The 72,089-nt window shown below is 43.5% G+C and overlaps 1 long non-coding RNA gene across 1 annotated transcript; it reads left to right on the top strand.

Moving 5' to 3' along the window:
• Positions 1 to 25,985: 25,985 nt before the first annotated feature.
• Positions 25,986 to 67,420, top strand: LOC137373439 (uncharacterized). The gene is made up of 3 exons (XR_010975630.1): positions 25,986 to 26,075; positions 54,616 to 54,708; positions 66,710 to 67,420. It is a non-coding gene; the product is annotated as an uncharacterized lncRNA (long non-coding RNA).
• Positions 67,421 to 72,089: the final 4,669 nt, after the last annotated feature.

Here is a 72,089-nt window from a genome sequence, read left to right as displayed (position 1 = left end):
TCAGTGCTGGGACCTTTGCTGTTTGTAGTATATATAAATGATTTGGAGGAAAATGTAGCTGGTCTGATTAGTAAGTTTGTGGACGACACAAAGGTTGGTGGAGTTGCAGACAGTGATGAGGATTGTCAGAGGATACAGCAGGATATAGATCGGTTGGAGACTTGGGCGGAGAAATGGCAGATGGAGTTTAATCCGGACAAATGTGAGGTAATGCATTTTGGAAGGTCTACTGCAGGTGGGAGGTATACAGTAAATGGCAGAACCCTTAGGAGTATTGACAGGCAGAGAGATCTGGGCGTACAGGTCCACAGGTCACTGAAATTGGCAACGCAGGTGGATAAGTTAGTCAAGAAGGCATACGGCATGCTTGCCTACATAGTTTGGGGCATAGAGTATAAAAATTGGCAAGTCATGCTGCAGCTGTACAGAACTTTAGTTAGGCCACACTTAGAATATTGCGTGCAATTCTGGTCGCCACACTACCAGAAGGACATGGAGGCTTTGGAGAGGGTACAGAAGAGGTTTACCAGGAAGTTGCCTGGTCTGGAGGGCATTAGCTATGAGGAGAGGTTGGATAAACTCGGATTGTTTTCACTGGAACGACGGAGGTGGAGGGGCGACATGATAGAGGTTTACAAAGTTATGAGCGGCATGGACAGAGTGGATAGTCAGAACTTTTTCCCAGGGTGGAAGAGTCAGTTACTAGTGGACATAGGTTTAAGGTGCGAGGGGCAAAGTTTAGAGGGGATGTGCGAGGCAAGTTCTTTACACAGAGGGTGGTGAGTGCCTGGAACTTACTGCCAGGGGAGGTGGTGGAAGCAGGTACGATAGCGACGTTTAAGAGGCATCTTGACAAATACATGAATAGGATGGGAATAGAGGGATACGGACCCCAGAAGTGCAGAAGGTTTTAGTTTATGGCAGGCATCAAGATTGGCACAGGCTTGGAGGGCCGAATGGTCTGTTCCTGTGCTGTACTGTTCTTTGTTCTTTGTTCTTTTGTAAGCAGGCCCCAAGGGATTTTTCATTTCTCACGAACCTTGCTGACCTTCATATCTGAACCCTTGATCGTGTTTCTGGAAGGCAAGTCTCCTCGCCTGGATCGAGAATTTCGAGTATCTCCCTGATACAGTTTATCTGCCATGAAGAGAACATAATGTTATTTCTGGATTATATAAAATGTTGAAAACTCAAATTTAAAAGGCAGTCTCCTGTTAGTTGTTCAAAATACACTGGGCCAGATTCCTTTCAACTCCTTGAATTTAGCCATTTTCCAGTTAAGCATTTTTATGCTTGATTGTTCCTCGTCCTTTTCCATAACTATATTAAACCTAATGATATTCTGATTACCAGTCCCCAAATGCTCCCCCACAGAAATGTGCTTATTGGGCTGGGAACACACTGATCAAGAAAGTTCTCTTGGACAGATTTCAGGAATTCCTCCCCCCTTTGTCCTTTACACTGTTACCATCCACTGTTACACTGTTGCCAGGATAATTAAGTTCCCTATTATCACGACTCTAGTTTTTGCACCTTTCTGTAATTTGCCTGAAACTGTGCCCCTCAATCTCTTTCCCACTATTTGGTGGCCTATATTACACACACAGTAGTGTAATAGCTCCTATTGTGTTCCTTAATTCTAACCAAATAGATTCTGTCTTTGACCCCTCAGCTACATCATCCGTCTCCAGTGTTATAATAGTTTCTTTGATTAATACTGATGTGGTAAAACTAATTGAATTATTTCAGCAACAAAATGCATTTACCCATTGTGATGGAAACAACACCTGCCAAAATGAGACATATTAATTTCATCATATGGAACATTATTTTTGAACTGTTATTGGACTTGAAATAACTTGTTTAAAAAGACCACAACAGTGGCTGAAAACATGGCTGCACATTTGCTTTCTGAAAGAGAGTTGCTTGAAGAAGACAATGGGCGTGCCTCCCTGATTCAATTAGCCAGATGGATTTTGATCAAGTGACATTGAATGTGTAAGAGCCAGCATTCCACCCTCCCCCCTTTCCCCACTGAGAGTGTCTGCTAAGCTTGAAGGAATCCACAAAATCGCGCATGCGAGGCTGCTCTCAATAAGGAGCTAGTCACATGACTAACCTCCTGGTAACCTGGGGGTTGTTTGAATTGTGCCGCACAGAAAGGAACAGACCGCAATTTGAAGACAACAGAGAAGGAAGGTCTCTCTCTGTCTCTCTCTCTGTCTCTCTCTTTCTCTCAAGCAAAGTTCCAGGGACCCACAGAAGTAATTTAAGCCTCAAGATAGAAGACTAGCCAAACAGGGGAGGCAGTGGTGTAGTGATATTGTCAGTGGACTAGTAACCCAAAGACCCAGGGTATTGCTCTGGGGACATGGGTTCAAATCCCACCACAACAGAAGATGGAATTTGAATTCAATTAATAAATCTGGAATTAAAAAGCTAGTTTCATGATGGCCATGAAACCATTGTCGATTGTTGTAAAAACCCGTCTGGTTCACTAATGTCCCTTAGGGTAGGAAATCTGCTGTCCTTAGCTGGTCTGGCCTACATGTGACTCAAGACCCACAGCAATGGGGTTGACTCTTACGTGCCCTCTGAAATGGCCTAGCAAGCCACTCAGTTGTATCTAACCACTTCGAAACCAATAAAAAGGAATGAAACCGGACGGACCACCCAGCATCGACCGAGTCACCGACAACGGCAAACCCAGCCCTGTCGACCCTGAAAAGTCCTCTTTACTAACATCGGGGGGCTTATGCCAAAGGTGGGAGAGCTGTCCCACAGACTAGTCAAGCAACAGCCTGACATAGTCATACTCACGGAATCATACGTGACAGACAATGTCCCAGTCACTGCTATCATCATCCCCGGGTATGTCCTGTTCCACTGGCAGAACAGACCCATAAGAGGTGGCAGCACAGTGGTATACAGTCGGGGGGGAGTTGCCATGGGAGTCCTCAAGATCGACTCCAGACCCCATGAAATGTCATGGCATCAGGTCAAACATGGACAAAGAAACCTGCTGCTGAACCTACCGCCCTCCCTCAGCTGAAGAGTCAATACTCCGCCATGTTGAACAGCACTTGGAGGAAGCACTGAAGGTGGCAAGGGCACAGAATGTACTCTGGGTGGGGGACTTCAATGTCAATCACCAAGAGTGGCTTGGTTACACCACTGTTGGCCGAGTCCTAAAGGACAGAGCTGCTGGACTGGGTATGCAGCAGGTGGTGAGGAAACCAACAAGATGGAAAAACATACTTAGCCTCGTCCTCACCAAACTGCCTGCTGCAGATGCATCTGTTCATCACAGTATTGGTAGGAGTGACCACCGCACAGTCCTTGTGGAGACGAAGTCCCGCCTTCACATTGAGGATACCCTCCATCATGTTGTGTGGCACTACGACCATGCTAAATGAGATAGATTTCAAACAGATCTAGCAATGCAAAACTTGGTATCCATGAGGTGCAGTCGGCCATCAGCAGCAGCAGAATTGTACTCAACCACAACCTCATGGCCCGGCATATCCCCCACTTTACCATTACCATCAAGCTAGGAGACCAACCCTGGTTCAATGACGTGTGCAGGAGGGCATGCCAGGAGCAGCACCAGGCAAACCTCAAAATGAGGTGTCAACCTGGTGAAGCTACAACACAGGACTATCTGCGTGCCAAATTGCGGTAGACAGAACTAAGCGATCCCATAACCAACGGATCAGATTTAAGCTCTGCAGTCCTGCCACATCCAGCTGTGAATGTTGGTGGACAAACAACTAACTGGAGGAGGTGGCTCCACAAATATCCCCATCCGCAATAATGGGGGAGCCCAGCACATCAGTGCGGAAGTTAAGGCTGAAGCATTCGTAACAATCTTCAACCAGAAGTGCCGAGTTGATGATCCATCTTGGCCTCCTCCTGAAGTCCCCAGCATCACAGATGCCAGACTTTAGCCAATTCAATTCACTCCGCATGATATCAAGAAACGACTGAAGGCACTGGATACTGCAAAGGCAATGGGCCCTGACAATATTCCAGCAATAGTACTGAAGACCTGTGGTCCAGAACTTGCTGTGCCCGTAGCCAAACTGTTCCAGTACAGCTACAATACTGGCATCTACCCTGCAATGTGGAAAATTGCCCGGGCCTGTCCTGTACACAAAAAGCAGGACAAGTCCAACCCGGCCAATTACCGCCCCATCAGCCTACTCTCAATCATCAGTAAAGTGATGGAAGGTGTCATCAACAGTGCCATCAAGCAGCACTTGCTTAGCAATAACCGGCTCAGTGACACACAGTTTGAGTTCCGCCAGGGCCACTCAGCTCCTGATCTCATTACAGTCTTGGTTCAAACATGGACAAAAGAGCTGAGCCCAAGAGGAGAGGTGAGAATGACTGCCCTTGACATCAAGGCAGCATTTGACCGAGTATGGCATCAAGGAGCCCAAGCAAAACTGAGGTCAATGGGAATCAGGGTGAAAACCGTCCGCTGGTTAGAGTCATACCTAACGCAAAGGAAGATGGTTGTGGTTGTTGGAGGTCAATCATCTGAGCTCCAGGCCATCACTGCAGGAGTCACTGTTTGGAGGTATCAGAAAAATTAGAGTAAGATAATTCTTCATTTCACGACATTGAGGATGCAGGCAGGAAGAAAAGTATGTATTTGAAGCTTGGGAAGAGCAGGACAAAAGAATTCACTGCAATGTCCGAGGACCAACCATAGTGACCTAGGCCCAACCATCTTCAGCTGCTTCATCAATGACCTTCCTTCAATCATTAGGTCAGAAGTGGGGTTGATCGCTGATGATTGCACAATGTTCAGCAAAATTCGCAACTCCTCAGGTACTGAAGCAGTCCGTGTAGAAATGCAACAAGACCTGGACAATATCCAGGCTTGGGCTGATAACTGGCAAGTAACAGTCATGCCACACAAGTGCCAGGCAATGACCATCTCCAACAAGAGAGAATCTAACCATCTCCCCTTGACATTCAATGGCATTACTATTGCTGAATCCCCCACTATCAACATCCTAGAGGCTACCATTGACCAGAAACCGAACTGGATTAGCCATATAAATTCTGTGGCTACAAGAGCAGGTCAGAGGCTAGGAATCCTGCGGCGAGTAACTTATCTCCTGACTCCCCAAAGCCTGTCCACCATCTCCAAGGCACAAGTCAGGAGTGTGATGGAATACTCTCCACTTGCCTGGATGGGTGCAGATCCAACAACACTCAAGAAGCTTGACACCATCCAGGACAAAACAGCCTGCTTGATTGGCACCCCATCCACAAACATTCACTCCCTCCACCACTGATGCACAGTGGCAGCAGTGTGTACCATCTACAAGATGCACTGCAGCAATGCACCAAGTCTCCTTAGACAGTACCTTCCAAACTTGCGACCTCTACCAACCAGAAGGACAAGGGCAGAACATGCATGGGAACACCACCACCTGCAAGTTCCCCTCCAAGTCACACACCATCCTGACTTGGAACTATATCGCTGTTCCTTTACTGTCGCTGGGTCAAAATCCTGGAACTCCCTTCCTAACATCACTATGGGTGTATCTACCCCACATGGACTGCAGCAGTGCAAGAAGGCAGCTCACCACCACCTTCTCAAGGACAATTAGGGATGGGCAATAAATGCTGGCCTGGCCAGCGATGCCCACATCCCATGAATGAATTTTTAAAAAGTTTGAAAGTGTGCACTGGGTCCCAACAAAAACTGCAAGACTCAACTTCAATCAAAGACTTTACATCAAACCCAAAGCCAGTAACTGAACACCAGCTATTACTTTAATCCTTTCCCCTTCTTTCTCCTCCTCTGTCTCTATTTGCATGTGTGTTTATCATGTATACATGTTAGTGTGGTCGCGTCGCGTATTCTTCATAGTTTTAACTGAGTTAGAGTTTTTAAGGTTTATAAACTTACATCTTTCTTGTTTAAATCTGAGAAAACCTGTCGGGTTGATTTCTTTGCCATTACAATTAAAGAGCAGTGAGCAAGGACTCACTGAGAGGGAAGCTAAAACAAGGTGTTTTAAAAAGTTAAACCCTGTTATGGCCAAACCAGGAAAAGGCTGATAGAGGAGCCCTAGACCCCTTTCTCACCTGGTCGTAACACCATAAATGCTTTGCATTAGTTATTGTTCTCCTATGAATTTTAGTAAAATTTCATGTTTACCTTTTCGATAGAATATTTGTATTAGTTTATTTCATGAACATTCTACGATTCTTCGAACACAAATGTCTTATTCATTGGTTTAATACCAGCTTCCAACTTCGCTCTCTGGTGCAAACTTTCATGTTTCTCTCTCCATTTTATCATGTTTACCTTTTTTTATTCGTTGTTGTTATGTCAGCATCACTGGCAAGGCCTAATTGCCCTTGAGAAAGTGTTAGTGAGCTGCCTTCTTGAACTGCTGCAGTTGATGTGGTGTAGGTACACCCACAGTGCTGTTAGAGAGGGAGTACCAGGATTCTGACCCAGTTATAGTGAAGGACTGGCAAAACAGTTCCAAGTCTGGATGGTGAGTGACTTGGAGGGGAACTTGCAGGTGGTGGTGTTCCCATGAGTCTGCTGCCCTTGTCCTTCTAGGTGGTAGAGGTTGTGTGTTTGGAAGGTGTCATCGAAGGAGCCTTGGCGAGTTGCTGCAGTGCATCTTGTAGATGGTATACGCTGCTTTAACTGTGCATCGGTGGTGGAGGGAGTGAATGTTTAATGTGTTGGATGGGGTGCCTATCAAGTGTGCTACTTTGTCTTGGATGGTGTCAAGCTTCTTGAGTATTGTTGGAGCTGTACTAGCCAGGCAAGTGGAGAGCATTCCATCACACTCCTAACTTTTGCCTTGTAGATGGTGGACAGGCTTTGGGAAATCAGGAGGTGAGTTACTCTGCACAAAATTCCCAGTCTCTGACCTGCTGTTGTAACCACAATATTTTTATTGCTGGTCCAGTTTAGTTTCGAGTCAATGGTAACCCTCAGGATGTTGATGAATGTCAAAGGGAAATGGTTAGATTCTCTCTTGTTGGAGATGATCATTGCCTGGCACCTGAGTGGCACGAATATTGCTTGCTGCTTATCGGCTCAAGTCTGAATGTTGTCCAGCTCTTGTTGCATGTGGGCACAGACTGCTTCAGTATGTGGGGAGTTGTGAATGGTACTCAACATCATACGATCATCAGCAAACATCCCCACTTCTGACATTTTGAAAGGAAGGTCATTGGTGAAGCAGCTGAGGATGGTTGGGCCAAGGTCACAATGGTTGGTCCTCGGACATTGCAGTGAATTCTTTTCTCCTGCTCTTCCCAAGCTTCAAATACATACTTTTCTTCCTGCCTGCATCCTCAATGTAGTGAAATGAAGAATTATCTCTTACTCTAATTTTTCTGATACCTCCAAACAGGAACTCCTTACCTCCATCACTCTTTCCTTTCTCTGACAACCTTCAAGTGTTTTGAAATTCCAGCTTGGTTTCAGCTATTCACTATTCCTTTCTTACATTGCAACAATGACTACACTGCAAATGTACTTAGTTGGCTGTGCAGTGCTTTGAGAGATCCTGAGGATGTGAAAGGCACTATATAAATGCAAGTTTTTTTTTCCAATCGTGGTGGTGTTCAATAATACGGGTATTCACAATAGCTTAATTATGAAATTCTTATACATCCTAGCCTTTGGTAATGCTGGCCTTAACACAGATTTTGAGACTTTCCTCCTGTGTCCCTCTTTGCTTTCTCCTTTGATTGCTGACTGGCTGCAGAAAACAATGGGAATCTTGATTGTCGTCCCTATAACCTACCAAGAATTTCCGTGTCGCCGGTGGGCACATTCGATCTGTGAAATATGTCGTACCAGATAATTAAAAGGTTTTGTTTCTCCCTCCTAGTTTAAAACATTATTGCATTCAGTGGGAATTATGCTTGCAGATATATTGTTAAACTACACAGACAACATCTGGTATGTACTCACAGCCTCGGAATCATTCAAGTAGCTCAGCCTGAAGTGGGCTTGTGTGGAATTTATCCCCAGGATATTTATGAGAGAGAAATGGAGAGGGATACACGATGCTTGCTGCAGCACAACACATACCAACAAAACTGTACATGCATGCTATCAGGAATTAGACAGCATTATAATGTAGCCATTACTAGGTATAATAATAATTTTCAAATTAATGACAAACAATGGGAGCATCCACAGGGCAGCACTTTGTCACCATTAGTGCTGTTACAAATAGTAATTTACTGAAGTTGACTATCTGACCCATTGTCTCATTGAAGAGATTAAAAGGATTCAGATAAATGGAAATGATTCTTGTCTGCTTTGTTCTCACTGGTAAAATGTAATGATGTACAGCACAAGGAAATTTCCTTCTATGCTAACATGTTCCAAGTTTTTTTACAGTCTTTTGTGGAAGCATGGTTACGCCAGAGTGTCACAGGTCACTATGCGATGACCTTTATCAATATGTTACAACAGTCAGTAAAGCAAAAGCATCTTGAACTAACACTATGAACAAGAAAGTAGTTGAAATAATAGGAATATTATTAGAAGGTAAGATATGATTTTACACTGTATGTGGAAAAGGCGTTCAAATAAAGCACCAAACCTCACAAACTGTATTTATCTGGAATAAAATAAATTTGTGATGGATGCCACACATCCCTTATTTAGGCATTAACATTCTGTGACAAAAGTCACACCTGCAGCTGCACACTTCCATTCCTGAATAGAGCTTCACATCTCCAGAAGCTGCAGATCCATATCTGTACCTTCAGCATCACTGCTGCACCCTTAAGATACTTGCTTTGTCCTTATTTCTCAAAGGAAAAACAACAAGAGATCCAATAGATTAAAATATATAGGGGAAAAAGTTGGATAAGGTCTGAAAGCAGCGATGGGGATTGCAGTGGATAACTAACCAGTCTCCCCTTTGTTGTGATGCAGGCAGCATGCATACTTTGTGCTGTCTACTCATTATAATGATAGTAACGTGCAGCCCAGTGCTAAATGTGCTGCTGAATGGCTGCACACCTCAGCAGGGGGACCAAATTTGTGTGAAGCAAGCACTACTTAAAGCCAGCCTGTGCCTCTTAAAGGGGAGGTGCATTATGCTGCAGCAGGTGCTGGAACTGTGTGGAAGAGCCTTTGAGAAGGAAAAAAGAAAGACTTGCATTTATAAAGCACCTTTCAGGACTACTGGACATCTCAAAGTGCTTTCCAGTCAATGAAGTACTTTTTGAAGTGTAGTCACTGTTGTAAAGTAACAAGGACACAAAAGGCAGAGAGCATGCTCCAAGTTTCTCCAATGCAGCATTGGAGGCTTTGGCGAATGATGTGGACATAGTAGAGAGGTCCTCTACCCACAGACACTGAGAAGACAGTAGGAGCAGATAACAGTTGCTGTCAATGGAAACAGTCCAGACTGAGGTCTTGGATGCAGTGCCCCAAGAAGTTTAATGACCTCACACGAGTGGTCAAGGTCAGTGAATGTATCATTAAATACCATATTCTAACCAATGAACCACTAGCCACACACATTGCTCCATTCACCACACCACCTTCATTCACTCACCAACAGTCTCTATCAAGCATGATTCAGACCTCACATTCATAGCCTCACCTCACTGTCATGCACTTTGCAACGCTGCCAGCTTCACACTCACATCTCTCAGTTATCACACACTGCCAGCTATTATTATTATAATGAGTAGGCATTCAACTATGACAGGCATGTCACCCAAACACATTGCACCACACCCACTCACCCACATACCCCTCTCTTGCAGGTCAAAGCTGCACATAACCGGGGACAGTAGCACCTAGCCGACGGTGGATAAATACGGCTGCATGATCTTACCCCCATGGAGGAGATGGTGCTGGCTATCAATGAAGAGGCCACAACTGAGGCCGTGGCCAGTGGCTGGGCTGAAACCATAAAAAGAGGTCAGTATGTTGTTACGGTCAAGTGAGGTGGGGTTGAAGGGCTTCCCTCTTTTCCCTCTCCCTGTTTGACCACAACAGGTTTAATTTTTTCTTAAAGTGGATGTACTGGCCCATTCAGTAGGTGTTTGATTACTTACTTGCTATGATCATAACAAGGACCAATTGGACAGGTTTTCTTGAGTTAACAAAGAAAGAGATTAACTTTATTGAAACTAAACTGAACTAATAAAATAATAAACAATGTGCCAACTTTCACTCTCACATACACACTGGAGGTTTACACACACACAAATAGGTTTTAGAGTAGGGAAAGGTAGATTGGTTAAGTTAAATTCATAAAAAAGGTATACAGTATGTGGAGTTTGGTGATTCAGCTGGCTTCCAGCTGAATTCAGTGGTTCTGAGGCTTTTAGTTTGAAGAGGTATATGACTGGTTCAGTGAGTCTCTTGGAGATAGCGATGCAGATGATTTCCTCCAACAGGGTTTCGTATTGTTAGCCGGAGTATGCAAAGGTGGTCAGTCATGAAGCAGGATTTGAAAGCTTTCAAGTTGGAATGGAGAGAGAGATGGGGATGCCCACTTAGGGTCTGCACATGTCAGAGTCCAATTGCTTCTTCTTTACTGCAGAAAAAACACTAGCTTAAAACAACAGATGGGAAGGGTCTTGTCACATGACGGTCACTCAGTGATTCAAACATAGCATTTAGCAGTATTGCTCTGCTTGCTGAAAGTTCCTTCCTGGGTCTTGGTTCTTGATGGGAAATCAGCAGACATTTTGTCTCCCAGTGCTTTGCAATGTAGGATACAGTGTTGCAAACTAGGTGATCATCTTAAGCTGAAAGGATGATTTTGCTGGCAGCTTGTCTTTTTAAAATGTCTTTTTTTTAATTTTTCAAAAAAAAATAAATTCAGATCTCCAGTCAGTGGACCAAAGAAAATTATTATTCAACAAACCACATTGGCGTAACAATGTTCCTAACTAATTCACCTTCTCACATCCCAGTTTCCACTCATGCCACAATCTCTCCTGATTTAAAAGCTGCAAGATGGTGTAAGCATGCACCTCTTATTTCCCCTTCCCTCACCATGACCCTATCCTTGTGCCTTTCTCCTTTTAGATACCCATGAAGCACTGCCACCTGATCAAGCACTGGCTCTGGAGCATGGTCGAAGAGGAGAAGGACGCTGATGGTGATGAAATACCTTCACTCGATCTCACACTTGCAGCCACCAGCTCAGACACTGGCACTACTTGTTCTTTAGAGGATAGCATCGAGGAAGGATCTGCATGTGGTGAGTCACCAGGCATGGGTGGGCTGCAGCCAGAGCAGGGGAAGACTGCAGTGCAGGCAAAGTCGCATGTGGGTTCTGCTGCGGAGGACTCAGATAAGGACTGGGATGGGACATTATACAGAAAAAGGTTGACAGCCATGCACACAGAAATGCTTGGCATATTGGCAGGCCTGCTAGAGAGCCTGTTGCCACTGTTAAAGAGCATGCAGGGGTCTGGCTCTAACTTGCCGTAGACTTTGCACAGAGATTGGAGCCCATCCTTTCCAGTGTGGAACTGGTGGCCGACTCTATGAGAACACTTGCAAACTCAACCACGATGCAACACCTGATGGCTGATGCCTCAGCTTCCATTGCAGCACAAGCAGAAGACACCCAACATCTGAATGCTGGAGTGGAAGCTCAGACTGAGGTCATGAAATCTCAGTTTGTTGCCACGCAATCTCAGACTGCTGCCATCATGGCTGCGGATACCAGTGCTCAAGGGGGCTGTCAGGGTCTCATAGCATTTCAGCAATCTGTCCTCCAACAGATTACTAGAATTTCTGAGGCACAGCCCTGGGGGTGTGGCAGTGGTTCTGCCAGCACAAACCTGCTACCCTCTCTCAGGATGACAGCATTTATCCTCCTAGCACTGCCACACAGTGCCCTTGCTGTTGATAGACAGCCAGCCAGCCCAGACTGCTGCCACCCATGCCAAGGTCTAGAGATGCTCAAGGGTGCCCTGCAAGGCCATCTGCAGTCTTCCCCAGTGAAAGTTAGTAGCCTGCCACCAGCCATGCTGCAGCCATTGCGGTAGGACTGCTTAGGAGCACTAGGAAAGGAAAAGGCAAGACAAAGAATAAGGGAATGTACAAGTGTGATCAGTTGACTTTTGTATGGAATATTGGATGGTTTGTTGGATAAAGTTGATTTGGAATGGCTTCTTTATGGTGGCTTTTATTTCAGCATTGTGGCCAAGAGGACATTGTGATGGCCAGGGACGGAGGGAAACTAAGGTGTAGGACTGTTGGTGAGTGTGGATTTGGGTTGTGTTCACTAGTATCACAGTCAGATGAGGCGATCACGGATAGCAGGATGGGAAAGGAAATGTTTTGTTTACCTCCTCTGTCATCCTCCTCCTTCCGCTCAAGAGCTTTTCACCACATTCCGGGGAGCAAGGACTGTGCTCTCATGCTAGCCAAGGATACAGCAGATCATGACAAATTGAGGGATACACTATGGAACCATTGCTTGAGCACCCCAGTGAAATCCCATGTGGCACCATGGCTCTCATGGTATGCATACTGCCCATGTGTGGTTGGGCTGTGCACCGAATCATGAGCCAGGTGGTCAGTGAATAGCACTTGCTGCCCAGCAGCCACCCTCTGGTTTGATGTGGTGGCTCAAATACTGATGATAGGGCAGACTGGAGCAGAATAAAGGCATCATGGCGGCTGCCAGCATACGGGGAACTTACCTGCATGATGTGCAGAGTGTGGTCACACACCAACTGCACATTCAGAGAATGGAACCCTTAGCAGTTATCTATTTAAATACAGCACCGGCAAAGCCATGTGTGTGCAGTCAATGGCACCCTGCACTATCCAGGGAAAGCCCACTATCCAGGCAAAGGCACTTACATGTTCTACCCACTTCTTTCTGGTCAGAAAGAATGCAATGTACTCCTCTGTCGTGGCATGCAGAGCGTCAGTGACCTCCCTTATACAGCAATCAATGACAAAATGGGCGATGTTATGGATATCGCCTGCTCCAGCTTGGAAGGATCCCGATGCAAAGATGTCCATGGCCATGAACATCTTCACAGTCACTGGCAGCATCATCCTTGCTCTGCTCTGAGGTTGCAGGTCTGCCTGCAAGAGGTAGCAGATTTCAGTGAGCATCTCCATTGTAAAATGGAAATGTTGAACACACTGTTCTTTTCTGAGGTTGAGGTAAGAGATATGCTCCCCAAAGGCTCAGGGTGCATCAGGCCTCCTGCTGAGAGTCAGTCTCCCCTCCTCTTCCTCCCTCTGTGAGCAGACAGAGCCAGTAGTAAACAATCAGCAACTAACCTGAAAATGGTTGATGGTCCTTTTAAACAGCGTTGGTGGGTGGGGTCTTTCCTACTGCTGAACACACGTTCAGCTGTGCAAGATTAAGGGAGGGTTTTAGGTGGAGCGTCGAGGTTGAAAATGGTGCTGCTAGAGTTAAATCAGTGTTACATGCTCACCAACGTCATTTTCTGCCTCTTCTGCATACTTCTAGCATGCACACCTATCACCCCCACTACTAACGCCCTCACCAAAACGCCATCCAGTGCAGGGCATACCAGAAGTGCGCGTATGTTGTGCAGACCCCATTTTGCAATCAAAATGGCAACTGTAGTATCAAAAATATGGATGGTACAGGTACCAAATTTTACATCCACATAGTAATATACTGCATCACTGTCAGTACTCAGTGCTGTACTGACACATTTTGCGTGAAGGACCATCTACATGTTCACACAACAACTTGCTAAACATTCCATATGGTGTCTCACAAGAGACATATTACAAAATTGGAATCAGAAGAAATTTAGTGGCATGGATAGAAATTTGGTTGACGGACAGAGAAGAAAGGGTGAAGGTGAATGGGCACTTCTTTGATTGGGAAAGATTCATTGCTAGGTTCACTTTTGCTTTGTGTGTATACAGACTGGTTACAGCACAGAAGGAGGCCATTCAGCTCGTTGTGTCTATGCTGGCTCTCTGCAAGAGTAACTCACCTAGTCCCATTTCCCCGCCTTTTCTCCGTAGACCTGCAAATTATTTCTCTTCAGATAATTATCCAATTCTCTTTTGAAAGCCTTGATTGAATTTGCCACCACTATACTCTCAAGCAGCGCATTCCAGATCCTAACCAAGCACTGCGTAAAAAGGTTTTACCTCATGTCGCCATTGGTTCTTTTGCCAAGCACCTTGAATCAGTTTTGGATCCTTCCACCATTAGGAACAGCTTCTGTCTATCTACTCTGTCCAGACCCATCATGATTTTGAACACCTCTATCAAATCTCCACTTAATCTTCTCCAAAGAGAACAGCCCCAGCTTCTCCAGCCTGTTCACGTAACTGAAATCCCTCATCCCTGGAACCATTCTCGTCAATCTTTTCTGCACTCTTTCTAATGCCTTAACATCCTTCATAACTTCCCTGCTTTTGTACTCTATGCCCCCATTTATAATTTAATTTTTTTTATATATGTATATAAAACTGATTTAGACTGGGCATAGGAAACACAATGACAAAGTTTGCTGATGACACAAAATTATTGTGGCTTGGAAAACAGCAAGGAGGGCGACAGTAAGAGTTAAGTTAGAGGAAAGTGGAGACAGATGCTAGTTGTTGCAGAGAAATGTGAGGTAATATATTTTGGGAGCAGCCGAACACCTGTTTTAGGCGGTTGCCACGGTCGCCAAAAGAAGGCTCACCCCGATATGTGGTCAAACTTTTTTCAGGCATTTTTGGCAGACATTGGGATCCAAAGTTTGGCCCATAAAAACAGTCTCCAAGTTCACAGGCATGTTATTGTACTTTATCACTCATATTTTTCCAAAGACCTGTCCAAAGTTTAGCCCTGAGTAGATTGTTCCACATATTCATTTGCTGTGTAAAGAAGTTGCATGCTGACTAGAAATTCACTTTTTCTTGCCATTTATGTATTTTAAAAATGTACAGCATGACATTGTTTCGTTCCGATGAAGGGTCACTGACCCGAAACGTTAACTCTGCTTCTCTTTCCACAGATGCTGCCAGACCTGCTGAGTGGTTCCAGCATTTCTTGTTTTTATGACATTATTTCTCTTTGCTGCTGTGTATTGGCATAGTTTGATAAAGGAAAGAGCAAACTAAAATGCCATGTTTGAAGCAGTCCAAAACAGGCATTTAGTGAATGAGCCGAAATTAGTCTGATCAAGAGCACTTTGATTTTGGAATTTGGTTCAGCCTTCATTCCATTACAAATACATGTGCCTGACTTTAGAAAAACAGACACCTTAATTATTCTGTATCCTCAGGTGCCATCTCCGATCTGGAGGTTGGTGGCCTTAATGGTGAATATCCCTCGATCCCAAGCCAGTTGTACAATCTGGTTGATCTTTTTGACTTCAATTATTAAAGCTGTGTAATCGTCTACTGGGAAAGTCAGTGATCGGGCTTATCCTGTGTGAGCTAATTCATTTTTTAATAAACTCTTAGGGAGCAAAGTGGAGCAGGAATTAAAGGCATTTCAGTAAATTCTCAGTGTCATAACCAGGCACATTTGCTATGTATGCCTGTGCAATGGAAGTTTCAAAGCCCACCCCCATGCACACTTTACCACCCCGCGCACCACCCCCCTACCCCCAACGTGTACAGGACATTCAGAGTGGGCCTAGAGTAATTGATTTTGCTTTCTAAGATTTCTCTTTGCACTTAATTGTGTATATGCCAGTCATGGCTTAATAGTATCACTCTCATCTCTGAGCTTGAGGCTGTGGATTCAAACCCCACTTTAGACTTCAGTATCTAATCTTGATTAACATTTCCGTCCAGTAGTGAAGGAGTGCTACACTGTCAGAGGTGCTGCCTTTTGGATGTGATGTTAAATGGAGGTTCTGTCTTCACTCTCAGGTGGACATTGAAAATCCCACTGCACTATTTGAAGAAGAACAAGGGAGTACTTCTCAATGTCCTGGCCAATATTTATTCCTTAACTGACATCACTGAAACAGCTTCTCTGGTTATTATCGCATTACTTTTTATGGGATCTTGCTGTGTGCAAATTGACAGCTGGGTTTTCTTACATTACAATAATGACTACACTTCAAAAGTACTTCATTGACTGTAAAGTGCCTTGAGATGTGCTGAGGTTGTGATAGGTGCTATATAAATGCAAGTCTTTCTTTGCAGAGAACGAAAACTCGCACACAAAGGAGGCTCCGATGCCAATGTACACAACTGATGCTAATATATACTTCCCCACCCCGCAACCAAATACCTAACAGTATTGTTAGTTACTACAATTGCTACAAAATGCTTCTTGCTTGCCTGGTGTTCTTACCTACACTTCAGCAAAGTGCCTGAAGAAACATAAGACAAAACAAAAAAATCATTTGTGCTTTAAAAAGCTACAAAAAAATCTAATTAAGCCTATTTACTACAGAAAGTCACATTCTGTCATATTTGTTAATTTGCCAGCTGGGGGCAGAATTACATTTTAAGTAAACGACCAGCGGTTTTCTGCCATAAGAATTTTTGTCAGAGCTGGTATTTATATTCAAACTTTAGGGATTCTTTTGCCTTGACAATATCAGACTCTGGACTTAGAAAATTATCCAGTAGTTTGGAGACAGTCCTTTCCCTTTTCCTTCTGAAGTACCACAGCGGACATTCTTGGATTTTTATACTTGAAGAGATATTGAATTCTGCATCTGTTATTGGGCTGCCGTATTGGTTTCGAATGAGGATGATTCTTCAGTAAATGAGCCCAGAAAGTGCTTGGGCTGTAGAACATATTGTTTGAATCATTACAGTCCAACACCAGCCCTATTACTGAGTGAATCTGTTTTATCTGTTTGTCTCAAATACAGTGAATTGTTACTAAAGCGGTATTGTTTTCTTTTGATTGAATTTTTTGTTCAATTTTTAAAAACAAAATCTTTAGTTTTGGTTAAGACCCGGAGAACTCTAATAAATTTGTCATGCTCAAAGTGATTTGTGAGGCACAAATGTCATGAGAACCCCTGTTGTATAACTGCCTGCTTTTCTAACTGTAAATATTATAAATATGCTTCACCATGGCAACAGCATCTTCTACTTTGCTGCAAGTGATTTTACTTACATCCAAAATTGTTCCTATATGGTATTCTTTTTCCACTAATTGAATGCAGAGCTGATATGTAAGGATAAAACAGTTTCTTATTTTATGAATAGAAGCCTATAGAACAGATCGAAGGAACTTTAAAAAAATTTGGTAGTAAATGGCATCAAATACTTTGTGGTTAGACATGATAATCAAATAAATTGGACCTCCCCTGCCATAACATTCTGTAAAATAGGACTTTTTTTTTATAGAGACATAAAAATATAATATTCATGTTCAGGCTCATTGTCTCTATGTAGATGTAGTCATCTTGACTTCTACCTGGTCTCCCTTGCCTCCTGGTTGTTTTGATTAGTCCTATAAAGGCTTCTCCTGACTGACCATGCCAGCTTTGATGAAGCCTTCTATTTGAAACACTACCCGACCTTTCCCATTCAGATGCTGACGACAGATCCAGCAGTCCTCATTTTAAAATAAAAAAAACGCTTACTTCTGAGACGAATTGCTTGTTCTCAAGAATTGAAGTGTGTTGGTGTGAATTGCAAAGATGTGCACAGTGGAATAATCTTGCAGTTAAAGAGAACCTATTCATATCAAATCTGCTTTTGACTGTGGTTATCTATACTTATACATTTCCCAGGTAATTTCTTGTTTGATTTCTTTCACTAGTATCACAGGTTCATGTTTTAAGGTCCACGTGCTTGTCTCCCACTGAGTAACATCCATTGATTCCACAAGTGACAAAGGTCAGGATCTAAGGGATAGATGTAGTAAATCCCACCATTCGCCCCACTATGTACATTCTTCAGCTCTTAAGAATAGAAATAGTGAAATGTACCAGCTCCAACTTTCTTTAAATTTTTCATTTTCTTTAAGAGCGCACTGATTTATGTGTTTGCGTGAGATCTTTAATGCTCTATCCAAGGGAGTTAGCAACTGCCCTAAAACAGGAAGGAATTTTATGTGAATGCAGTGGTCAGTGTACTATTAGAGGAAATTAGCCATCTTAATGTTTCCTTGGCTATCTGGGCAGACAGATGTGAATGCTTGTCTAATATTATTGATACTATTTTACCATGTTTGTGACCTGCTTGCATTTTACAGCACAGAAATCCAACCCAAAGTTTCTAACACTAAGACCTGATTTTAACTCCACTTTTTGGCAAGTGAGTCGTGGTGTGATTTAAAAACTCACCAGTTACTCCAGAAATGAGTCCTCCTAGGCCTAATTTAAATCCCACAGCTAACTTCCTAAATGTTCCCTTCGGGAAAATGTAGGGATGCAGTTGAAAATCACTCAGCCTGAAGGCCGCTTGTTTAGACCAGGTAGCCGGTGAGATCGGCGACCTGGAACATCCTATGGGAATCTTGCAGTAGGGAATGAGGTGCGATTCCGCAGTAGGGGAAGCCAAAGATTTCCTTTTGGGACTGGGACAGCACTCCTGCTCCTCCTGACCTCAAAGGAAAGTAAAAATAAATTGATGTTTTTTGGGCCTCTTCTGGCACCAATCCCCTTCCCTGCTGTCTTCACGTGGTAGGAAGCTCACTGTCTGCCAATTTAAAATTGCCATCAGTGTTCAATGATTACATACCGACAAGCGTAAGTAAAACAGGAGGCCGTTGACATTGGGTCCGGGTCCTTGCCTCCTGTTCAGTTGAGCAGGCTAAAATCAGGAGGTGTCAAAGTTCTCACCAGCTCCAGGGCAGGTAAATAACTTGGCTGATTTTAACTACCCATCCTCTGGGTTTTTTCCAGTCAGGTAGGGTTAAAATCGTCCCCAGAGAATGACAAGAAAGAATCTTCTTGTTTGTTTATTTCATGAACAAGATTGTGCAGCTCAGCACTTTACAGGAACCATGCAAAACACTAAAAATAATTCCCTCTGTATCCACCGCCCTTCCTAACCTCCCTTCCACCTTCGCCCACTGCAGCCTGTGGTGCTCTGGAACTGAGAAGGGTGCAGGAGCCGTGGTGTTATACCACCTTCTTGTGTGTAAGTACTTGTCATCTGCTTGGCACCTGCTCAGATAGCCTGAGTGAGAATAGAAACTCAAGGGTGCAAAACGGTTTTCCTGCCATTCCTTGTGTTACTAGACCAACACGCTGTGCCACTTCCACCACAATGCCATGCTGTTCAGTTCTTTTGGCTCCTCTGTAGTGAGATAATTAAATTAGCACAAGTTACATGTGGACAGTTTTGTCTCTGGATTCAAGTCCAATAGATCCTGGCCTGAACACTTTCATTAGGAGCCGGAAAAGGAATAGATTGCCATTCCATCTGTCCCGATAGAACAAATGATGATCTAACCCATGTTGCCTCGCCGACTGATAAAGAAATTCTCAAGCTGTACAATGTGACCTATTAAAAAAGTATACTTCACAATGGCTTCAATCTGAAAAGGTTAACCAATTAGAAAATAATAATTGCTGGAAATGATTCACAGTTGCTTGGATGAACTGTGTGATGTTTGTTTTTAGATCTTTAGAGTGGCTTCAAGAAGCTGAACTTAGATAAATCCAGAGAGATTAAAGTGATGCATTGTCATTTTTAAGGAGGAGGAATTCAAACTGATGTGATTTGCCCCTTTAAGGGGAGGAGGACTTTGAAGTGGTCTATTTGAACTGACAAATGATTTTCTGAATCTTTTTTTTTCATTAAGGATGCTGTGCAGTCCAGAAAAAACAGCTTGCAAGCCAAAAACTGCATTAGCAAAATGACACTGGGTAATGATGTTACATTGAAGAAGAAGTATCTAGTTGACAAACATCAAAGATGGCAGTAGACAGCTTGAGCCACTAGTGCAGATTGTAGATTTGTCTTCTCCTTTTATTTTGTACGAGCTGATCTCCTATGGGATTGCTCAATCTTGGTCCAGCATCTGGATTGTAGTTTCTACATTTTAGCATGGTCCCGCACTGAGATCTCAGAAGTTTTGTTTCTGCTCTGAAGCTGCATCCTTGTAATGCCTCAACTCTTTCTATTTTGGAAAGGTTATTGTTATGTTTTGGGGTTTTATTCCAGATTTTTTTTAGGTCAGTGTCTCAGACCACTCCCACAGGTAAGCCTTATTCCATAATAAAAAGAAGACTTGCATTTAAATAGCATCTTTCATGACGTCAGACATCCTAAAGCACTTTACAGCCAATGAAGTACTTTTTAAAGTGTAGTCACTGTTGTCATGTAGGAAACACAGTAGCCGGTATGGGTACAGCAAATTCCCCCAAACAGCAATGTGATAGTGACCAGATAATCTGTTTTAGTGATGGTGGTTAAAGGATAAATATTGACCAGGACACTGGGGATAATTCCCCTGCTCTTTTCTGAAATAGTGCCATAAGATCTTTAACATTTACCTTAGAGGGCAGATAGGACCCCAGTTTAACATCTCATCTGAAAGACAGCACCTCTGACAGTGCAGCACTTCCTCGGTACTGCACTATACTGAATATCCAACTAATTAGTACCAAGTGCAGGCATTAAATGGAAAACCCTTATCATTTCCGTAACTGGTTCTATCAAGTGCCCGTCGTAAGCTTCCCTGAATTTGGATGGTGGTAGAATCAATGCTTCACTCGACCATGGCTGAAGTTAGGAACTGCCAAATAGATTTCTTAAACACGAACTGATAAGTGAACAGCAACAACTTTTTTTTAGATTCACAGCAGTTACAGGCTTAGCTATCCCTGCTTAGAAGATTTTGCATGTACTGCACTAAACTTCAGCATGAAAAGTCCCTCAATAGAGTCTATGTGGTCCAACTGGCCAAGTAATTCCTTGGAGATGCTTCTGGTCCACCAGTGTTACTTAACCAGAAGTATAGTGGAAATCCCATTTCTGCACTAATTATGTCCTCACCAAGTATGTGCACTTTCCAATAAGCATCACTGGATTAAACCATTCCTGGTCCTGGAGCTGTTGATGCCAATTGTAATCGTTCTGAGATCAGCTGATGCAGAAATGACCCTGCAATTTTTTTGGTTTGTACTAGAATCATAGAAACAAAGAAAATAGGAGCAGGAGTAGGCTCTTCAGCCCTTTGAGCTTGCTCCGCCATTCATTATGATCATGGCTGATCATCCAACTCAGTAGCCTGTTCCTGTTTTCGCCCCATGCCCTTTGATCCCTTTAGACCCAAGAGCTATATCTAACAACTTCTTGAAAACATACAATGTTTTGTCCTCAACTGCTTTCTGTGGTAGCGAATTCCACAGGCTCACCACTTTCTGGGTGAAGAAATGTCTCCTCATCTTAGTCCTGAAAGGTTTACCCTGTATCCTTAGACTATGACCCCTGGTTCTGGACTCCCCCACCATTGGGAACATCCTTCCTGCATCTACCCTGTCAAGTCCTGTTAGAATTTTATAGGTTTCTATGAGATCCCCCCTCACTCTTCTGAACTCCAGCGAATATAATCCTGATTGACTCAATCTATCCTCATATGTCAGTCCCACCATCCCAGGAATCAGCCTGGTAAACCTTCGCTGCACTCCCTCTATAGCAAGAACATCCTTCCTCAGATAAGGAGACCAAAACTGCACACAATATTCCAGGTGTGGCCTCACCTAGACCCTATATAATTGCAGCAAGACATCCCTGCTCCTGTACTCGAATCCTCTCACTATGAAGGCCAACATACCATTTGCCTTTTTTACTGCCTGTTGGACCTGCATGCTTACCTTCAGTGACTGGTGTACGAGAACACCCAGGTCTTGCTGCATAATCCCCTCTCTCAGTTTATAGCTGTTCAGATAATAATCTACCTTCCTGTTTTTGCTACCAAATTGGATAACCTCATATTTCTCCACATTATACTGCATCTGCCATGCATTAGCCCACTCACTCAACTTGTTCAAATCACCCTGAAACCTCTCTGCATCCTCCGCACAACTCACCCTCCCACCCAGTTTTGTGTCATCTGAAAATTTGGAGATATTACATTTAGTTTCCTCATCCAAATCATTAATGTATATTGTGAATAGCTGGGGCCCAAGCACAGATCCCTGCAGTACCCCACTAGTCACTGCCTGCCATTTGGAAAAAGACCCATTTATCCCTACTCTTTGTTTCCTGTCCACCAACCAATTTTCTATCCATCGCAATACACTACCCCCAATCCCATGGGCTTTAACTTTACATGCTAATCTCTTATGTGGGACTTTTTCGAAAGCCTTCTGAAAGTCCAAATAAACCACATCCAGTAACCCCCCCTCATCAACTCTACTAGTTACATCCTCGAAGAATTCTAGTAGATTTATCAAGCATGATTTCCCTTTCGTAAATCCATGCTGACTCTGCCTGATTCTACCACTGTTCTCCAAGTGCTCTGCTATAAAATCTTTGATAATGCACTCTAGAATTTTCCCCACTACCGACGTCAAAATGACAGTTCTATAGTTCCTTGCTTTCTCTCTACCTCCCTTTTTAAATAGTGGGGTTACATTAGCTACACTCCAATCCATAGGAACTGTTCCAGAGTCTATAGAACCTTGGAAGATGACCACCAATGCATCCACTATTTCTGGGGCCACTTCCTTTAGTAGTCTGGGATGCATACCATCAGGCCCTGGGGATTTATCGGCCTTCAATCCCATCAATCTCCCCAACACCATTTCTCTACTAATACTGATTTCCTTCAGTTCCTCTCTCTCACTAAGCCCTGTGTTCCCCAACATTTCTGGTATGATATTTGTGTCTTCCTTTGTGAAGATAGAACCAAAGTATGCATTTAGTTGGTCAGCCATTTCTTTATTCCCCATAATAAATTCCCCTGTTTCTGACTGTAAGGGACCTACATTTGTCTTCACCAGTCTTTTTCTCTTCACATACCTATAGAAACTTTTACAGTCATTTCTTATGTTCCCCGCAAGCTTGCTCTCGTACTCTATTTTCCCCTTCTTAATCAATCCCTTGGCCCTCCTTTGCTGAATTCTAAACTGCTCCCAATCCTCAGGTCTGTTATTTTTTCTGGCGAATTTATATGCCTCTTCCTTGGATCTAATGCTATCTCTAATTTCTCTTGTAAGCCATGGTTTGGCTACCTTTCCGTTTTACTTTTGCGCCAGACAGGGATAAACAATTGTTGCAGTTCATCCATGCGCTCTTTAAATGTTTGCCATTGCCTATCCACCGTCATCCCTTGAAGTAACATTTCCCAATCCATCATGGCCAACTCACACCTCATACCTTCGTAGTTTCCTTTACTAAGATTCAGGACCCTTGTCTCAGAATCAACTACGTCACTCTCCATCTTGATGAAGAATTCTATCATATTATGGTCGCTCGTCCCCAAGGGGATCTCGCACCACTAGATTGTCAATTATTCCTCTCTCATTACACAATACCCAGTCTAGGATGGCTTGTTCTCAAGTTGGTTCCTCAACATATTGGTCCAGAAAACCACCCCGTATACACTCCAAGAATTCCTCCTCTACGGTATTGTGACTAATTTGATTTGCCCAATCTATATGCCGATTAATATCACCCATAATTACAGATGTTCCTTTATCGCATGAATCTCTAATTTCCTGTTTAATGTCATTCCCAACATCACCACAACAGTTTGGTGGTCTATATACAACGCCCACTAACGTTTTCTGCCCCTTAGTGTTTCTCAGCTCTATCCATACAGATTCCACATTGTCAGAGCGAATATCTTTCCTCACTATTGCGTTAATTTCCTCTTTAACCAGCAATGCAACTCCACCGCCTTTTGCTTTTTATCTGTCCTTCCTAAATACTGAATATCTCTGGATGTTCATTTCCCATCCCTGGTCACCTTGCAGCCATGTCTCCGTAATCCCGACTATATCATATCTGTTTACATCTATTTGCGCGACTAATTCATCCACTTTATTGCGAACGCTCCGTACTTTAAGGCACAAAGCCTTAAGGCTTGTCTTTTTAACATTACTTGTCCTCTTCCCACTATTTTTCACTGTGTTCCTGTTTGATTCTGGCCCTTGATTTCTCTGCCTATCACTTTTCTTATTCCCCTTACTGTCTTTTGTTCTTGTCTTTAATTCCCCCCTCCTCTGACTCCTTGCAAAGGTTCCCGTCCCCCTGCCATTTTAGTTTAAACCCTCCCCAACCACTCTAGCAAATACTCCCCGTAGGACATCAGTCCCGGTCCTGCTCAGGTGTAACCCATCCAGTTTGTACTAGTCCCACCACCCCCAGAACCAGTCCCAATGCCCCAGGAATCTAAAACCCTCCCCCTCACACCATCTCTTCAGCCACGTATTCATCCGATATATCCTGCTATTTCTACTCTGACTAGCACGTGGCACTGGTAGTAATCCTGTGATCACTGTCTTTGAGATCCTACTTTTCAACTTACTTCCTAGCTCCCTATATTCTGCTTTTAGGACCTCATCCTTTTTTTACCTATATCGTTTGTACCAATGTGTACCACGACCATTGGCTGTTCACCCTCCCCCTTCAGAATGTCCTGTAACCGCTCTGAGACATCCTTGACCCTAGCACCAGGGAGGCAACATACCATCCTGGAGTCTCTTTTGCGATCACAGAAACGCCTATCTATTCCCCTTACAATTGAATCCCCTATATCGATTGCATTCCCACACTTTTTACTCCTCCCCTGTGCAGCAGAGCCAACCATGGTGCAACAAATTGGGCTGTTGCTGTTTTCCCCTGAGAGGCCATTCCCCCCAAAAGTATCCAAAGCAGTATATCTGTTTTGCAGGGGAATAGCCACAGGAGATTCCTGCAATGCCTGCCTAATCCTCTTGCTCTGCCTGGTGGTCACCCATTCCCCTCCTGCCTGTGGGATCTGAGCCTGCGGTGTGATCACCTCTCTATACATGCTATCCACGATACTCTCCGCCTTGTGGATGCTCCACAGTGTCCCCAGCTGCCGCTCCAGCTCCGAAACCCGGGCTGCCAGGAGCTGCAGCTTGATGCATTTCCTGCACACATGCTGGTCCCAGGCGCTGGAAATGTTCCCGGCTTCCGACATGGAGCACGAGGAGCACACCAGGGCTTTGAACTTTCCTGCCATGACTTAACCCTTTGAATTAAATTAAACCTTCTGGAAGATCTTAATGTCCAATAATATCAGTTCTCTAGCGCCCTTCTTCCCTGGTCCTCGTTACTACAGAACTCCCTTAAAAAAAAACTGCTTACTATATTTGAAATAAACTTTAAACTTTTAAACTTTTCTTACCTGAGATACTTACCCAGCTATTTAGAGCTATGCCCTAACAGCAGTGACTCACCAACCAATCACCTTGCAGCTCTCCTGTGACATCACTGTTAGCTTTTTTTTTTCAAAACTCAGGCGTGCTGCTACTAATTGATGCACTATGCTAACAGAGGAGGTAGCCCATCATTTCTTAATGACACAGATCTTCTGATCAAAGGATAAGTTAATTGAGCAAAGTGGATGTTTCAGTGAGTTACGTCTATGGCAGTAATTTAGTTTGAGCAGCCTCCAAACAGTTCCTTTTGAGCATGGGCACAAACTGGCCCTAATTCAACATTAAATTGGTCATCTCACATAGACGGTAGCTATTGTGAGAAAGAATAAATGTCACAGTGGTTGCAAAAAAAGGATGTTCTTCCTTCTTGGACCATTTTATTTACCTTGTGTGTGTATATGTGTTTTGCTCTACGTAATGATTTTGAAGAAGTTCATTTACCCCCAATATAGTTATTGTTGAATAGTGGCCTCAGCATATGTTAACAAGTTCCTGAAACTCCTAATGTATGCCAGTTGTTCCATAAAAGGGTTTGTTTACACAAGTTTGGCTTCACAAGTTAGATTGAATGCCGTTGCATTTCAGAAACCATTGTATGGCACTTGACTATTGTTAACTGAACACTAGATGGCCCCCCTATAGGAGTAAGCACATTGGAGCAATTACATGCCATGGTCTTCTCTTGTATTGCTTATTTAATCTTTGATGAAATCTTCTGGAGGGTCTGGAAACAAAAGCATCTAGCTATTATCACACCAACTGGAGTGTAATTCTGGGATAACAAGTATTACCTAGTGGTATGTAAACCCATTCCTTGAGTCTTCGTCTTAGGCAGTCCCTCAGGAATGAGGATGACTTTCTTCCACTCCAGGGTTGTGGGTCCTTAGGTGACTGAATAGTCCAAATCTGGATCCACACTCTACCATAGGTGGGGCAGGTGATGTTTGATGAAATGAGTGGATGGGATGCTCGAATTTCCAAATATTCTTTCCGCTGTTTGCACTTGGTCACTGCCTGGGCATGTAGACGTTGCGGGAACTGGCTGGCACCTTCGCGGATGCTTCTTCTCCATTTTGGGCAGTCTCGGGCAAGAGATTCCCCCGAATGAGTGGAGATGCCATATTTTTTCAGGGAGGCTTTAAGGATATTCTTGTAGCGTTTCCTCTGCCCTCCTGGTAACCTCTTGCTGTGATGGAGTTCGGAGTAGAAAGCTTGTTTTGGGAGTCTTGTGTCAGGCATGCGGATGATGTGGCCCGCCCAACGTAACTGACTAGCCATGACCAGTGTCTCGATACTGGGGCTGTTGGCCTGAGAGAAGACACTGATGTTGGAGCCTCTGTCCTGCCACTGAATTTGCAGGATTATGTGGAGGCACTGCTGGTGATATCTTTCCAGGGCTTTGAGATATCTGCTGCATATTGTCCATGTTTCCGACGCATACAGGAGGGCAGGTAACACTGCGACCCTGACCATGAGCTTGGTGCCAGATTTGGGAAAATTCCTTGAGCAGTGTCTGGGTTAATCCTGAGGTACAGAGATGCCACAAGAATAACATGACTCGTTGCCACTCTGGGCTCTTTCTCCTCCTCAATTAGTCTCCTCTCTCTTATCTACATACGGACCTTCCAGCTGGCTGGGTTGGCCTCTAGGCCACCCGGATTTACACCTCCTGGAGCTAGTGAGCTGCAGCTGGACACCCGTTTGGTGCCCACAGCTTGCTGGTGGCATGGCACTGAGGTCCAAACCTAAATCTGGCCTCATGCCAGCACAAATGGGCGGGTGGAGTGGACGCAATGATGACTTTATGTCCCCTCCATGCGGACATTTAATTTCTCTCCCACTAAGTCAGAGACCATTTGTGCAGTACATTAACTAACTCAGCCAAATTCCTTCCAACTTGGGAATTTCCTGTTTTGATGCCTAACTGAAATTCCCTTTCTTGAAATTCCACTTTCCTTTTCTTTCTTACCCTTCTAATCTCATCGTAATGTGAGGAATCGTCCTCCATATTTTGCCCTGATAGTCCATTTCAAATCTCAAATCAATAACTTTCCAATGTTGTGCCACCAGTAATACCCACTGAAATTTGAGTGTGTGTTGCACATGATTTTCTACTTAAATTAATGACCATAAAATCCTGCACAGTCCATGCCTGGATTGTCAATTTGCATTATCAGTGGGCGAGGCTTCCCACTGGGAGTGTGAAGATGGAAAATTACCTGCAAGTATTATTCTGTCCTTTTCCTTATTCCACACGTCTTGCCAAAGAGTTCAGACACTTTCCTGCGATGCAGGCTCTTGACCTCCCAGTGCTCCTGACAATAAAGCAAACTCTCCACATATCCTGTTCCCTGCCATCCTTCCTGACTCTCTTTATCTTTGTGAGTTACATTCATTTTCATCACCCTGGGTTAGCCATGTCTCTGTGATTCCTACGACATTATAATTACTGGTTGCAACCCATGCCTCAAGTTCAACCACTTTATTTCAAGTGCTTGTGACAGTCATACATATACACATCTAATTTTAGTCTTTGTCCCCTTAACCTTCCTATTTAATTGCCGAGTCTTGATGTCTAGGTAACATGATACTCCTTGTGGTGCTGTATTTTTGGCCTAGTCCTGATCATTTCCATTATTCTGACTGGTCTTCTGCACAGCCATGACCCCACAAGTCCTTTCCTCAACCATCTAATTTGAAGTGTGCCCAATATCTGTTTCTATATTGCTCGCAAACCTCCTAGTTCCTACCTTATTCAGGTGCAGGCCATCACTCCTGTACTCACTCTCCTTATCTCTTTGCAGCAAACTGTGCTTTGTTTTTCAGTCAACTAGCTAAACTTTATATATACTGTTTTACTAGAGTTGCATGGCTCCGTGGCCTAAGTAACAACAGCAATGACAACATGCATTTATATAGTGCCTTTAGTAAAACATCCCATGATGCTTCACACAATCAAAATTTGACATAGAACCACACAAGCAGATATTAGAACAGATGACCAAAAGGTTGGTAAAAGATGTAGGTTTTAAGGAGCGTCTTAAAGGAGAAGAGGTAGAGAGCTGGTGAGGTTTTGGGAGGGAAGTCCAGAGCTGCTACTATAAATGCACATTCTTGTTGTTTTAAGGGCCCCAGAGTGGCCTCATACTCTATAATTTATCCCTGCATGGTCAAACAGCTTCTACTGAACTGTTACCTGCTCTCCCAACTCCCTCATCACCGGCTTCTCATCGATGTGGGCAGCTTTGGAGCCAGATAGAGAGTTCAGCTCATAATTTGGCAAGTAACCTCTGTCACAAGAATTATATTTACACTATCTTTGTGCCACAGATTGTCAGCCATTCTCCTGAGCATCAAGTCTCCCACACTGATTCTGTCACCATCGTATTGTGATTTCACACTTGCCCTATCTGAGAAAACTGTTCAGAAACCTGGGCCTGGAAATTACATCATGGGATATTAATGTACAAAGGTGTGCATCTGAAATCTTATTGTTTGAATTCAGATTTGATTTCAACAGCCTGGCTTCTTACAGAAATACAATAAAATACCAAACAAAAAATAAAAGAGGGTAAAACTTCTTAAATCTGTGTCAGCTATGGCTCAGTGGTAGCACTCTTGCCTCTCGATAAGGTTTAAATCTCACTCCAGGGATTTGAATTCAAAATCTAGGCTAACACTCTAGCGCTGTACTGAGGGAATGCTGCACAATTGGAGGTTCCATCTTTCGGATGAGATGTTAAGCGGTGGCCCCATCTGCCCTCTCAGGTGGATGTAAGAGATCCCATGGCACTATTTTGAAGAAGAGCAGGAGAGTCATCCCTGGTGTCCTGGCCAATATTTATCTCTAAACCAACATCACTAACACAGATTATCGGGCCATTGTCACATTGCTATTTGTGGGAGTTTGCTGTGCGTAAATTGGCTGCTGTGTTTCTTACATTATAACTACATTTCTAACCTTTTCCAGTTCTGATGAAAAGTCACAGACCTGAAACGTTAACTCTGTTTCTCGCTCCACAGATACTGCCAGACCTGCTGATTATTTCCAGCACTTTCTGTTTTTATTTCAGATTTCTAGCATCTGCAGTATTTTGATTTTATCAAAATTATTTAATTGGCTGTAAAGCACTACGGGGCAGTCTGAGGTGGTGAAAGGCACTAGATAAATGCAAGTCTTTTCTTTTTTTTAGAAAACTTATTTGTGAATGTCCCAATCTACAACACTTTGAAATAAACTTCTTCCAGGAAATTGAAAAGAAATGTAAAACTTTTTTACTTCACTCAGTTCCAGTTGCCCAGGCACAATTTCTGCTCCATTTAGCATTGGTCTATTCTCTCTTAGACCCAAATGGTTCATTTCCTTGGCCGTGAATTAGTATCTCGGCAACTTAAAGTCAAGCAGTAAAATTTCAATAAAACGTCAGGCAAATTAACATGTTTAAAACTTTTTTTAAAGTGTTTCACTTTTTTAGGGAAACCTATTCACAAGCATCCAATCAATAACAATATAAACTTAGGAGAATCTTGCTAGCTTTGCAGAAATGTATTTATTTTAGTGGTATTATAACAGATTCTTTGTCTCGAAATGGCTAGAAAAGTATCTGGAAAGGAAGGGCCAGTTCCAGTTGTTGTGCTCCATGTCAAAACTAATGACATCGGAAAGATTAAAGAAAAGGCCTTGCTAAAGGAGTATCAGGAGTTAGGAGATAAATTGAAAAGCAGCAACTTGTGGGTAATAATTTCAGGATTCTCTTTGGCCTCCTGATCTCGAGAGACAATGGGTAAGCGCCTGGAGGTGGTCAGTGGTGTGTGGAGCAGTGCCTGGAGTGGCTATAAAGGCCAATTCTAGAGTGACAGGCTCTTCCACAGGTGCTGCAGAAAAATTTGTTTGTCGGGGCTGTTACACAGTTGGCTCTCCCCTTGCGCTTTTGTCTTTTTTCCTGCCAACTGCTAAGTCTCTTCGACTACTACAAGAGAAATGTGCAAATTGGCATAGGGACAAACAGATTAGAAAAGTAAACACGGGGCTAAGGGAGTGGAGTGGGAAGGAGGGGTTCCATTTCTTGGGACATGAGCATCAGAACCAGGACCGGAAGAAGCTGTACTGTTGGAACAGACTGCATTTGAACTGGGCTGGGATCAAGATCCGAGTGGAAAGAATAGCTAGGGTTGCAAATAAGACTGTAAACTATTAACATGGGGGGAGAGGGCAGAACACTGCTCGAAATGGCAGAAACCTAACAATAAAAGAATCAGGAAAAGAAAATAATCAACAAAGCGAAGGAATGAGTAAGGATAACACAAATGGCCAGAAATTAGATAAGGATATAGAGCAGAAAGGTAAAATAGCTACTCAAAAAGAGGAATAATACATAAAAACAATGTAAACTGTTGGTATGGCAAAATACAAAATATTCAAAACAAAATGGATAAACTTAATAATTTGTAGTGAGGATCTGGATATAGTAGGGATGACTGAAACACGGCTACATAGAGAACAGGATTAGCAACTAAATATTGTAGGATATAACACAGTTAGGAAGAAAGGAGGAGAGATGGAGTAACTGTATTAGTTAATGATAACATAATGGCTGTAGCAAAAAAAGGATGTAACTAGCAACAAGATAGATACAGAATCTATGTGCATTGGCCTAAAAGATAGGGAGGGAATCCATCACTCTAATAGGAGTACACTACTGACCAAATAGTGGAAAGGAATTGCAGGAAGATATAAGTAGGCAATTCTATGAGGGATAATAATAATCATGAGGAATTTCAAATACACCCAAATAAACTGGCAGGAAGAAGTAACGGATGGAGAGAAGGGAGTAGAGTTTTTACAATGTATACAGGACTACCTTTTCACTCAGTATGTAAGAAGTCCAACAGGAGTTACTGCTGGATCTTGCCATGGGTAATGAACCAGAACAGAGAGAAGAGTAGGAGAGAATCTTAAGTAGTAGTGATCTTCTTCCTCCAATTCCTTTCCACTATTTGGTCTGTAGTATACTCCTATTAGAGTGATGGATTCCCTCCCTATCTTTTAGGTCAATGCACATAGATTCTGTATCTATCTTATTGCTAGTTACATTCTTTTTTTGCTACAGCCATTATGTTATCATTGTAAGATTCACAATTACGATAGGGTGTGACATAAGTAGTGCAAAGATTAATGTAATCGATTGGAAAAGAGCAAATTATGAAGCAATGGGGGTGGAACTAAAGAAGGTGTACAAGGAGGAAGTCTTGAAAAACAGAGACAGAAAAATAGTGTGAAATATGTAAAAGGGTAATCAATAGATTTCAAGACAAATGTATTCCACTAGAAACCAAAATAAAACAAGGTAATTATGGGGTGATATGGATGAACAAAGACAGAAAGAGAAAATTGAATCTAAAAAAATACATAAAAGTACTCATATACTGAAGGAGAGTCGGGCAAAAGAGAATTTGAAGAACTTCGAAGAGAAGCTGAACAAACTATCAAAAAGGCAAAGAGAAATTATGAAATCAAATTATCAAGGAATATGAAAAGAAATAATAGTGTTCTGTAGATATATAAATAACAAAAGGAAAATTGAAGTATGGATAGGGCCACTGAAGGATGAACAAGATAAACTCACAGGTAATGACAAAGAAATGGCAGAAGTATTGCTTCAGATTTTACTGAAGAAGATAATGAAATAGACACTTCACTAGAGGATGAGCTTAAAAAGAATATTAATATAGTTGGGACAGAAAGGGAGAAAATAATTGATAAACTAGCAAAACTAAAAGAGGATAAGATTCCAGATCTGGTTAGTATGCACCCACATATACTCAAGAAAACTAGGGAGGAGGTAGTAGAGACCTAGTTTATGTATTTAAGTTCCATAGAAGAGGGGATAATACCAGATGACTGGCATTAAAGCTGGGAAGGCTTTGATCAGTTACACTGAAGAGTTCCAGCCGTGACCATTAAGAGCATTCCTTCTCTCAGAGAGTGCTTTCACTGCTTGACAGGTGATTGCCACCTGCCAGGAAGGCAGTTCACCTGTCTGGCACTTCACTCACCTTCGGCTGCACTTCCCCACTGCCAGCCTTCAACATGGCATGGGAGCAGCTTCTGCATCTCCAGCTTCCACCTCTGCTGAGGGTCAAGAGCAGAGGTCACACCACCACCAACTGCACCAGCAGCAGCAGGAACAATACCAACAGCAGTACCAGCTGCCTTCTCCTCAGCCACATGCTCCTCCACAAGGCAGAGTGGATGGACACCGAGATCCAGCTGGAAGGAGGTGAGACCCCAACACAGGGTATACAGACAGAGGATCAGCTCTCTCGACATGTCTGAGGACCAGTGCCTCAGGAGGCTCAGATTCTCAAGCCAGGTCACTGCTGACATCTGCAACCTCTTGGAACAAGACCTCCTTCCCAGTGGAGTGACTGGGCATGCTTTGCCAGTGGTCATCAAGGTGCCTGTCACTGGAGGCCCCCACCCCCACCCCGCCACCCCCACCAGCTGGGCCTCTGCCTCTCGTCAAGTTATGTGTTCTCTTCTCCTGCAAGGAGAAAGCAAAGAGGCACGAGTGCTCATAATCACTTGTGTGCAGAGGAGGGAAGGACACCATTGGTGGAGGGTGACTGTGGGGCATGGGTGCAGGAGGGCAATAGGCTGAGGTTGGGTGTGAGTGTTGCTGCTCAGATGGGGATTTGAGGTGACTGGAGAGAGAGAGGTTAGAGTGGGGCTACAAGATGTGTTAACCTGAGGTTCTGCTGTGCAGGACAATGCTGAGCAAGTCTGAGAGAGTGGGGCTTGGCACCTGAAAGTGTTATGCCACTCAACTGTCATGCCCTCCTGAGGTCCTGGATCCCCTTGGTGCGCTGTCTCCAGCTTGGAGGGATCACACTTCTGTTGCTGACTTCCTCGACCATTTCCATCCATTCCTGCTTGGTTGGAGAGGTTGCCGTCTTCCTCCTGTCTTTGGGAGAGCTCACCTCATTGCAGCCCTTCAGGTTCCACATCAGGACCTCCAGGTAAGAGTGAGAGACCTGAGGGGGCAGCCATCCCAGATCTTCTCTCCATTACCTGTGGGTGTTGCAACCTCAACAATCCAAGTGCTGCTGAGCTTTTCTGAAACATGCCGTAGTCTCTTTAATTTGAAATCCTTCCTTTGATAGACTGAATGTGTCATCCCACCCACCCTCCCTAATTAATTGGGGAGCCTGGAGGTGGTATTTTAATTAGTTTACTCTGGTAAAGAACAGCTGTCTTGTTCGCTGTGCAGGGAGTTGGATTCTAGACCCGAAATTGGCCCTTCCGTTGCGCCAGGGACTAAGGTGGTCAGATTCCGCCCTATGTATCTCCTTAACCAATCAGAACAAAAAAATCATTACTGAGCAGCGCAGAGTCTGAACCAGGAAGTGTCAGTAGGAGCATCAATGTTAAATCTGGTACAGAAAGTGAAATAAAGAAAGGAAAAGAAAGATGGGATTGAGAGAGCTAAAAGACAAAAAGATAAAGTAAAACAAAAATGATTTATTTGTTTTAAAATCCCCAACAATAATTAAAAGCTGAGGGAAAGGGTGGTATTTATTAGAGGTGTCATGAAGACCCCCACCTGCTAAGTATGAGGCAAATTAATTTTGCCATATGAACATTAATTTTAAACTGTTGCTGGAGTGAAGAAATAACTTGTTTAAAGAGATCATCAGACATTTGACTGGAGGACATTTGCATACTAAAAGACGATGCTTGTGGAGACAAAGCAACTGCTTCCTGATCCAATTAACCCAAATGGATTTTGATCATCAGACACTGAAGGTGCAGAAAGCTCGCATTCCAGTGTCTGCTAAGATGGAGAATTGGCAAACGCAGGTGTGGTTAAACCAGCTAGTCACATGTCTAACCTGCTGGCCCAGGCTTCTTTTAAACTACACACAGGACAGTTTGAAGACAGACTGGAGATTGTAACTGAACCTGGAACAAGAGAGCCTCTCTCCTAGCTGGCTCTCTCTCGCTTGCTCACAAACCTCTGGACTCACTGAAGTCACTTAAACCTCAAGAGAGAAAGGACTCCTATATTGAAACAAGTTAAAGCGTGCACTGGGCCCCAATGAACGGCAAAACTTACTGGCAATCAAAGAATCCACATTGAACTCAAAGGACTGTAAATACACCTGGCTATTGCCTCAAACTTTTCCCCTTTATTCTTTCTACTTTTTCTGTCTCTATCTCCGTGTGTGTTTATCGTGTATGCATGCTAGCGGTGTCGCATCGCATACTCGTAGTCGTTAAATGGATTAGAGTTTAAAGTTAATAAACTTCCACCTTTCTTGTTTAAATTTAAGAAAACCTGTCTAATTGATTTCTTTGCCTTACAATTGGAAAGCGGTGAACAAGGATTCACTGAGGGAGAGCTAAAATTGAATCCTGTTATGGCTAAATCAGGCAAAGGCTGAGCGGGAACCCCTAGACCCCTTTCTCACCTGGTCATAGCAGAGGTGACAGCGGACTCCCTCACTGGCTGAAGAGCCAGTGAGAGCCCTCCGTTGCCTTCTTGTGGGAAGGCCCACCGAATTTCGTGCCAATCAGGCACTTAACTGGGCAGAAGTGGGCCTTCCCCGGGATTAAGGACCCCAGGGACGGAAGTACCACTCACTGAGAACTGTCAGCCAATCAGAAGCCAACAGCTCTTTTACTTAGCAGCACCAGCAGGGAGGCAGTGGCTGCTGCTGGTACTGCACCCGCCTGAGGCCCAGGATCGTTGATGGATGCAGGCCACAGGTGAGTGATGGTGGGAGGGGTTTTGTGGGATGGGGGTCACGGGGGAGGGGAATGGGGGACCGGAATGGGGGACCGGCAGCAAGGGCAGGGAGGTGGTTCTCAGTAGGTCCCCTTCCTGATGCCGGGTTCATCAATCAGGCACTGAGTGCCTTTGTACGAGGGGATTCACCCCACCCCCCCACTCCCACCCTGGGAGACAGCAAGCAATCCACATTGTTTTGCTTGTCGTGCTCCCCACGTGGCGACAGGCCCACCTGCTGCTGGCCTAATAGTGGTAGCAGCGGGTAGAGGTCCTTAATTGGGCATTAGTTGCCCACTTAAGGGCCTCAATTGGCAGTGGGGAGGGAAGGCCATCCATGGGCCTTCCTACCACAGACTTAATCGGGGTGGAGGTGGTAAGGTGGCTGGGTCCCCACCTGCCCCCATTCCACCCAAATAAATGCTCCTTCCTCCTCCATACTCACCTTGGGGTGAGCATAAAATCCAGCCCAATGAGTCTCCACTCTGGTAAAAGTTAGTTTTTGCTTCCTGACAGATGGTTTGGTAGTAATTGAGACTTATTGCTCCATTAAAAATGTACTTATACGGCAATGGACAAGGCCTAACATTTTCTGGCGTGTTTAGTGGGTATATATCACTTAAGTACAGAAACTTCACTGTTCCATGTATTTCAATGCTATATCTTACCGAGGTACTGATATAGCACAGCTTCTGAAGAAGCAGGGCAACTCGGCTATCCTTATTTCTGTGTTTAATCAGTTGATTTCTGATTTGTACTTTAATAACAGTGGGCACTGATAGCCTTTTTGACATTTCTACTGCAAAATCCAGACCATTATATCCTTGGATTATTTTCTGGTGTGCACTGTCCGATAGTTAAGCATAGCAGACAATAGATATCAGCCTTTGCAGTAATGTTCCTATGAGTGGAACATGTAAAATGGGTGAGAATCCGTGTGTCCTTCTGTTCAGTCATTGAGTGGTTCTTGCCCCCTGTAGTTTGCAGCTCCCCAGGCTTTTCACTTGCCCAAACACTTTTTAGATCAGTGCCATGCAGTAATTCAGTGGAGATCCTCACTTACTTCTTTCGAAACACATTTGCAAATGTTAATGGAGATAGATAGAATATATCCCTGACCCGTGTTGATTTTTATTTTCATTGTGCTTTGGGGTTATATTGACTGAATTATTTTGTATGAAAAGCAGGGAATGCGGCCACTACATTAATAATTGCTTTAATGGAAGAGGTCAGATGCAGCCTATTTAGATGACATAATTTATACTTTCATGTTTGTCTTGTGTGCATGAAGGCTGCACCAGCCATCAGATCCGAAGTCAAATTGCCCATGAGTAATATGGTGTTATTGTAACAATTTACTACATTCATTTTAAAATCATTTTATCTTGATAGAATTTCAAATCAGAAAATGCTAAATTGTACACATTTAAAGGAGGCTGGTTGTCACTATTATTTGCACCGGCAGAACTATTTACTTTATCAGTACTATTTGTTCTACCAGTAGTAATTGCTCTGTCAGTACTGTTTGCTCTGTCAGTAATATTTTCTTTATCAGTACTATTTGCTCTAGCAGTGCTAATTGCTCTGTCAGTACTATTTGCTTTACAGTACTACTTCCTTTTTCACTACTGTTTGCACTGTCAGTTCTATTTGCTCTACCAGTACTATTTTCTGTCAGTAATATTTGCTCTCTCAGTACTATATGCTCTCTCAGAAGTATTTACTTCATCAGTACTATTTGATTTATCAGCACAATTTGCTCTGTCAGTAATATTTGCTCTCTCAGTGCTATATGCTCTCCCAGAAGTATTTATTTCATCAGTACTATTTGCTTTATCAGTGCTATTTTCTCTGTTAATACTCTTTGCTCTGTTAGTTCTAATTGCTCTACCTGTACTATTTGCTCAGTTATTAATATTTTCTCTCTCCATACTATTTGCTCTCTCAGAACTATTTGCTCTGTCAGTATGAATTGCTCTGTCCGTACTATTTGCTTGATTGGTATTATTTGCTCTATCAGTACTTTTATCTCTCTACTTTTTGCTCTGTCAGTACTATTTGCTTTATCAGTACTATTTGCTCTGCATGTTCTATCTGCTCTATCAGCAAGCTGGATAAAAGAGCGGAAGTTGCGAGAGGCAGACCAGCGGGGCAGGTGCGTGGGTTCAGATCCCACCCATGGCATTCAAAATAAAAATCTTAGTGTGACATCAGAAAAAGATGAATAAGTATTCACATGGAGACACCAGCAGCAGTGAAGGATAAGAGAGAGAGAGAGAACGGGGGAAGTGCACAGACCTGGCTGGAGCTCGGGGGATGGCGGTGGCAACCTGGAGGCGGGAAGCGGCGACCTGGAGCTGCTCCCTTTGCACACCTGGTTATTCATCTTGGGTGACTTCAACACACATGCCGGAGATTTATTCAGCTGTGATGATATGTGTCATTGATGCAAAAACCAAAGCCTACATCATGTACAACATAAACCCAACAGCTGAGACACTGCACGACCTGAAAGTAGCCAAGACAGCCATGAAAAAGACAAGGAGACACTGCACAAACACTGGAACAACTTATGTCAAGAAATCTAAACTGCACGTGACAAAAGGAAATCTATCAGTCATGTACGAAGGGCTCAAGAAGGCACTTGGCCCTGCCATCACCAAAGTTGCTCCCCTGAAGTTGGAAGATGGTGAAGTACTCACCAACAGAAATAAACAGACGGCTGGCTGGCTGAACACGACTGTGAACTGTACTCCTGTGAGTCGGACATCTACCAGTCTGCGCTTTACGCTCTCCCGCAACTTCCTGTCATGGATGAGTTAGATGAAGAACCCTCATCACTGGAGCTTGAGAAGGTCATAGACCGCCTAGCAAACAGAAGGGTACCCAGCAAGGATGGAATCCCAGCCATCCTGCTCAAGCACGGAAAGTCCCATCTATTGCCACAGCTTTATGACATTTTCCTCTGCTGGAAAGTAGTTCCGTTCCACCGGAGATGTGTGATGCCAAAATCATCACACTATACAAAAACAATGGCGATAGAGGAGACTACAACAACTACAGGGGCATCACACTCCTCAGCGTCATGGGGAAGGTCTATGCTAGGGTCATATTTAAAAGACTCCATTTACTTGCAGACTGAGTGTACCTAGAAGCACAGTGCAGTTTCCGTGCTGGCAGATCTACTGTGGACATGATCTTCTCCATACATCGGCTACAAGAGAAGTGCAGGGAACAGAGTATACCCCTTTACCAGACTTTTGTAGATTTCACTAAGGCATTCGAAACCATCAGCAGAGCATGATTTTTGGAAAATTTGGCTGTCCACCGAAGCTCCTCAGTCTCATCTGCTCCTTCCATGACAACATGCACTGCACTGTACAGTTTGATGGCTTCACTTCCAACAATTCTGGGGTGAAGAATGGAGTGAAACAGGGTTGTGTCCTAGCCCCCACTCTGTTTGGCATCTTCTTCTCCATGCTCCTGACCTTCGCCATCCTTACAGGTATGTTTATTCTTGTCTGGCGCAAAAATAAAACGGCAAAGGTAGCCAAACCATGGCTTACAAGGGAAATTAGAGATAGCATTAGATCCAAGGAAGAGGCATATAAATTTGCCAGGAAAAACAACAGACCTGAGGATTGCGAGCAGGTTAGAATTCAGCAAAGGAGGACCAAGGGATTGATTAAGAAGGGGAAAATAGAGTACGAGAGTAAGCTTGTGGGGAACATAAAAACTGACTCTAAAAGTTTCTATATGTATGTGAAGAGAAAAAGATTGGTGAAGACAAATGTAGGTCCCTTACAGTCAGAAATAGGGGAATTTATTATGGGGAGTAAAGAAATGGCTGACAAACTAAATGCATACTTTGGTTCTGTCTTCACAAAGGAGGACACAAATATCATATCAGAAATGTTGGGGAACACAGGGCTTAGTGAGAGAGAGGAACTGAAAGAAATCCGTATGAATAGAGAAATTGTGTTGGGGAAATTGATGGGTTTGAAGGCCGATAAATCCCCAGGGCCTAATGGTATGCATCCCAGACTACTTAAGGAAGTGGCCCTAGAAATAGTGGATAGCATTGGTGGTCATCTTCCAAGATTCTATAGACTCTGGAACAGTTCCTACAGATTGGAAGGTAGCTAATGTAACCCCACTATTTAAAAAGGGATGTAGAGCGAAAGCAGGGAATTATAGACCAGTCAGCCTGACGTCGGTAGTGGGGAAAATTCTAGAGTCCATTATCAAAGATTTTATAGCAGAGCACTTGGAGAACAGTGGTAGAATCAGGCAAAGTCAGCATGGATTTACAAAAGGGAAATCATGCTTGACAAATCTACTAGAATTTTTCGAGGATGTAACTAGTAGAGTTGATGTGGGGAACCAGTGGATATGGTTTATTTGGACTTCCAGAAGGCTTTCGACAAAGTCCCACATAAGAGATTAGCATGTAAAAGTAAAGCCCATGGGATTGGGGGTAGTGCATTGCGATGGATAGAAAATTGGTCAGCGGACAGGAAACAAAGAGTAGGGATAAATGGGTCTTCTTCCGAATGGCAGGCAGTAACTATTGGGTACTGCAGGGATTGGTACTTGGACCCCAGCTATTCACAATATACATTAATGATATAGATGACGGAATTAAATGTAATATCTCCAAGTTTGCAGATGACACAGAACTGGGTGGGAGGGTGAGTTGTGAGGAGGATGCAGAGAGGCTTCAGGGTGATTTGGACAAGTTGAGTGAGTGGGCTAATGCATGGCAGATGCAGTATAATGTGGATAAATGTGAGGTTATCCACTTTGGTAGCAAAAACAGGAAGGCAGATTATTATGTGAACGGCTATAAACTGAGAGAGGGGAATATGCAGCGAGACCTGGGTGCTCTCGTACACCAGTCACTGAAGGTAAGCATGCAGGTGCAACAGGCGGTTAAAAAAGGCAAATGGTATGTTGGCCTTCATAGTGAGAGGATTCGAGTACAGGAGCAGGGATGTCTTAATGCATTTATACGGGGCCTTGGTGAGGCCACACCTGGAATATTGTGTGCAGTTTTGGTCTCCTTATCTGAGGAAGGATGTTCTTGCTATAGAGGGAGTGCAGCGAAGGTTTACCAGGCTGATTCCTGGGATGGTGGGACTGACGTATGAGGAGAGATTGAGTCAGTTAGGATTATATTCACTGGAGTTCAGAAGAGTGAGGGGGGATCTCATAGAAACCTATAAAATTCTAGCAGGGCTTGACAGGGTAGACGCAGGAAAGATGTTCCCGATGGTGGGGGAATCCAGAACCAGGGGTCATAGTCTAAGGATACGGAGTAAACCTTTCAGGACTGAGATGAGGAAAAATGTCTTCACCCGGAGAGTGGTGAGCCTGTGGAATTCGCTACCACAGAAAGCAGTTGAGGCCAAAACATTGTATGTTTTCAAGAAGGAGTTAGATATATGACATGTCTCTGTGCCCTGCTCAAAGATGACCTGCAGCCCATGGGCTCTGGTGGACATCCCATGCCTTTGTTCCTCATATTGGCAACGGTTCTCAAGCCTGACGCCTCTGCAGCCTTTTAGGGTCCCACCAGAGACCTTTGTGGGGTCACACAGTCAACAGTGCACCACTGCATCAGGGAGGTCACCAATGCCCTGCACCGGAGGGCCAGTGAGGATGTCCGCTTCAGGACGGACTCTCACAGCCAGGCCCAGAGGGCCATTCTTTCTGGCACCATTGCCGGAGAACCATAGGTTGTAATGTTCATAGACTGCACTCATGTGGCCATCAGGCCTCCCGCCAGGCTACCACCTGCAGACGTCACCATTAAAGGAGCCCTCTCAATCTAGGTGAAGCTAGTATGTGAACACCACAGATGCTTGCAGCGAATGTGTGACCACTTCTCAGGCAGTTGTCATGACATCTGGGTTTAGCGCCTGTCCCGGCTGTCACAGCTGTTCACTGAACTGGCTCAGATGGCGGGGTGGCTTCTTGGAGATAAGGGCTATCCTTTGCAGACATGGCTCCTGACACCAGTGAGAGACTCCACCACTGCTGCAGAGGAGAGATACAACGCCAGCCACAGAGCTACACGAGCCACCATTGAGCAGGAGATCGGCATGCTGAAAGAGCGCTTCCAATGACTTTATGGATAGGGTGATGCCCTGTACTCCGGGCCAAAAAAGGCCAGCTCCTTTCTTTGCTGCTCTGTACAACTATGCACCCAATAGGGACCAAGCCTCGTATGATGAGGAGAGATGTCAACAGGATTCCTCCTCAGACTATGAGGACGCTAAGGACCTACAACATGAAAGATGCATGGGAGGGCAGATGGCACCCAGGCTCTGCATGCAGGGATAGTAGTGAGCTAGGGATGTATGGCAGTGGCTTATCAGACAAAGGCTGTCTGTACCATAGGAACCTACATGAGCTCTGCAAGCCACACATTACCCTCGCTCACCTGCTGTGCACCGGTCCACATCTGTAGCATCCCTGTGTAAACCATTAGAGGCAGCAGCTGACTGAGCCAATGTCCATGTCACTGTGGAGACGTTCATGAGTAATGGTGGCATGGCAATGATGTTATTGCATACATTGGCTCTCCTGAAGGGCCAACGTTGCAAAGCGATGTGACATTGGTGCTACATGCTGGCACACATCATTTTCACAGAGAGAAGGACACACATGTTGGTGAGGAACATTTAGTGAAAGACGTATTTACATTGCTGTGACACCCGTGCTTTCTCATTTGTGTCAGTGTGTTCTCTGTAAACCTCTGTAATTCCTTTTATGGTCTATTTATGTCTCACTTCCTGAAATGTTCAAATGTACGATTATTCAACCAGGTCCGGCATGCCTACAAGAAGGAATGTTACACTTGAGTGGAAGAAGAGGATCGCAACTTCACAGGACACTGGGACACAGTAGGGTAAATATGTGGTGGCAAAGCGGACAGTGCTGGGGTCACTCAGCAGGTCAGGCAGCATCTGTGGAGAGAGGGGCAGAGCTAACTTGTCCAAGTTCACAGACCTGAAAGTTAGCTCTGCTTTTCTCTGGATTTCTGCAGCACTTTCTGCTTTGCTGCCAGATTGACAGCAGCCCCACTCTTCAGTAGTCAGATAAGTATTCTTTGACAGCTGTTAGAAAGCAAATACTGGGGCACTTAAAATCGGGCCCCAGCACCTGCTGCACAACTGTCAAAAACTTTTGCTGCGCCAAATGTCCTGCCTCTCCCCACGTAATATGCGGGGGTGGGTGCGGTGCATGGCCTCTACGGAAATGATTAATATCACGGGGCTCACCAGTGGCCGATGAATGAGGGCGCGCCGTGCTGAGTTCAAAGGTTGCCGCCACAGAGCGTGGCGCCCCAATAAAGTTCAGCCCTAGGTCAGACAGCAAGCTCTACAATCCATTGAGGCAATAAGCGCAGATAAAAAAATTTCGTCCTGATTAAAGAACTCCTCTAAGGTGATGATGCTGCGCTAGTGGCTCACAGGGAAACTCAGCTACAAAGACTCATGGACTGTCTCTCCCATGCCTGTAACTTGTTCTCCTTGACGATAAGCATTAAGATAACTGTAGTCATGGGACAAGGTGTTGCATCTCTGCCCCTGATCACACTAAATAACACCCCAATGGAAGTGGTTGGCAAATTCTGCTACCACGGTGACATACAATCTGTCCCTTGATGCAGAACTTGATGCACGCATAGGGAAAGCAGCTCCACCTTTGGCTGACTTACGAAGCGTGCATTGAATAACACCAAGCTGACCCTTAGGATCAAGCTGATGGTTTATGAGGCCTGTGTTCTCAGCACTTTGCTGTATGGCTGTGCAATATGACCGACTTGCAGCTACCATAAGAACATGAGAACATAAGAAATAGGAGCAGGAGTAGACCATTCAGCCCCTCAAGCCTACACCACTATTCAATAAGATCATGTCTGATCTGCTCCAGAGATCAACTCCTTTTCCGTGCCAGCTCCTCAAAGTCCTCAACCCCCCGATGTTTCAAAGATCTATCTACCTCCTCTGTAAATACTTTCAGTGATCTAGCCTCCACAACTCTCTGGGGGAGAGAATTCCAGACATTCACTACCCTCTGAGAGAAGAAATTCCTTTGCATCTCAGTATTAAATGAGTATCCCCTTATTCTGTAACTATGTCCCTTAGTTCGAGATTCCCCCACAAGTGGAAACATCATCTCAACAGCTACTCTGAGAAGCCCCCTCAGAATCTTGTACGTTTCAGCAAGATCACCCCTCATTCTTCTAAACTCTAATGAATGAAGGCCTAACCTGTTTAGCCGTTCTTGATAAGTCAACCCCTTCATCCCAGGAATCAGCTTAGTGAATCTCTTTTGAACTGCCTCCAGTGTCAGTATTCTTTGGCCTCCTTGTCCAGAGAGACAATGGGTAAGTGCCGAGAGGTGGTCAGTGGTTTGTGAAGCAGCGCCTGGAGTGGCTATAAAGGCCAATTCTAGAGTGACAGACTCTTCCACAGGCGCTGCAGATAAAATTGGTTGTCGGGGCTGTTACACAGTTGGCATTCCTTGCACTTCTGTCTTTTCTCCTGCCAACTGCTAAGTCTCTTTAGTCCCGCCTTTATGGCTGTCCGCCAGTTCTGGCGATCGCTGGCAACTGACTCCCACAACTTGTGGTCAATGTCACAGGGCTTCATGCCGCGTTTGCAAACGTCTTTAAAGCGGAGACATAGACGGCCGGTGGGTCTGATATCAGTGACGAGCTCGCTGTATAATGCGCCCTTGGGGATCCTGCCATCTTCCATGTGGCTGACATGGCCAAGCCATCTCAAGCGCCGCTGGCTCAGTACGGTGTACATGCTGGGAATGTTGGCCGCCTCAAGGACTTCTGTGTGGGAGATACGGTCCTGCCACCTGATGCCAAGTATTCTCCGGAGGCAGCGAAGATGGAATGAGTTGAGACATCGCTCTTGGCTGACATGTGTTGTCCAGGCCCTGCTGCCTTAGAGCAAGGTACTGAGGTCACTGAGGACATCCTTTCTTAAATATGGGGACCAAAACTGTACACACTACTCCAGGTGTGGCCTCACCTATACCCTATACAGTTGTAACAAGACTTCCGTTTTTAAAACTCCAACCCCCGAGCAATAAAAGCCAAAATTCCATTTGACTTCCTAATTACTTGCTGCACTTGCATGCTAGCTTTTTGTGTTTCATGCACAAGAACACCCAGATCCCTTTGTGCTGCACTTTTTTGAAATCTCTCTCAATTTAAATAATAGTCTGTCTTTTGATTCTACCTACCAAAGTGCATGCCCCCTCACAATTTCCTACATTAAACTCCATCTGCCAAGTTTTTGCCCACTCACTCAACCTATTTATATCCTGTTGCAGATTCCTTATGTCCTCATTCCCTTCCACCTATTTTTGTATCATCAGCAAAATTGGATATATTACACTCTGCCCCCTCCTCCAAGTCAGTAATATGGATAGTAAATAATTGAGGCCCTTGGACTGATCCGTGGGGCACTCCACTAGTTATGTCTTTCCAACCTGAAAAAGACCCATTAATCCCGACTCTCTGTCTTCTATGAGTTAACCAATCCTCAATCCGTGCTAATACATTACCCCCAATACCGTGAGCTCCTATCTTGTGCAATAATCTTTTATGTGGTACCTTATCGAATGCCTTCTGGAAATCTAAATAGACTACATCTACCAGTTCCCCTTTATCAACTCTGCTTCTTATATCCTCAAAGAACTCCAGCAAATTTGTCAAACATAATTTCCCTTTCACAAAACCATGTTGACTCTGTTTGATTGTGTTAAGCTTTTCTAAATGTCCTGCTATTTCTTCCTTAATAATGGACTCTAGCATTTTCCCAACGACTGATGTTAGGCTGGCTGGCTTATAATTTCCTGCTTTTTTCTCCCTCCCTTCTTGAACAGGGGTGTCACATTAGCAGAAGCTCAATAATTTCTATCTTCACTGTCTGCGGCGCATTATGGGCATATCCTGGCAGGACAAAATTACAAATGTGGCAGTCCTCTCAAAGGCAGAGCTCCCAAGTGTGTTGGCACTAATTAAACAGAGGCGGCTTCAGTGGATCAGACACGTCCACAGGATGGAAGACTGTTACATACCAAGGACCTTCTGTATGCTGAGTTAGCCGGGGCGAGACGACCAGTGGGGCGCCCAAAGCTCTGCTTCAAGGATACTTGCAAGCATGATATGAAAGCCCTAAACATCGACTATCACACCTGGGAGTCACTAGCTAGCGAAAGAGGTAAATGGCGACACATCCTGTGGATTGGCATGCACGACTGTGACAACCAGTGGCTAAAGCAGCTTGGTAACAGGCGCTAACGTGGAAAACAACAATTCACAGCATCACTTGGCAGCTTCAAGTGTGGCACTTGTGACAGAACCTGCCTCTCAAGGATTGGCCTTCACAGCCATCAGCAAAGGTGCACCAAAAGAAGACAGCCCACCTAAATAGATTGTTATGTAAGTGCAAGGATGCCAACACAATCAGTACTATTTACTTTATCAGTACAATTTGCTCTGTCAGTACTAATTGCTCTGTCAGTACTAACTACTCTGACAGCACTATTTGTTTTATCAGTACTGTTTGCTCTATCAGTACTAATTGTTCTGTCAGTACCTTTTGCCCTTGTTAGTACTAATTCTCTATCAGGACTATTTGCTCTGTCAGTATCATTTTCTTTGTCAGTACTGTTTGCTTTATCAAAACTAATTGCTCTGTCAGGACTATTTTTTCTCTGTACTATTTGCTCTGTCAGTACTTTTGCTTTATGAAAACCATTTCATCTATCAGTACTATTTGCTTTGCAGTGCCCTTTTCTCTGTCAGCCCTTTCCTATTCTGAGTGGCGTGAAACAGGGCTGTATTCTCGCACCCACACTTTTTGGGATTTTCTTCTCCCTGCTGCTTTCACATGCGTTCAAGTCCTCTGAAGAAGGAATTTTCCTCCACACAAGATCAGGGGGCAGGTTGTTCAACCTTGCCCGTCTAAGAGCGAAGTCCAAAGTACGGAAAGTCCTCATCAGGGAACTCCTTTTTGCTGACGATGCTGCTTTAACATCTCACACTGAAGAGTGCCTGCAGAGTCTCAGCGACAGGTTTGCGGCTGCCTGCAATGAATTTGGCCTGACCATCAGCCTCAAGAAAACGAACATCATGGGGCAGGACGTCAGAAATGCTCCATCCATCAATATTGGCGACCACGCTCTGGAAGTGGTTCAAGAGTTCACTTACCTAGGCCCAACTATCACCAGTAACCTGTCTCTAGATGCAGAAATCAACAAGCGCATGGGAAAGGCTTCCACTGCTATGTCCAGACTGGCCAAGAGAGTGTGGGAAAATGGCGCACTGACACGGAACACAAAAGTCTGAGTGTATCAGGCCTGTGTCCTCAGTACCTTGCTATATGGCAGCGAAGCCTGGACAACGTATGTCAGCCAAGAGCGACGTCTCAATTCATTCCATCTTCGCTGCCTCCGGAGAATACTTGGCATCAGGTGGCAGGACCGTATCTCCAACACAGAAGTCCTCGAGGCGGCCAACACCCCCAGCTTATACACCCTACTGAGTCAGCGGCGCTTGAGATGGCTTGGCCATGTGAGCCGCATGGAAGATGGCAGGATCCCCAAAGCCACATTGTACAGCGAGCTCGCCACTGGTGTCAGACCCACCAGCCGTCCATGTCTCCGCTTTAAAGACATCTGCAAATGCGACATGAAATCCTGTGACATTGGTCACAAGTCGTGGGAGTCAGTTGCCAGCGTTCGCCAGAGCTGGCGGGCAGCCATAAAGACGGGGCTAAAGTGTGGCGAGTCGAAGAGACTTAGCAATTGGCAGGAAAAAAGACAGAAGCGCAAGGGGAGAGCCAACTGTGCAACAGCCCCGACAAATAAATTTCTCTGCAGCACCTGTGGAAGAGCTTGTCACTCTAGAATTGGCCTTTATAGCCACTCCAGGCGCTGCTTCACAAACCACTGACCACCTCCAGGCGCTTATCCATTGTCTCTCGAGATAAGGAGGCCAAAGAAAGACTAATTTCTCTGTCAGTACTATTTGCTTTATGAGTACTATTTTCTTTGACAGTACTATTTGCTTTATCAGAATGAATTGCTCTGTCAGTACTATTTTTCTCTGTACTCTTTGCTCTGTTAGTACTATTTGCTCTGTCTTTACTATTTGCCTTATAAATACCATTTCATCTATCAGTACTATTTGCTTTTCAGTACACTTTTTTCAGTCAGTACTAATTAACTATCAGTACCATTTGCTTTGCCAGTACTATTTGCTCTGCCTGAATCAATTGCTCTATCAGTACTATTTGCTCTCTTAGTACTTAGTACTTAGGCGCGTATCCATTGTCTCTCGAGATAAGGAGGCCCAAAAGAAAGAAGTACTATTTGTTTTATCAGAACTAATTGCTCTGTCAGTACTATTTACTCTATCAAATCTAATTGCCTGCCAATACTAATTGCTCTGCAAGTACTCATTTTATTTTATTTTTTAATTTTTATTTTTAAAATTTTTTTTAATTTTAATTTTATTTTTTATTTAGAGATACGGCACTGAAACAGGCCCTTCGGCCCACCGAGTCTGTGCCGACGATCAACCACCCATTTATACTAATCCTACACTAATTCCATATTCCTACCACATCCCCACCTGTTCCTATATTTCCCTACCACCTACCTATACTAGGGGCAATTTACAATGGGCAATTTACCTATCTACCTATCATTGTCCTGTCAATACTACTTTCTCTGTCAGTACTATTTTCCCTCTGTACTCTTCATTCTGTCCGTGCTTTTGCTCTGTCTGTACCGATTGCTCTGTTTGTACTCTTTGTTCTGCCGGTATGATGTGCTCTGTCAGTACAATTTGTTCTATCAGTACTATTTGTTCTACTTGTGCTATTTGGCTATCAGTACTATTTGCTCTGTTAGTAATAATTGCTCTGCTGGTGCTATTTGCTCTATCAGTTCTATTTGCTTTTCAGTATTCTTTGCTCTGTCAGTGCTATTCATTTTTATGCTACTATTACCTTTGCTGGTATTATTTTGTCACTGTTAATAAATGATTTTTTTTTTAATCTTATTTTTGTTCTTGAATTTTCTTCTTTCATCTCCTGAAGTTAAATACTAGGGTATGAATCTTGAGAAGGAGGATGAAAGCACTTGCATTTATACAGCGATTTTTGCATTGTTGGGACATCCCGCATCCCAAAGTGCTCCACAGTCAATTAATTACTTTCAAAGCGTAGTCACAGTTGTTATGTCAGAAAATACAGCAGCCAATTTGCACACAACAAAGTTCCGTAATGAACAAATGAAATAAATGCCTTTCAATCCACCATTGGCAGCAGTGGTGGTGATGTTTGAAGTTAAAGTGTTGGCCTGGACAGCAGGAGAACTCCCCTGTGAGATACATGGTGTGGGGCGGGGGGGTTGTGGTGAGAGTCTGAGCATCGCGGAAATAGAGATGGTAGCACCCAGCAAATGGAGGGGTATGACCTACTGTTCCATTCTCATTGATAGTGTAGGTGACATTGTATTCAGAAAGGCATATTGCTGGCCAGCAGGAGCACCCGTATGGCTCATGCAATAGGTCTTTTTAATGTGAAAACTCTCGATAGCCTCATAAGGATTAAACTGGCCAGTTGACCCAGCCTCAGAGAAGCAGAGAACATAATGTTTTTATTTATATTTGTACCAAATGATTAGTAAATTATATAAGGAAATAATGATTTATACAATTCCAAAACTGGGATTGATTATTAATTGATGCCGACATGAACTTCAGCAGTATTTTATTTTCTAGGTAACATGTTTTAGCCCTAATGAATGTGTTTAACTTGCCAAGAGGTTTTATACTTGCCATCAGTTCTATAAACTACAGCAACAACTTGCATTTGTATAGCACCTTTAGCATAGTAAAATGTCCCAAGGTGTTTCACAGGAGCGTTATCAAACAAAATTTAACACTGATCCTGACACAGGGAGATGTTGGAACAGGTCTTGGTCGAAGAGGTAGGTTTTAAGGAGCATCTTAAAGGAGAAATGTAGAGAGGCAGCGAGGTTTAAGGAGAGAATTCCAGAGTTTTGGGCCGAGGCAGCTGAAGGTATGGCTGCCAATGGTGAAGTGATGAAAATCAAGGCTATACAAGAGGCCAGAACTGGAGGAGTGCAGAGATCTCGGAGGATTGTAGGGGTGGAGGATGTTACAGAGATGAGGAGGGGCAAGGCCACAGAAGGATTGAAAACAAGGATGAGCATTTTTAAATTTAAGAAATTGCTGGACCGGGAGCTAATGTAGGTCAGCAAGCACAAGGGCAATGGATGAATGGGCGGTTTATTGGATAATTGGCTTTGTTCAGTAAGCAGAAGGGCCCAGATTCAGCTCCTGCTTTGCGGAGTTAGATGATCAGAGTCAAGGTACCAGTTGAGAGGTGTTATGGTCAAGTGACGAGGTTGGGGGAGTGAAGGGGGGGGGGGGCGGTGTGGTGCGGTCACAGGCCCTTCCTCTTATTTGGCCACAACAGGGTTTATTCCTTTTTAAAGAGTGGTTGTGCTTACCACCTCAGTAATGTGATCGGGAAACAACCAATTGGGTAGGTTTTCTTGAGTTTAAACAAGAAAAAGGTGAGTTTATTATGCTTAACAATCTAAACCTGATCTAAAAACAAATTTAATAAGCTACACATTCACATATACATTCACACGAGAATCACACACACAAATAGATTAAAGAGTGAAAAGTAGATTTTGTTGTTGGATTAGAGTCCAGAATAAATGGAAATTAAATACACAGTCTGTGAGGTTGGATGATTCTGTGGTCTTCCGGATGAAGTTGTAACCTTGAAGTCTTTGGCTGGTCAAACTGCACTTTGTGGCTGGCCCACTTGGCTCAGGGCTTACTTGGAGGCAGACTTGTAGGTGACTCTCTTCCTGTGGTCTCTGTCTGAAGCAACCTGTGGGCTTGGCGGGTCCATAGTCGCAAACGGTTTACAAACTTTTGGTATTACCTGGAGGGACAGTGAGAGAGGGAGGCATACACTCTTTCTGCTGCTGCACAGTCTGATTTACTGGCTTGATTCTTTGTTCAAGGAAACTCCCAGCTTTCACAAAGATGGACAGATGGTCATATGACTGCCTCAGTGTATACTCCAGAACCTTCTAATGAGATTCAAGGTTTGGAATTGGCTCACCAGGCTTCAGGATACCAATATTTACACTTGGAGGGGTTTTCTCTTGCAGAATCAAGGTGCTGCAATAGCCTTGAATGCAATGCTAATGAAGTAATCTTAGGTAATCCAATCACTTAGAGCAAACCATTGTTCTCGGTACATGCTCCTCAGACCTTGGTCTCCAGTTAGAGGCCTTGTACAGTGAAAAGGTATTTCAGATGCAAATTGCAGTGGCCATCTTGGCAGCCAGCTTTTTAAAAGTTAACTGCAGAATTTTTTCCAAAACTCTGCTGCCTGTATCCGATCCTGTCCCATTCATACAGGTTCCCTCCATTGTAAGCTCTGGAATTACCTCCGAAACACCTCTGCCACTCTACCTCTCTTTTCTCCTTTGAGTTTTATTACATTGAAGGTGCTATATAAATATAATTGGAGGGGGAGAAAAAGATAAAATGACTCATTTTCAAATCTTGGTGTTGAAATTTACAAATGTTCAATCTGTACAGCAAAAGCATATTATACTGTACAAAAATTGACCTGACTTCTGTGATGCTGCCTCACACAGAGTTAGATGTGGGGCGATTATATCTAGCTTATCGCACTTGTTGGGGTCGCAGATCCTAGACCCAACCATCTTCAGCTGCTTCATCAATGACCTTCCTTCAATCATAAGGTCAGAAGTGGGGATGTTCGCGGATGATTACACAATGTTCAGCACCATTCGTGACTCCTCAGATACTGAAGCAGTCTGTGTAGAAATGCAGCAAGACCTGGACAATATCCAGGCTTGGGCTGATAAGTGGCAAGTAACATTTGTGCCACACAAGTGCCAGGCAATGACCATCTCCAACAAGAGAGAATCTAACTGCCTCCCCTTGACATTCAACGGCATTCCCATCGTTGAATCCCCCACTACCAACATCCTAGGGGCTACCATTGACCAGAAGCTGAACTGGAGTAGCCATATAAATACCGTGGCTACAAGAGCAGGTCAGAGGCTAGGAATCCTGCAGCGAGTAACTCACCTCCTGACTCCCCAGTGCCTGTCCACCATCTGCAAGGCACAAGTCAGGAGTGTGATGGAATACTCTCCACTTGCCTGGATGGGTGCAGCTCCAACAACACTCAAGAAGTTCGACACCATCCAGGACAAAACAACCTGCTTGATTGGTACCCCATCCACAAACATTCTTGGGTGGAGAAATGGCAGATGGAGTTTAATCCGGACAAATGTGAGGTAATGCATTTTGTAAGGTCTAATGCAGGTGTGAAGTATACAGTAAATGGCAGAACCCTTAGGAGTATTGACAGGCAGAGAGATCTGGCCGTACAGGTCCACAGGTCACTGAAAGTGGCAACGCAGGTGGATAAGGTAGTCAAGAAGGCATACGGCATGCTTGCCTTCATCGGTCGGGGCATAGAGTATAAAAATTGGCAAGTCATGCTGCAGCTGTACAGAACTTTAGTTAGGCCACACTTAGAATATTGCATGCAACTCTGGTCGCCACACTACCAGAAGGACTTTGGAGAGGGTACAGAAGAGGTTTACCAGGATGTTGCCTGGTCTGGAGGGCATTAGCTATGAGGAGAGGTTGGATAAACTCGGATTGTTTTCACTGGAACGACGGAGGTGGAGGGGCGACAAGATAGAGGTTTACAAAGTTATGAGTGGCATGGACAGAGTGGATAGTCAGAACTTTTTCCCAGGGTGGAAGAGTCAGTTACTAGGGGACATAGGTTTAAGGTGCGAGGGGCAAAGTTTAGAGGGGATGTGCGAGGCAAGTTCTTCACACAGAGGGTGGTGAGTGCCTGGAACTTGCTGCCAGGGGAGGTGGTGGAAGCAGGTACGATAGCGACGTTTAAGAGGCATCTTGACAAATACATGATTAGGATGGGAATAGAGGGATACGGTCCCCGGAAGTGCAGAAGGTTTTAGTTTAGGCAGGCATAAAGATGTGCTGTGCTGTACTGTTCTTTGTTCTTTGTTCTTTATTCACTCCCTCCACCACCAACACACAGTGGCAGCAACGCACCAAGGCTCCTAAGATAGCACCTTCCAAAGCCGTGACCTCTACCAACTAGAAGGACAAGGGCAGCAAATGCATGGGAACATCACCACCTGCAAGTTCCCCTCCAAGTCACGCACCATCTTGACTTGAAACTATATCACCGTTTCTTCACTGTCGCTGGGTCAAAATTCGGGAACTCCCTTCCTAACAGCACTGTGGGTGTACCTATCTCCCAGGGACTGCAGTGGTTCAAGACGGCAGCTCACCACAACCTTCTCAAGGGCAATTAGGGATGGGCAATAAATGCTGGCCTAGCCAGTGATGCCCACATCCCATGAATGAATAAAAAAAAATAGTTAAATCCATTTTTGTTATTCAATGGCCTCACAGTTGCATAACATATTGAGCAGTGGGAACCGGGGTTACTTTCTCTTCTGCTCAGACCCCCAGAAATACCTCTGTCAAAATTACAAAAGCAGTATATTACGGTAATCTGTCACGGGACTAATATAAATTTTCTCTCCGACGCATTGGCACCACAAGTATTGCAAGAATATAAATACTTATTAAAAATTGGCAGGTTGGGTTGTGACTCAGGCAGGAAGCATTGCATATACTGGGTGGTATGGCTGCTTGCTGATATACTGTTAAATTGCATTTCTGCTAATATATTTAGAGTGCCACTGAGTCGTGGAGCTTGAAATTTAAACCTGCTCTATGACAAGCTATTAAAATATACAATACTTGTGGCTGCATCTGTCCATAACGTTAATCGCTGTTAAAATGGGTGTCTCAAAATGGTGGATAACATTCTGCGACTTCACATTAAAGGTGTGAGCGGTCTTAAAGCACAGTCTGCTCTACAATAAAGTTGACATAAGAAGATAATACTTATTTGTTATAAATATTGTAGAACTTACATTACAGCAGTGCCTACACCTCAAAAGTACTTAATAGACTGTAAAGCATTTTGGAACATCCAGAGGTTATGAAAGGTACTACTGAAATGCATGTCATTTTTTTTGCTCTTTCTGTCACAGATTTGCAAACCTGTGTCCTGGGGGTCTGCAAGAGAATCTAAAGGGTTTGGGGGGGGGTGGTGTGGTTGGAGGATGGGGGGGTGGAGGTGCAGTGTGTGGGCGGGGGCTCTGCAGAGGAGGTAGGTGGAGCTGCAAAACCATCAGATTTCTAACCAGTTAAAACATGGGTGTGTAGTTATTTATCTCATTAATTCATCATTTTACTTTGTGTTTAATGCCAAATACTATTAAAAAAAAGATTCTGCTGTGATAACGTTGTTTCCCTTCAGTGGCCAACACTTCCTTTTGGAAATTCGGGTTCTTGGGGAATGTGTTAAAATTTGTAAAAGCTTCCCCTCCAAACACAAAGAAGTCTGGTATAGATTAACTGAAGGTAAACTCATTAATATGGAACTGATCACACTTACAAATGGATTTACTCACTTCAATTTAGTATGTTCCAGATGTGTGCAGACCCACCACTTGAGTGATGAATTCTGTATTCAAGAGCTTGTCCTCAAGTATTGTTTACAAGACAAGCTTTAAAAATAGATAATTGGGAAAGATCTTCTACTTGAACTGGGATTTTGTCTTTAAAAGTGTTACAATTGAATCAGGAATTTTGTGTAACACAGGAAGTGGTTTGGCTCGACACTGAGATCAAGTGTGTCTGGAATTGACTATACTTCAGTGCAGATGTCGACAGGAGGTAAATATCGGCTGGATTTACTGGATGTTGATATATGTCAAAGTATTCTCGGGGGAGGTGCTGCATTAATTTCATTGATTTACAAACTTTGACAGCCCTGTAGCCAAGTCGTTTTCACATCAACATATTTGCAAGTAAGCACCTTATGTTCGAATAAAACAAACCAGGATGTGAGCTCAACTTGTATTTGTGATCCTAAAATTTCTCTTTTCCATTTATTTTTGAAAGATATATTTTTCCAGAGTGGCCAATCACTAACAATTTCTTTTTTTTTTCTTAAAGAAGGGATGCCAAAATTTAAATATTCAAGTGTCTGTATTCATTTTGTTGGTTATTTTCCTCCATTCCTGGGCTTCATTGATCACATGCAGTGAGTAGATAGAGTGCCTGTGAAGTGTTCGTGACTTCCTGCATATCCAGAAGATCGCAGTGGCAGTGGCCCGCCATGGAGCCCGACGCCAGGATTGCCAAGCCCAACCTTTCTGGCGGCGGCAAGGCTTCGTGGCGGCGCCCCCCCCCTCTGCTGCTGGGCGATTGGATCTGACTTTAAATATTTAAATAAACCTCATGAATACATTTACATACAATTCCCCATGATCTTACTGGCTGTCCTTTTTGCAGCGGCGGCAGGGAGAGCGAGGTGGCAGCTGTAGTGTCTCCCATCCGCCCTCCTCCTCTAACCAAGAAAAAAGGACTCGGTGGTGTGCAGATAAGGTAAGGCTTTTTCTATTTTTTTTTTTTTCGTGTGATTGGTAAAAACTTTTCGTTCCTTTTTCATTTATCTGTTAAGACTAAGTTAAGCTTAAGATTAAAAATGGCAGGAGATCTCAGACCCGTGTTATGCTCCTCTTGCTCAATATGGGAGCTCAGGGACACGACTCCTTCACGTGCTGGAAGTGTGTCCAGCTGCAGCTCTTGTTAGACCGCATGACGGCTCTGGAGCTATGGATGGACTCACTTTGGAGCATCCGCGATGCTGAGGAGGTCGTGGATAGCACGTTTAGCGAATTGGTCACACCGCAGATTAGGATTGCTGAGGGAGAAAGGGAATGGGTGACCAAAAGGCAGAGAAAGAGCAGTAAGGCTGTGCAGGTGTCCCCTGCGGTCATCTCCCTCCAAAACTGGTATACCGTTTTGGATACTGTTGAGGGAGATGGCTCACCAGGGGAAGGCAGCAGTAGCCAGGTTCACGCAAAGGGACTGGTGGTTTGAGATGCATTTGTTTTAATGCAAGAAGTGTAGTAGGTAAGGCAGATGAACTTAGGGCTTGGATTAGTACCTGGGAGTATGATGTTATTGCGATTACTGAGACTTGGTTGAGGGAAGGGCATGATTGGCAACTAAATATCCCAGAGCATATCACAGCTGTGCTGAAGGAGGGCACTATGGAGGACTCGAGCAGTGAGGCAATATGGGCAGAACTCAGAAATAGGAAGGGTGCGGTAACAATGTTGGGGCTGTACTACAGGCCTCCTAACAGCGAGCGTGAGATAGAGGTACAAATATGTAAACAGATTATGGAAAGATGTAGGAGCAACAGGGTGGTGGTGATAGGAGATTTTAATTTTCCTAACATTGACTGGGATTCACTTAGTGTTAGAGGTCTAGATGGAGCAGAATTTGTAAAGAGCATCCAGGAGGGTTTTCTAGAGCAGTATGTAAATAGTCCAACTCGGGAAGGGGCCATACTAGACCTGGTGTTGGGGAATGAGCCCGGCCAGGTGGTTGAAGTTTCAGTAGGGGACTACTTTGGGAATAGTGATCACAATTCCGTAAGTTTTAGAATACTCATGGACAAAGACGAGAGTGGTCCTAAAGGAAGAGTGCTAAATTGGGGGAAGGCCAACTATACCAAAATTCGGCTGGAGCTGGGGAATGTAGATTGAGAGCAGCTGTTTGAAGGTAAATCCACATTTGATATGTGGGAGGCTTTTAAAGAGGGATAGAAATGGCAAGATTAGGGAACCATGGATGACAGGTGAAATTGTGAGACTAGCTAAGAGGAAAAAGGAAGCATACATAAGGTCAAGGAGGCTGAAGAAAGATGAAGCTTTGAAAGAATATCGGGAATGTAGGACCAATCTGAAACGAGGAATTAAGAGGGCTAAAAGGGGTCATGAAATATCGTTAGCAAACAGGGTTAAGGAAAATCCCAAAGCCTTTTATTCATATATAAGGAGCAAGAGGGTAACTAGAGAAAGGATTGGCCCACTCAAGGACAAAGGAGGAAAGTTATGCATGGAGTCAGAGAAAATGGGTGAGATTCTAAACGAGTACTTTGCATCGGTATTCACCGAGGAGAGGGACATGACGGATGTTGAGGTTAGGGATAGATGTTTGATTACTCGAGGTCAAGTCGGCATAAGGAGGGAGGAAGTGTTGGGTATTCTAAAAGGCATTAAGGTGGACAAGTCCCCAGGTCTGGATGGGATCTATCCCAGGTTGCTGAGGGAAGCGAGAGAGGAAATAGCTGGGGCCTTAACAGATATCTTTGCAGCATCCTTAAACACGGGTGAGGTCCCGGAGGACTGGAGAATTGCTAATGTTGTCCCCTTGTTTAAGAAGGGTAGCAGGGAAAATCCAGGTAATTATAGACCGGTGAGCCTGACGTCAGTGGTAGGGAAGCTGCTGGAGAAGATACTGAGGGATAGGATCTATTCCCATTTGGAAGAAAATGGGCTTATCAGTGATAGGCAACATGGTTTTGTGCAGGGAAGGTCATGTCTTACCAACTTAATAGAATTCTTTGAGGAAGTGACAAAGTTGATTGATGAGGGAAGGGCTGTAGATGTCATATACATGGACTTCAGTAAGGCGTTTGATAAGGTTCCCCATGGTAGGCTGATGGAGAAAGTGAAGTCGCATGGGGTCCAGGGTGTACTAGCTAGATGGATAAAGAATTGGCTGGGCAACAGGAGACAGAGAGTAGCAGTGGAAGGGAGTTTCTCAAAATAGAGACGTGTGACCAGTGGTGTTCTACAGGGATCCGTGCTGGGACCACTGTTGTTTGTGATATACATAAATGATTTGGAGGAAAGTATAGGTGGTCTGATTAGCAAGCTTGCAGACGACACTAAGATTGGTGGAGTAGCAGATAGTGAAGGGGACTGTCAGAGAATACAGCAGAATATAGATAGATTGGAGAGTTGGGCAGAGAAATGGCAGATGGAGTTCAATCCGGGCAAATGCGAGGTGATGCATTTTGGAAGATCCAATTCAAGAGTGAACTATACAGTAAATGGAAAAGTCCTGGGGAAAATTGATGTACAGAGAGATTTGGGTGTTCAGGTCCATTGTTCCCTGAAGGTGGCAAGGCAGGTCAATAGAGTGGTCAAGAAGGCATACGGCATGCTTTCCTTCATCGGACGGGGTATTGAGTACAAGGGTTGGCAGGTCATGTTACAGTTGTATAAGACTTTGGTTCGGCCACATTTGGAATACTGCGTGTAGTTCTGGTCGCCACATTATCAAAAGGATGTAGATGCTTTGGAGAGGGTGCAGAGGAGGTTCACCAGGATGTTGCCTGGTATGGAGGGCGCTAGCTATGAAGAGAGGTTGAGTAGATTAGGATTATTTTCATTAGATAGACAAAGGTTGAGGGGGGACCTGATTGAGGTGTACAAAATCATGAGAGGTTTAGACAGGGTGAATAGAAAGAAGCTTTTTCCCAGAGTGGGGGATTCAATTACTCGGGGTCACGAGTTCAAAGTGAGAGGGGAAAAGTTTAGGGGGGATATGCGTGGAAAGTTCTTTACACAGAGGGTGGTGGGTGCCTGGAACGCGTTGCCAGCGGAGGTGGTAGACGCGGGCACGATAGCGTCTTTTAAGATGTATCTAGACAGATACATGAATGGGCAGGAAGCAAAGAGATACAGACCCTTAGAAAATAGGCGACATGTTTAGATAGAGGATCTGGATCGGCGCAGGCTTGGAGGGCCGAAGGGCCTGTTCCTGTGCTGTAATTTTCTTTGTTCTTTGTCTTTATTCTTTGTCTGGGATCTTTTGTGTTTTACCACCCAGGTGGGAGGAGTGCACTGTCCTTTTAGTTCCACTTCTCTGCAGGTCACAACATATATTTTAAAATTGTTTACCCAGTTACCGATTTGGTCAATCATATACTCTACTCTTTAACCCAGAATAAAATAGACCAACCAGGTCTCTTTAATAAACAACAAAATTATCAGTTTATTATCAAACAAGAGTTACCTCGTAATGAAGCAAAGCATTAACACACAGATTGAAATCTGAAAGTTCCCTTTTTAAACTCCCCGCACACACTCACACACAATCTGAAAATAAACATAGAAATTCTCTCTACAGAAGTTTGTTCCAAAAAAAGACAAAAAAAATACTTTGGCCAAATACTTTCTAATTCTTGATGAAAAAAGAGAAGATATGGAAGGAAGTCAGTTGTCCATTTGATCTGACATCCAGGGATATGGAGACAAGTCTCTGAATTCAGTTCTTTCAGGCGGTGTTGAGAATTAATCTGATAGGTTTTTCAAGCTTCTCAGGAGAGATGCAGCACCAGGGATTTTAACTCTCCCACACTGGATCTTTGCAGGGTTTCTTCAAAGAAATAGAGTAAGAGGTGAGCTGGGTGGTTTCTTTTTCCTTGGCAACCATCTGACTTCCATAAATGTTGACATGTGGCTCCTCTGTAAACATCTTCCCCATGTCACCAAGGTTCTTTCGTTTATTGAGCTTAAAGTACATGATTTCCAACACACGTTGTTTTCACACAACATCTCAAGTGGTCTTTCAGTGAAGTTGGTAAAAAAAAACCAGATCCATGGCATCTTTTCAGTTTTAACACAAGTCCTCAAAAAAAAAAGGAAGGACTTCCGTGACAGCTCGATCCTTGGAGCAATGAAATACTATTTTTAAATGCATTTCATTACAAAGAGTGAAAAAAGGTGAAAAATATTAAAACACATTTACACACTCATTCTTCTTCGCTCTTTACCTGTAGTTAATATAGTTTGGCTTTGCACCATCTTTGCACTCAAATAACTCAAAGCAAAGTTAGATTCCAGACAAAGCATCTGCAATAACATTATTTTTTCCTGCAATGTGGATAATCTTTAAGTGATAAGATTGCAATAGTAAACTCCATCGGAATCGTCTGGCATTCCAGTTTTTGAATTTTTCCACAAAGGCTGGGGGGTTATGGTCAGTATATACCAGTGCCTCTCTGTATTTGTGGCGGATATAGACTTCAAAATGCTTAAGAACTAGTAATAAGCCTTGGGTTTCTTTTTCCACTGTTGAATATCATTTTTGGTGTTGATTTAACTTTTTGTAAAAATATCCCAGTGGCCTTTCTATGCCTGATTCATTGTCTTGTAACAGAACTGCACCGACCCCCAGGTCACCAGCATCAATTGCTACCTTGAAAAGCTTAGTGAAATTTGGAGCAGCCAACACTGGTTCATTAATCAAAATAGCTTGCAGCCTCTCAAAAGATGCTTGGCACTCCCCTGACTACACTACCTTGGTTTTCTTTTTTTGTAGCAAATCTTTCAGTGGAGTAGCTCTAATGCTAAAATTTGATGCAAACTTGCAGTATAAACCACACATCCCCAAAAACCTCATGATTTCTCACTGAGTCTTAAGGGTTGGGAACTCCACCAACGCTTGTAGTTTTGCTGTCCTTGGCAAGACTTGTCCTTGCCCTACTCTATGCTTGAGGTAGATTACTCTTGATTTTGCAAAAACACTTTTGGTAAGGTTTATCACTAAATCAGCCAATTGTAATTTTCTAAACAGAGCTTCTAGTTGTTCCAAATGGTCCTTCCAAGTGTCACTGTATACCAGCACATCATCAAGATAAACAACACAGTTAGGAACACTGGCTACCATTTGGTTCATTAGTCTCTGAAAAGTGGCTGGGGCATTTTTTAGATCGAATGGCATCACTCAGCATTGGAAAGACCATCTGGTGTGATAAAGGTTGATATTTCTTTAGCTCAAGATGTTAAAAGAACCTGCCAGTATCCCTTTAATAAATCAATTTTTATAAGAAACATGGCACTGCCCACTCTGTCAATACCATATTCCAAGTGAGGAATTGGGTAGGAGTTTGCCTTTGTTACTGCATTAACCTTTCTGTAGTCTATGCAGAATCTAGTTGAACCATCAGGTTTAGGCGCTAATACCACTGATGAACTCCAGCTGCTTTGACTGGGTTAAATTAAGTGGTTTTCCAGCGTGTATTGGATTTCTGCTTTTACCTGGGCCTGTTTCTCTGGACTTAAGCGATAAGAATGCTGTTTTATAGGAAAGGATTCCCCTACATCCACATCATTGTGACTAAGGTTTTACATCCTGGCTTGTCCCTACAATTTCCTTTAAATGCTGTAAGTAGTCTTGTTCGGTCTTCTCATTGTTCTGCATCTAAATATGAAAGCATAGTCTCCAATCTCCCTAACAATTCAGTATAAGCTAACCGAATAGTAGGAGGTTCAATTTGAGAACTGTCTCAGCCTCCTTCTACCTCATCCTCACTATCCCTTTCATCCTTCACTGTCCCTACTACCTGACTTACTTATGCTTGCTTATCCTCCTCCCGGTGAGGATATTGTTTCATCATATTGATTGTTTTTCTTTTTCTGGTGATCTGGGATGTCAATGTAATAATTTACTTTACCAATTTTTTTGACCACTTTATGTGGTCCACTGAATTGTGCTTTCAGCGGTTCACCCTGTAAAGGCTGTAATACTAATACCTCATCCCCTGGTTGAAATGTTTGGGTCTTGGCATGCTTGTCTGCCCATTTCTTCATGGTTATTTGGGAAGCTCTAAGATGTTCCTGAGTCATTTTGCAGGCTCTTGTGAGCCGCTCCTGGAACACGGATACATAATCCAGCACAGAAGATTCGTCCCTCTGTTCTAAAATATTTTCTTTGATTAGCTTTAGAGAACCTCTTATCTCATGTTCATAAACTAATTCAAAAGGACTAAAACCGGTAGACTCATTAAGTGAATCCCTAGTGGCAAACTAAATATATTCTAGCCTTTTATCCCAATCGTGGGGATATTCATGAGAGTATGCCCTGATCATCATTTTGAGGGTCTGATGGCACCTTTCTAAAGCCCCTTGTGTCTGTGTATGCTGAAGACTTTAATTGTGTTAAACACAAATTATTCATAATTTCCTGGAAAATGTTATACATAAGATTGGAGCCTTGATCCAACTGAATCTCAATCAGTAATCCAATCTGGTGAAGAACTGGGTTAACTTCTCAACCACTACCTTAGCTGAAATTGTTCTCAAGGGAATGGCCTTTAGGAACTGAGTAGCCATATCCATGATAGTGAGTATATATTGGTGTCCTGCTTTTGTTTTTGGTAAAGATCCTACATAGTCTACCAATACCCTACTAAATGGTTCCCCAAAAACTGGTATGGGAATTAGAGGTGCCAGTTTTATGGCAGGTTGCGATTTTCCCACAATCTGGCACGTATGGCACACTTTACAAAACTGCACCACGTCCTTGGAAAGGCCTGGCCAGTAAAAATGTCGACCTATATGTGATTGGGTCTTCTGGATCTCCACATGTCCCGCTATCGGAATTTCATGAGCTATCCTTAATATTTCCCGGTGATACTTGCGCAGTACCACTATCTGGTGAACTACTGTCCATTCTTCATCCACAGGTCTGTGAGGAGGTCTCCACTTCCTCATCAGAATCCCAAATATAGCAGCCTTCTGAAACTCCCTTTGGCTCAGCTTCAGTTAAAGCCGATTGTGCCACTTTTACTCTGATTCGGCTTGCTGAGCCTTGATCAGAGAAGACGCACCGAACATTTCCTTTGGATTATTCAAATCCCCAAAGAAAGTTTCACATATTTGAATATCTGTCTGTGGTGCCAATGTGACCTCCGACAATGGAACTCGTTTAGCCATTGCTCGGGTCACTGTACATGAAGGATAAATTCCTGGAACCTTTTCCTGCAACTGTTCTGTCTCTTTGACTTCACTTGGTTTTTCAGTGACTACTGGAGAAGCTACTACATGTGCTCCGGCCAAATCATTCCCCAGGAGTAGGTCAACTCCATCTACTGACAAGCTATGGACAACTCCTACAGTTACCGTTCCAGACATTAGGTCACACTCTAGGTGCACGTGATACAGAGGTACGGGTATATACTCCCCGCCAATACCATTCACTAAAACCTTGGCATTCAGTGTGGCCTCTAGTGGAAAATTTATGCCTTTCCCCAGCAAAAGAGTTTGGGTGGCTCCTGTATCCCAAAGTATAACTATGGGTTTACCTGCCTCACTTGAGGGATAAGGCATTACTTTTCCTTTTGACAAGAATTCCCTAAAACTTCCAGGTATCTTATTCACGTCGCCCACACTCTCAGCGGTTTTTGTACTTGTCCTTACAGCTGCAGTCAGAGCTACAGCCTGATCTGTCGTACTCTTGATCAAGATCCTTTCTCTGCTTTGACTTTGTGTACCTCAATAAGTCCCATGAGTTTATCCCGCAACTTCCAGCATTCTGCACGAAGGTGTCCCACTTTGTGAGAATTGTAACACTTAGGCTTGCAGACATCACTTCCACCCTCAGCATCTGCCTTTCTGGCCTGAGTAGGAGATCCCAGGGCATTCCCAGCTGCCCCTTCTTGTCCCTGGTTACTTGCCTTCCTTTCACCCTCCCACCTTCTATCCTTTTCGGGTTTGTGGTGGTGATGGACAAAAGGTTTGGGCTTGTAAAGAAGCTTGTAATCATGAGTGATGTCTGCTGCTTGTCTGGCTGTTGAAACCTTCTGGTTCTCTACATGGTTCTTACTTACAGAAGGAGTGAATTTTTAAATTCATCCAGGAGAATTATTTCCCTAAGGTTCTCATAGCTTTAGTGCCCACATCCAACAATCAAAATTAATTTGCTTTACCCTCTCAAATTCTATATAAGTCTTCCCAGGCTGTCTCTGAAGGTTCTGAAATTTCTGCCTATATGCTTCAGGGACCAACCCATAAGCAGCAAGAATAGCCTTTTTTGCAATCTCATAATCTGCAGAAGCATCCTCAGAAAGCATGGATGGCATAAACTTCATGATCTCTGCTCACCAACATACTTTGCATAAGCAGTGTCTAGCTTTCCTTCAGCCACTTCATCTGTCTGCCTATCTTTTCAAAAGAAATGAAAAATGCCTTGATGCCCCTTTCCTCAAACTTTAGGTGGGCCTGTATAAATTTAAACAGCTATCCACTGGGTCCTGCGCTGGAGTCAGATCTTTCCTCACCAGAATTTTCCTTGGAGCCAAGGCCACTCTTTTGATTTTGTTCCAGCTTTTTAACTCTGAATTCCCTTTCTGCTCTTTCTCTTTGAAATGCTCTCTCTTTTGCCCTTTCCTCTCTTTCAAGTTCAAACTTTTTAATTGTCAATTCTCTTTCCTGTTCAAGCTTAAGTTTTTTTTCCATTTCTTTTCTTTTTCAAGCTTAATTTTTTCAATTTCCAATTCCAACGGAATCCTCTCTAATTCAACTGTACTACCATGTGGGTTGCCTTTTCTTCTTCCAATTTCAAATGGTGTGCTATTACCTCAATTATATCTGCTTTCTAAGCTCCTGGTTTTAACTCCCACAGCCAACTTTTCTGCCAATTCCTTTAGTCTAACCTTGGTTAAGTTTCTCAAATCACTCAGAGATACATTATCCTTCCCCAGAAAGGTCGTAACAACTGACAAAGACATTCTGGTAGTGTAAACTTTACTCTAATGCACAAGAAACCTGTTTTTTTTATACTTTTCCTCTTTTCCATTATTATTCCCCCACTTACAATTGCACGTTGTTGGCTTTTCGGTCGAGCCCCCAATTATATGTTACGACCGAGGTGCGAAGAGTGCACTGTCTTTTCTAGTCCCACCTCTCCGCAGGTCACAACATATATTTTTAAAACGTTTACCCAGTTACCGATTCGGTCAACCATATACTGTACTCTTTATCCCAGAATAAAGTACACCAACCAGGTTTCTTTAATAAACAACAAAATTAATTGTTCATTATCAAACAAGACTTATCCAGTAACAAGGCAAAGCATTAACACACAGATTGAAATCTGAAAGTTCCCTTTTTAAATTCCCCACAGACACACACACACACTCTGAAAAAAATACAGAAATTCTCTCTGCAGAGGTTTGTTACAAAAAAAGACACTTATGCGCCTTCACTTTCCCGTCCAGGGAAAGCTGGCATCACCAAGGTGGAAACTTAGGAGTTTTAGTGCAGTGGTGGGGGAGGGGGTGTGGGGGGGGTGGTTGGTGGTGGGAAGCAGGGAGACAATGGGGTCAACTCTGCATTTTTAGTGTGGGGGGTGGGAGAAGGATTATCTTTGCACTTCATGCAGTTGGGTGTGGGGAAAGCCAACTTGGCAATTTAAGTGTTATTAAGGGGGCAGAGAGGGCAACTCTGCAATTTAAATGTTTTGTGGTGGGGGAACGGGGCGAGAATTTATTTGTGCTGTAGTGGGGAGGGGTATGGGGTTCAACTCTGCAGTTTATGTTGCAGGTCTGGCAGCCCTTTAAAAATGGCACCAGCACCTGCCTAGAGGCAGCTGATGCCGTTCATGATGCCGCAGAGGCCGCCCCTGCACGTCATTGGGTGTGGGCCGCCCTCCCAATGGGGTAACTCAGCGGGCCCCAGCACCTGCTGCACAACTGTCAAAGGGTTCCTCACTGTGCCAAATGTCCCGCCTCTCCCCATGTAATATCGGGGATGGGAATGGAGGCTCGGCGCAGTGATGCTAATGAGCCCCCACGCGTAATATCGTGGGGACTCTGCGGTGGCCGCTAAATGCAAGCGCCACGCTGAGTGCAGAGGGCGCCCCAATAAAATTCAGCCCAATAAATGTGAGGTCCCCTATTGCATGGAAAGACTTTTATAATAACATCCCATTTACATATGTAGATCAAAAGCAGCAGGCTTTTTGGGTCAAATGGCTGCTCCTGATTCTAAACTTTCCCATATAAATAACAATCTATCATCTGTTCCACTGTCCAATGCTGGTACTGGAAAGAAATAAAAGTCTTAAATAGGGTGCGAAATGAGCGTGATGGCTCAAAAGTGATACTTAAAGCTCCCACTGGAAACCATCAGGTTGCCTACCAGGAAGCTCGTAGGTGAGTTGATAATAAGGTGAACCAATCTGGCTCACACTTGTTATTCTGTTATACATAATCCTAGAGATGAACAGATGGAGTTGCAATTCAGATCAGCCATAATCTAACAGGCTCGAAGGGCTCACTGGCCAGCTCCTTTTCCTATGTTATTCAGCGCAGTGTGAAAAACATTTTTTGTTTGCTCAGGGAATTTCCCTTTCTTCTATTGTATGGAGCGGTAATCTGCAATATGTACTTTCATTTTCAAGGTGGTCCAGTGAAGAATCCTGCAGCAAAGTATCATACTTCAGATTTTGTTTCCTGTATTCTGCCTCTTGGAAGTTTGACTGAATGCTATCATTGACAGAAATAACACATTTGATCTTGTTATTTTACAGGTCATTTCATCTTAGCTTTCTAGAGCACATTCGACGTCAACACATGTCTACACCAACATTCATCCTTCAACCAACATTACCAGTTGAGGCATTATTACTAATTTGATTCACAGCTACATTATAACCGTTCTGATGAAAGGAATGCATCTGAAATGTTTCTTACTCTTGACTATGCTGCTGTGTTTTCCGCCATTTTTCAGCATGTCACTGTTAGCTCATGGTATTCTTGATTTCATAGCAGAAGTTACAGGGGCCAAAACTAAATCCACGTCAAATTGGTACAAAAACAACACAGAGACACTAAGGTAACTGTATCATATTTCCCTCTGGTGGCTTAGTGAATAATGGCACTGTCTGGTATTGCACTAAGCCATACAGAGCAAAAGGTTTTAGATATCAACACGGACAACAGTTGGCATGCTGTAGTTCATTTCGGTCCCCTGAGCTAGAGAGGGGTAAAGTTATCATCTAGGGTTCGGGTTTTAATTATTATCCACTGACTCATTTAAGAAAATGCATATATATGGCTTTGCGGACATTGAGTGGAACATAGGAACAGAAGTAGCCCATTCAGCCCCCTTAGCCTGTTCCGTCAAACAATCGGATTATGACTGATCTCCACCTCAACTCCATTTACCTGCCTTTGTTCAACATCTGATGATATCTTTACTCAACAAAAGTCTATTGATCTCAGTCTTGAAAATTTCAATTGACCCCCAGCATCTGCAGCTTTTTGGATATGAAGATAGGGTTTAACTGTGATGGAACGTTTTATTATGTTAAAGATGCTGTCTCTCTCTCTCTCTCTCTCTCTCTCTCTCTCTCTATATATATATATATATATATATATATATAATATAAATATATATGTAGCCTGCTACTATTGACAGTCTAACCTCATGGATAAAGAATGGTCACATGAGCTAAGAACTATTAAGCTTTGTTGTGTATTTTCCTCAGTAACAGCCATTGCCTTCTTCACAGAAGAAAAGGTAAGAAACTGGAAGGGGAGAAAAACATAGGTATAAACTTTATTTGCAACATTTATCTCTCCTGGAGACTTGTTCACTGGCTGACTGTATTTCTAATTAAGACTGAATTCTTACAAAGGTTGAAAGGAATGTGACATGAGAACTTAATATTAATTAAACTCAGGTCTTCGTCAGATTTTCAACTTCTGTCCTTGATTTTCTCATGTCTTGTGAATCAGAGGAACAGTAATTACTCACTTACAAGAAAACTGAACTCGCCTCTTCCATCTGAAGTGGAACCTAATCAGTCGTCTGACAGAAGCGGACAGTCCGATCAAAACATACAGCATGTGTCGAAGGGAAAAGGAGGGGGAGGAAAAGAAGCATTACAAGAGGAATTCATCCCTTCTGTTAACTCATTCGCTGCAACTCCATTGCAATGAAAACACTGACTACATCTTGAGCCTGCTCTTCAATTATTCAGCAAAGATTCTTTCCAGATTCAATTGTGTTGAATATTCAAAATACTGAAAGAATGCGTTGCATCAGCACAAATATTCCTTTTGGCCTTGGGCCGAAGAGGAAAATATTTCCACAGGCATGAATAGTGAAAGCCTGTTCTGAGACACTGAGAGTAAAAACATGACCTTGAATCATCACATTTTTCAATTTGGAGATTGATGTTGCTGGAACAGTCTCCATGTGGCAAAAACATGCAGAATGTTTTTTTTTAAATAATAAAACTAGAAAATGCTGGAAATGCACAGCATGTGGTCAAAAAGTGACAGCTTGGTTATAGCATTTCATGTTGGGACCCTTCCTTGAAATGTTTTTTGATTTTATAGAGGATGGAGAAGACTTCCATTGTTAACCCTTTGGAAAAATAGCAGCAGACTGAAAATATCTTTGTGAAGTTAAGTAGGACTGCAGTATTTTTAATATAATTTTTTAAAAATCCTTGCTTCTGCACATTTCTCACTCTAATTTGCATATGTTGTATGTTTGCTATTTCAAAAGCTGAATAAATTTTGCAGTACTTACCGTGAGACAGACAGAAGTCTGTGCTCTAATTTTTACACCACACCATGTCTGTTTGCTTCAGGCTGCCAAATGCAATGAACTTGTTTAATTATGTCCTTTGTTGAAGAAAATTAAGCTTTGACCTAAGTTACGAGGAATTTTGATGGAGTAACTAAGGAGACACCGTTTCCACTTGCAGGAGGGTTGGTAACCAGAGGGCACAGATTTAAGGTAATTGGCAAAAGAACCAGACAGAAGATGAGCTTTATTTACACAATGAGTTGTTGTGATCTAGACTGCACTGCCTGAAAGAGTGGTGGAAGCAGATTCAATAGTAACTTTTGAAAGGCAATTGGATAAATGATTGAAGGCAAGGGAAGAAAACTGTAGGACTATGGTGAAAGAGCATGGATGAGGGAATAATTGGATAGCTCTTTCAAAGAGCTGACATAGGCACAGTGGGTCAAATGGCTTCCTTTTGTACTGTATGATTCTATGATTCAGCTGGCATGTAGTTTGTATCACTTACTCGTGCCTAAAGGGTTAAAGCTTTACTGATGCAAGGTGAAACTGTGAAACATAAAGCGCTATAAGTCAGGTTACTAGAGTGGAAGTGTGTGTTCCCTAAATAGGCCCGTACTGCTTTTAATATTTTGCATATGAAATTTGCTGTTGCAAAACTGGAGACCACTGTTTGTATGTTTTTTTTATATGTACTTATGTTAAATAATCATCGTATAAATGTATCATATTTTCTGGCAAGGAAGTCACACCTCTTTACACAGCAATCTGTCAGCAGCCACTTCCTAGCCAGTGCAACTGGAAAATAAATCAATGAAAGTTTTACAAATGGTTAAAATCTCAAGCAGGGCAGCAATACAGTTTTGCAGTTAGCCTCAATGCCCTGGGTCAGAGAGGTGCACAGTAGTCAGTTTCTTAGTAAATTAAAACAAAAATTATGGCTTGGATTTCACGGTCAGCAATGAAGCGAAGGCACTCATTGCTCACCTTGAAGAAAGCTGATCACAAAGATTTAGCGATCTCTATGCTGTGGATTTCTCCTTCCCCAACATCATTTTGAATTTAGCACCAAGTCAGGGGCATCTCCAGGCATCCAGCAACAGTGATGTCATCAAGAAGGGTAAGCAGTTACTCACACAGAAATATTCTCACAGGCAGTAAACCAGTAAGTAAAATGCACTGAATTTTTCACTTTTAATTAAAATTTACAAGGAGCAAAATAAATGATTGGGGCATACACATGGAATTAAGATAGAAGCCAAAATATTATAAACAAACTTTAACAATATATTATCTTGAAAATGTGCATTTTTATCACAATTGAGAAATTTGGCATTCCACAAATATAAAATTAGTTTTTCATGGCCAGTGAGGATATTCAGCAATAATTATGAACGTAGTATACCTTTAGAAACCCCATTACACCTCATTCAATAACTTGTACCTTTTCCAAAGGTTTTTACAGTGAGAGTAATAGCTTAAAGGAGCAAGTGCACATCAGTTTAGTGATTACACTCAAATGCAGTTTGGGTGATGTCATGAGTTCTTTGTGTTATCTTAAGCAACACATTGAGGTATGTGGATTCCAGGTCATTGAAGATCTCTAGAGGGTTTATTAACTGTTAAACTAGTGTATACAATACAGAGCAAATTATATACAGAACCTTTGTCTAAGGTGTTACAGTTGCAGAGTGACTATGGCTTCCAGTCACATGACTATATCCTGGTACTTAGCTCATTAGCATACTGAGTTCTTAAAGTGACATCACTCTTAGGATGATCATTCAACAGGGGAACTTCAGCAGCTCACCCTCTGGCAAAGCGTGAGATCATAAGACCATAAGAAATAGGAATTGGAGTAGGCTATTCAGTGCCTCGAGCCTGCTCCATCATTTAATAAGATCATGCATCATCTGATTGTGACCTTAGATCCACTTTCCTGCCAGCCCCCCGAACCCTTGACACTCTGTTGATCAAAAATCTGTCACTGACAGCAGCATCTGGATTTCTGCATTTAAGTACACATGTGCGGACTGTAGAATTTTCTGTTTGTTTCAGAGGAGTAATGACAGTGAACCCGAACAGTTTTGCTGTCATTACTACCACAAAGTCTGGGTCTATTTTCAAAAGCTTTTAAAATGTACCTATTAGTATCCTTGCGCCCAAAAGAATGAATTTCATTTTTGAATCCTTCTTAAAGGCCTGCAAACACCACAACTCATGGAAACTCCCAATGGTGGGCTCAATTTTATTCTCCCGACGCCGAAAGCAACAGCGGGCAAAAAAATGCTGGCCTGCACGGGCCACGCGCAGTCACGCTGTGACAGATTATTTCAATGTGCAGATCGGCGTGCCCCCCCTCGCCCCCGCCCCCCCCCCAATCATGTGGCGGGGTGGCCTCAGCGATGCTATGAACGGCATCAGCTGCCTCTGAGCTGGCACTGGTGCCATTTTTAAAGGGCTGCCAGACTTGCTTAGAAACTACAGAGTTGAACCCCGTAACTCCCCCACTATACTGTAAATAAATTTCTGACCCGTCTCCCCTCCCCCAATACAATGAAAATAAATGGCCGCCCAGTCACTCCTCCTCCCCTGCCAAAACACTTATATTGAAGATTTGACCTCTCCTCCCACCAAATGCACAAAATGCAGAGGTCACCCCTTCCCCCCTCCCCCTACACTAGAAATGCAGAGTTGACCCCTTACCCCTCCCCACTTCACTAAAAATCCTATGCTCCCCCCTTCCCCACCTAGGTGGTGCCAGCTTTCCCTGGACAGGAAAGTGAAGGTGCGTGAGTGCCACCCATTGCACGGAAGATCCCGGACAGCCAGTAAGATCACAGTGAATTGTAGATAAGTGTATTCATGAGGTTTATTTAAATGCGGGTCCCATTGCCGAGAAGAGGGGGGGGGGGTGTGTGGAGAGCCGCCACAAAGCCTTGCCACCGTCGAGAAGATCGGTCCCGGCAATCCCAGCGTTGGGCTCTGTGGTGGGCCGCTGCTGCTGTGATCTACTGGCCCCGCCCAAGACAAAGCCCGATGTCGGGAGCTCAACAAAATTCAGCCCGGTGATTAATTCATCCTGGGGGCATGGCTAGTTTTTTTTTTTGGGGGGGGGGTGGTGCGGGGTAGAGGCTGGCTTTTAACATGACGGGGTTTTGAAATGAGCGTAAAAATTCCTGGAAACTCAATTTGTGCTGCATGCAATTTGCGCTAAAAATTCTATGATCATTTGCACTGCTTTTGGCAATTTTGGGTGAAATGTGCTGAAAGAAATCGTGCAACTGAGCAAAAACTTCACCCCAGGATTCATTCTCCGGATTTTTTAAATGAATTTTTGCTCTGTGAGTGTCACCAACATTTATTGCCCATCCCTATTTTCCCCAAGAAGGTGGTGGTGGGCCTTCTTCCTGAACCACTGGTAACAGCTTTGTTACAACTGGGTAGCTTGATAGGCCACATCAGAGTGGTGGAAATGAGTCAAAGATATGTATGTGGGACCAGATCACACATAGGGCAGATTAGTTAAGGAAGGCAGGTTTTCTTCCCTAAAGAGACTGTTCATGATCACTTCTACTGATAGCAGTTTGTTATTTAAACTGGATTCTTATGATGGGTTTCCGGAATATTAGTCCAGACCTCTGGATTATTGGTCCACTGCACTATGTACCTGTAGGCGATACGATATCTGTATCATATTCCACGCCACCACTTCTTGTTGGAAAATGCATGTATGTAAGGATCGGTTGAGCCTTGATCCACAGTCAAACAGCCTGACATTCACTGCATCTGCATAAACATGAAGGACAATCATTTGAGCAAGCTACAGGAAGGTTGTTGACACCAAAGACAAGAGAGAATGAGTGCCTTCAGGAGCTGAGAACTGAGGAAATAATGAAGGGGAAAAAGAAAATTAGTGGTTCGGTTTAGGGAATTATTTGATTCTTTCTGGTTGACAATTTGGCTTGAGACTGAGTAAGCAATCCTGCTTATGCTTCAAGTGCAGCTTCAATAGAATTGTTAATGCTGACTGCTGTTCTAAAAGTGAGAGCAGACTGACTAAAGTACAGTTATATAAAATATCAAAGGTTAACAGGGTGTGACATCTTTGCCTGATAATACAGTACCGCAAGAACAAAGATTTTTTTTTAACCACATTGCTTCTGTCAATTCTGAAATGGTCCAAAAAGAGCTATTTAGAACATGTGTTTATCATCTGATGTGACAATAGATATAGAATCGAGGTGCAGCAGACTGAATGCACAGCCGTCTGGTTCTGTGTAAGTTAACAGTCTTTTGCAGGCATGTTGCTTTGGTTTAGTATGTCCTGTGGGTTCCTGCTCATACCCAGTCATGTTTGTCTGCCCGACTTCCATTCCACGTATAGCGAATGGGTCTAGTGCCCCCACTTTGGTTGGTTTTGTGGGTGCGGAGGTGAACCCACCTGTTCTGGCACAGTCCAACGTACTGCTGTCTAACGGAAGTCTGGGCTACAGTATCCCCTCACTGTCCTACATATGCTGTTTGCAGAAGGCATCATCCTGCTGCTTTCTTTACTTTAAAGCAACAGCATCAGTT

This window comes from Heterodontus francisci, chromosome 9, assembly GCF_036365525.1.
Source record: "Heterodontus francisci isolate sHetFra1 chromosome 9, sHetFra1.hap1, whole genome shotgun sequence".
Lineage (NCBI taxonomy): Eukaryota > Metazoa > Chordata > Chondrichthyes > Heterodontiformes > Heterodontidae > Heterodontus > Heterodontus francisci.
This window is presented reverse-complemented; position numbering and strand designations above follow the sequence as displayed.